Genomic DNA, 72,089 nt, shown 5'->3' with positions numbered 1-72,089 from the left:
AGGGCAAGGACCGCCAACTCAAGCACCGCTGAACAGGGCAAGCACCCATGAACAGGGCAAGGACCGCCAAGTCAAGCACCACTGAACAGGGCAAGCACCGCTGAACAGGGCAAGGACCGCCAAGTCAAGCACCGCTGAACAGGGCAAGCACCGCTGAACAGGGCAAGGGCCGCCAAGTCAAGCACCGCTGAACAGGGCAAGGATTGCCAACTCAAGCACCGCTGGACAGGGCAAGCACCGCTGAACAGGGCAAGGACCGCCAAGTCAAGCACCTCTGAACAGGGCAAGCACCGCTGAACAGGGCAAGGACCGCCAAGTCAAGCACCGCTGAACAGGGCAAGCACCGCTGAACAGGGCAAGGACTGCCAACTCAAGCACCGCTGAGCAGGGCAAGGACCGCCAACTCAAGCACCGCTGAACAGAGCAAGGACCGCCAACTCAAGCACTGCTGAACAGGGCAAGCACCCCCCAACTCAAGCACCGCTAGCCCATGAGCGGCAGGGGCAGTGACGCAACAGGGACCGTCACGGGGTGAGTGATGCACTCTGGGCACCAGTCCCCCTCCAGAACCAGTGGAAACTTGCATACACTCAGTCTGTCCTGCACAGGATGAAGCACTCTGGGCACCAGTCCCCCTCCAGAACCAGTGGAGACTTGCATCCACTCCGTCTGTCCTGCACAGGATGAAGCACTCTGGGCACCAGTCTCCCTCCAGAACCAGTGGAGACTTGCATCCACTCCGTCTGTCCTGCACAGGATGAAGCACTCTGGGCACCAGTCCCCCTCCAGAACCAGTGGAGACATGCATCCACTCCGTCTGTCCTGCACAGGATGAAGCACTCTGGGCACCAGTCCCCCTCCAGAACCAGTGGAGACTTGCATCCACTCCGTCTGCCCTGCACAGGATGAAGCACTCTGGGCACCAGTCCCCCTCCAGAACCAGTGGAGACTTGCATCCACTCCGTCTGCCCTGCACAGGATGAAACACTCTGGGCACCAGTCCCCCTCCAGAACCAGTGGAGACTTGCATCCACTCCGTCTGTCCTGCACAGGATGAAGTACTCTGGGCACCAGTCCCCCTCCAGAACCAGTGGAGACTGTTTTCCACTTGAGAGACTGTGGCTTTGCACTCCCCAGGATACAGCAGTGGGCAAACCACCCGCTGTAGAGACTTGAGAGACTGTGGCTTTGCACTCCCCAGGATGGTACAGTGGGCAAACCACCCCTGTAGAGACTTGAGAGACTGTGGCTTTGCACTCCCCAGGATGGTACAGTGGGCAAACCACCCACTGTAGAGACCTGAGAGACTGTGGCTTTGCACTCCCCAGGATGCATCAATGGGCATGGAGCCCCCTCGTGGATCTGGCGTTGTGCACTCATCCGGCTGAGGTGCCCCCCCTTCCCTTCCCCCTGAGGTGCCTGTTGTATTTCTATCTGATGCCCCTGCAGTGTTCTCTCCATCATGTTCGGGTATCTTGTGTGGGCCTCGCCCATGCATTTTGGGCCTAGTGGTCCACTGACTATGAATGGTGCAATACCTGGACTACTATTTGCGGTGTATATTTTGTTAATAGTGTATATATGTATATATTTGCTTACTCTATTTTGATATATTACAATGGTTACACTCATTTCCTTTTGTCTTTGCATTCTTCCGGGGGGGGTTGGGGGGTGTTACTGTAATGTTTGGATATGCATTGGTGTGTGTTTTGTAGTGGGTGGGGGGGGGTGGGGGTTGGGGTGTTGCGTGTGTGTGTCCCTGTTTTTTGCCTCCCCCCCTCCCCTATGTCATAGGTGCAGTACTCACCGTGGTCTTCGCCGCCGGCGTTGGTGCTCCTGGTACAGGAGCAGGAAGACTAGCGCAGGAAGAATATGGAGTTCCTGCTCCATGGTGTTGTCGTTCCTCGTGGAGTGTGTAGAGGTGAGCGTTTTACCTTTGAAATGCCTGTTTCCGCCGTGTTTTTATCCGCGTTGAACCCGTCCTGGAAAAGGTGGCGGATTGGCCTGTCATAATAGTGTGGGCGGTACATTGTCTCCCGCCTGTTTGTTGGCGGTGACCGCCGCGCTGTTTGTTTGTACCGCTGTGGCGGTCGGAGTGTTAAAGTGGCTGCCTTTGTTGGTGGTTTCCGCCACGGTCGTAATTCCAATTTTTTTACCGCCGGCCTGTTGGCGGTCTTACCGCCGCTTTAACACCGTCCGCCAGGGTTGTAATGACCACCATTGTCCAAAATAAACATCTCTAAACAACAAACATCAATATCCAAAGGTAAAAGCAAAAGGTAAAAAAGTTAATTAATACGTCGCAATGTTATTATAGCAAATGGCCTGTCCCTTCTTCACATAGTCAGAAAGTATGTGTACCGAAGCAACATGTCATTATTATAATATAATGTATAATGCCTCAAACGAATTCATTTTACAAACCACATTATGCCTATAGATCCAAGATACGCTGAGTCCGAACGCCTCAATTTCTTTTATATGTTTCCTCACCTGATGAAGGGTATATCTAATCAATCCCCACTGCTGGCAAGGATGTATACGCCATGTATTCTTTCTTCATAAATGTCCATTTTAACAGTACACACAGGCCCTCATTATGACATTGGCAGTAAATGCTGCTTACCGTCACGCTTATGGCCACCAACATACCGCTGCAGTGGCAAATATTAGCTCTCCATATTATGACACCCACAAACCAATCTGACAGAATTCAGCCACTTACACAAATCCACCAGCCCAAAGATCAGTGCAAAAGTGGCAGACCCAACACCCACACCGTTACTCCAACAAAACAACGCCCATCACATTATGACCCACAAATCACCTTGTGAACATTCAATGGCGGTAAACCATTGGCGGTACATACAACCGTGCTCAGAATGGACACCCACATACAAAACAACACCACATTGGCCAATTCAAACAACACACACCTGACACCCATACACACACCACACTTACACACCCACATACCCACACCACTATCAAACACACTCCCACATTACCCACAACCCTTAACCATTACAAATCATTGCCACCAGACTGACACCTAGATCACTGCGACAACTAGACACACACACCACTTACACCCCTACATCCCTCACGCACCCCACATCACACACCCCACCACAATACTCAACACACTCACCAGCTCACATCACACAACACTCATGTCCCAAAAAGGCACACTCGTTTCACTGATGAGGAGTTAAGGGTCATGGTGGAGGAAATTGTCAGGGTAGAGCCACAGCTCTTTGGAGCACAGGTACAGCATAATACATCACTTACATCCCCACAGGTACCCCAGCCAATGTCAGTGGAGAGGAGGTGCCACGACTATCCAGTTCCCTAACCGAAGTTGCCCCCAATGATGACAGTAACTCTGGACTGCTGGACCTGGATGAACTACCAACAGGGACCACTGGACAGCCGGTCACCCAAACCCACTCACAGACCACCACAGAGCCTGCCCCTTCAGTATCCCACACCACAGCACCCACCCAGCGTACCCACACCTCTGTCCCCAGGACACGTCAATCAGTAGTGTGCCCACCTGTACAGGGACCCCAGGGCACACCTCATACCCAAGACAATCAGGGACCTGGGTCAGTGGCAGTGGGCACACCATTCAGGGGACAGGGGCACAGGCCAACAGGGACACTGGGAGGACTGCTGTGCACCAGGGGGAGGACAGAACCAGGAAACCGACTCTCCAGGAAGCACTCTCTGAGATCCTGGGAGCCTACCATCATTCCCAGGATACAATGGACCAGATCCTTGACAACTTGCAGGAGACAGGTGGCTGCAGGAGGGACAGTATCAGGGGATCAGGGAGGACTTGCAGGCCATCAACACCACCATGATCTTCATAGCAGGGGCGCTTGAAGACATGGCCAACATAATTAGGGAGGCAACAGCACACCAGCAGGCCCCTTCCACTAGCCAGTCCATTGACCATCTCTCCACTTCCGCTGCCACTAGTGGGCAGGAGGCCCGCCACAGGACCCACAGGCCACCAGCATCCCTCCCCCTGCAGAAGGTGAAAACCTGCAAACGTTCCCTGTGACCCAGAGAGAAGCCAGAGACACCTTCCAAGACCACCGCCAGGAAATGAGACTCTCCTGATTGTCCCCCTTGTGCCCCACTAAGTCACCTTGTCCACTTTGAACCCCCATTGCTGCCCTTTGAATTGCCCCATGGATACTCTACCTGCGCTACAAACAGACTGTAACAATACCCTGGACTTTCCTCTATCATCACCTCATTCCATAATACTTTCCCCACAGTTTCTTAGCACCACAATAAACACCCTTGAACACAACTCAACTACTAGTATTTTATGTGTTGAAAATGTATATTTATGGAAACAGTCACATCCATTATAGATGAACTGTACATTGTGAGAGCATAGAAATAATGACCTGTAGCTGGCTGTGGTCAGTACATCAGTACACAGTTGTTATATCACCAACATCTGTAAAATGACAAACCATAGGTGACAGTAATTAGATATAAAAGGAAGTTAATGCCATCATGCCATCATGCCACAGCCACACAGAATACGCCAATAGTCATGGGAATGTGCAGTTGCACTCTCTCACCTGTGTGTCATTGGAAGTACTGACGGATAACTGATGTTCTGTTGTCCTCATCCTCAGCCTCTTCATCCTCACTGTCGTCAGGGTCTACTGCTGCCACAGGGGCATCTCCAGTCTCCTCCTATTGCAGAAAAGGTGCATGGCGTCTGAGGGCCAGGTTGTGCAACATGCAGCATGCCACTACTATCTGGTAGACCTTCTTGAGTGAGTAGCACAGGGATCCACCTGCCAGATGGAGGCACCTGAACCTGGCCTTCAGGAGGCAGAAGGTCCTTTCGATGATCTGTCTGGTTTGCCCATGTGCCTCATTATAACGTTACTCTGCCCCTGTCCTGGCATTCCTCACAGAGGTTAGCAGCCACGATAAGTTTGGGTAGCCAGAGTCACCTGCAAGTATTGAGGGAGCACATTTATCCAAACATAATCCTATGGAGCTAACACCAGAGGCATACACTAACATACAGTGTGTGGGGACCAAGGCTCATCTACTAGCCACACCCTGTGCCCCTGTAGTTGGGCCATCACATTTGAGATTCTGCTATTCCTCATAACAAAGGCATCATGCACCAATCCAGGATACTTAGCATTGACGTGGGAGATGTACTGGTTCGCCAAGCACACCATCTGCACATTGAGTGAATTGAAACTCTTATGTTTTCCGAACACCTGTTTATTCTGCCGGGGGCAAACGCTATATGTGTGCCGTCAATCGCCCCAATAATATTGGGGGTATGTCCCATTGCATAGAATCCGGCCTTCACAGTGACAAAATCTTCCACCTGGGGAAAGCAATGTAGCTGCACATGTGTTTTACCAGGGCAGACAACACTCTTGCCAGCACGATTGAGAACATTGGCTGTGACATTCCTGCTGCCAAGCCCACTGTCACTTGGAAAGAACCTGTTGCCAGGAAATGGAGCACTGATAGCACTTGCACAAGAGGGCAGATCGCAGTTGGATGATGGATAGATAGGATCAGGTCAGTCTCCAATTGGGCACACATCTTTGTGATTGTGGCCCTGTCCAGTCTATAGGTGAGGAAAATGTGCCTGTCCTGCAATGTAATCAAGTCCACCAGGGGTCTGTACACAGGAGTATGTCTCCACCTCCTATTTATCCACAGCAGTAGGTATCTAAGGGACTCAAGAGTGAGTAGGCTGTCACAATTGGAACAATGATACCACAACTGCAGTCCACATGGTGTACTTATGTATTGGGACAGTGTTAATGGCAAAGTATGTGCCAATGTAATCTGTGATGCAGTAATTGTCGATATGACTCCCCCCCCCAAATAGCGACCGCCTGTCCTGTATGTAGGGACAGGTGGAAGTGAGGTAATTACGCCGACGTTGGGCGTCGTGGCAGAAGGCGGTCTTTCACCGCCGTACAATTCCTCATTGGATAATATGGGGCTCTATGGAGTACAGTGGCCAATGGGGATCCATGCCGGCTGTGATGGTGTACACCGCTGCAAACGTAAACGCCATTTTCTATCTGATTCCTCACCAGTTTCCTGACCTTCAACAGGAGAACACCTACACTACGTTTTCTTCTGTGCCCTGGGTCTGGAACCTACCTTGGCCCGTGTGACTGGGGAAAGGGCCCCAGCCTTCCCTTCAGAGGAGTTGGAGCGACTAGTGGATGGGGTCCTACCCCAGTACGGACAGCTGTATGGGCCTCCAGACCAACAGGTAAGTACACTTTGGGCACGATGCATGTGTGAAGGATACATGGAAGTGTGTGTGCAAGGATCTTGTGAGTGGGTGGGGGGAGTGTCTTGTGGCGGTGTACATGGTGTGCGCTGAGCTATGTGTGTGCCAATGGTGATGGAAACGGGTATGGTTGGCCATTTGTGTGACAGGCTGGTCTGTTTGTTTAAAGATGTTCTCCTGTCTGCATTGCCTCTGCAGGTCAGCGCCCATCAAAATAAGGGAATATGGTGTGCCATCGCCAAGGATGTGTGGACCCTGGGGGCCTATGGGAGGCGTAGCACCCACTGTCGGAAACAGTGGGAGACGCTCAGCACGGTAGACTGTGGCGGCCCAGCTGGGGATGGCCTTCCAACGAGGAAGGGGTGCCCGTCGGACCCTGACCCCCCCTGATGGCCCTCATACTGGTGGTGGCCTACCCTGAGCTGGATGGGCGCTTGAGGGAATCACAGCAGCCACAAGGGGGTGAGTACAGTGGGTATCATTACATATTTTGGCTGGTTGGGTGGTATCCGGGTGCTGGATGTGTGTTTGTGAGTGCCCCTAAGGCCATGCCAGACATTGCAGCGTAGGTCCTCTGAAGGGTAATGGGTGTATGGCAAGTACAGGTAACCTAGCTTGCTAGCAGTCCATTTCAGCTAGGGCATCATGGGTCCCAGAAGTGATGCATTTGACGGTGCATGGTCCTCATCTTGCCTTAGTGTCTAGCCATAGTGCTTAAGCCTGTTCCCTGTGTGTGAGGGTGATCTGTATTCCAACTCTGGTGTTGGTGCAGTCACTGATCCAGTGTATCCTTTGTCTTTCTCCCCCTTTTCTTGTTTTGTCATCCTGTCTTTGTGTGCATTAGCATCATCTGGCGGAGGAGCAGGGGCACCGGCGACAGAGGAAGCTGCATCCCACAGGAGTCAGGAGGCAGAGTCCACTGACGCTGAGGGAACCAGTGGGACGGAGGGCGAGGGAAGCATCACGGCGGAGACTGCAGGAGACAACACAGACTCAGATACCTCCTCTGATGGGAGCTCCCTGGTGGTGGTGGACACCTCTGTGACCACCCCAGCTGCAGGTAGAGCCACCACCCCCGTATCAGCACCGCCCTCCCAGCAGCCCCTCAGCGAGTTGCCCATGCCTGCTCTCCCAGGAGGGCGGGCATCTCCTTTGCCCAAGGCACCCCAGGCCCCACCCCAGTGAGCCTTGCTGCCCTGAGTGTGGAGGCTATTGACCTCCTGAGATCCATCTCTGTAGGGCAATCAACCATTGTGAATGTCAACCAGGGGCTGGCACCCCAGATGCAGCAATGCAGTGCATTTCTGGAGGGCATTCACTGCGTATTGGTGGCCCAACAGAGATTGATTCAGGTTCTGGCCTCCTCTCTGATGGCAGCCATTGTCCCTGTTTCTACCATCCCCTCTCCAACTACCACTTCCCAGTCTCATTCTCCTCAACCCCAAGCCATCCCAGGCACACACACAGATGAGCATGCACACAAGACAATACCCAAGAGTGGCACAGGCAAACACAAGCACCACACTTCATCACACAAGCACTCCCGCAACACCATACAGTTGCAGACATGACAAAATCCACTGCCTCCACTGTCTCCCCTTCCTCCTCCTCCTCCACCTCCCTCCCAGTCATGTCCACACTCACACCTCTATGCACTACATCAACATCCACCACCAGCATCACCACACCAAGCAGCACACATACCTCACTAGCAGACATCTCCACAACAGCCATGCATGCCTCCCCTCTGCCCTCTCCCACCCTGTCTGTCCCCCCTTCCTAAAGGACACAAACACAAACATTCACACACCCAACAGCCATCCACCTCACATCAACATACAGCCCATGCACCTGCACCCAAATCAAGGAGACATACACCTCCTACAACCACACCCTCTACCTCCACTCACATCACTCCTACCTCCTCCCACCCCACCGTCCCTAAAAAGCTTTTCCTTGCCCAACTTGACCTCTTCCCTCTGCATCCCCCCTGTCTTCCCTGTATGAGCAGGGTACCAAAGGCCCAGCCCAGCACCTCAGCCAAACAGTCCACAGGGACAGTGGTGGCACCACCTACTCGTGGTGGTGAGGATACCACACCTCCAGGCAAGAAGGGGAAGGAACCTGCCCCTCCATCGAAGAAGGGGAAGGAGTCTGCACCTCCATTGAAGAAGGGGAAGGAGCCTTCACCTCCAGGCAAGAAGAGGAAGGAGCCTGTACCTCCATCCAAGTAGGGGAAGAAGCCATCCACCCTGCCAGGAAGGGTAAGGAATCTACGCCCCATATAATGGAGGAGACGAAGCCCTCTACTCCAGCTGCCCCCACCGCCAGCTGAGGATGTGCAGCCATCACCAACTGCAGGGGCTGCCCAGGAGGCACCTCCATACACCACCACACTGCAGCCACCGGAAACTGCAGAGGCTGCCAAGGAGATACCTCAATCCACCACCACACTGCAGCCATCAGCAACTGCAGAGGCTGCTCAGGAGGCACCTACATCCACCACCACATTGCAGCCATCACCAACTGCAGATGCTGCCCAGGAGGCACCTCCATTCGCCATCACACTGCAGCCGTCACTGCCAGCAGGCGCCATGTAGGCCACTCTCCAGGGGCTGCTGTATGAGGGGCCCCCTCCAGAACAAGTTGGCAAGTCACCCACCTGAGAGACTGTGGCCTTGCACTTCCCAGGACAGGGAAATGGGCATGTTACCCCCTCCAGAACAAGTGGGCAAGTCACCCACCTGAGAGACTGTGGCCTTGCACTCCCCAGGACAGGGAAATGGGCATGGGGATCCCTCCAGAACCAGTGGGCATGTCACCTGAGAGTCTGTGGCCTTGCACTCCCCAGGACAGGGAAATGGGCATCGAGCCCCCTCAGGAACCAGTGGGCAAGTCACCCACCTGAGAGACTGGCCTTGCACTCCCCAAGACAGGGAAATGGGCATGGGGATCCCTCCAGAACCAGTGGGCATGTCACCTGAGAGACTGTGGCCTTGCACTCCCCAGGACTGGGAAATGGGCATCGAGCCCCCTCCAGAACAAGTGGGCAAGTCACCCACCTGAGAGACTGTGGCCTTGCACTCCCCAGGACAGGGAAATGGGCATGGGGATCCCTCCAGAACCAGTGGGCACGTCACCTGAGAGACTGTGGCCTTGCACTCCCCAGGACAGGGAAATGGGCATCAAGCCTCCTACAGAACCAGTGGGCAAGTCACCCACCTGAGAGACTGGCCTTACACTCCCCAGGACAAGGAAATGGGCATCGAGCCCCCTCCAGAACCAGTGGGCCTGCTCCTGCATCCAGCTGAGGTGCCCCTCCCTGAGTTGCCTGCCCATTTGCAAACTGATGCCCCTGCAGAGTTCTCTCAAGATGAATTCAGGATTCAAGTTGGGCCTTAGACTGTGCCCTGTGGCCATGTGGGCCCTTTGAACATTGGAGTGGGCAGTGTCCCTTTGTGGACATGTGTACATATCTGTTTCATTGACATATCGATAAATATTTAAGATGTTGATTTGAATGCAATCACTTTCATCCATTCCTCTTGTCCTTGCATTATTCTGCCGTGTATCGGGGGCAAATTGTTTTTCGTGTGCAGCTGGACATGTGTATGGTGTATGTGTGTGTGTTGTGCGTGTGAGTCACTCTCGTTTTCCTCCCTCCCTCCCTTGTGTGCTAGGGGGCTGTACTCACCGTCGTCATCTTATTTGGTGTTGGTGTTCCAAGTGGAGCATTATTTAGAAGATCATCGGGAAAACTTGCAGTTCGGGTCCCATGGCGGCATTGTTCTTCCCTGTGTCTCCGATGGTGAGTTATTTCTCTTCTGTGATGCGTTTCCACCAGGCTTTTGATGGCATTGGTACTGCCGCGGAAAGGGTGGCGGTTTGCAGTGTCTTAATATGGTGGGCGGTACTTTGCCTTCTGCCTGCCTGTTGCCGGCTACCACCGTGGTGAGTGTTCTTTCCGCCCAGGCTGTTGGTGTGGTACATTGGCTGTCTATGGGAGTTCTCACCGCCATGGTCATAATTTGGCGGTAATACCGCCACTTTATCACTCACCACCAGGGACATAATGAGGGCCATAGTGCTGCCAACATAGTCATTTTTAGAGGTATAACCCTGCAGCTATACCATATATTTTATATCACAACTGAATACCTTATAAATGTGCCCCATCTTCTTATTTGCTTCGTGTTAAAAAAATCTTTAATTTGTGACTTAGGCCCTTATTATGACATTGGCTGTAAATCCCACTTACCGCCATGCTGACTGCCACCAACATACCGCAGCGGTGGCGGATATCCGTTCATCATATTATGACACACACACCAATCCGTCACTATTCAGCCACACACAAAAGTCCGCGACACCAAAGGTCAGTGATAAACTGGCGGTATCAAAACCCACGCCGTTATGCCAACAGAACAACACCCACAACATTATGACCCAGGAATCACCAGGGCAGACATTCAATGGTGGTAAACCATTGGTGGTACATACAGCCATACTCAAAATACACACACACATACAAAACAACACCACATTGGACAATTCAAAGTACACACACCTGACACCCATACACACACCACACCAACACACCCATACACCCACACCACTATAAAACACACACCCACATCACCCACAGCCCTTTACGACTACAAACCACTGCCAACAGAGAGAGACAGCAAGAGCACTCACACAATGGCAACCACATACCACCCTCACCAATACACCTCCCACGCACCTTACATCACACACCCCAACACATCACCCTACACACCCTCACCCACACCAGTCACACTATACCCATGACACCACAATGACACCACAGATTCTCTGAGGAGGAGCTAAGGGTCATGGTGGAGGAAATCATCTGGGTAGAGCCACAGCTATTTGGATCACAGGTACACCAGATATCCATTGCTAGGAAGATGGAGCTATGGCGGAGAATCGTGGACAGGGTCAACGCCGTGGGACAGCACGCCAGAACAAGGGATACATCAGGAAGAGGTGGAACGACCTACGGGGGAAGGTGTATTCCATTGCAGCAAGACACCAGCTCGCAGTACATAGGACTGGGTTTGGACCCGCACCTCCTGCCCCACAACTAACAACATGGGACTTGCAAATCTTGGCAATCTTGCATCCTGAGGGCCTGGCCGGAGTAGCAGGAGGACTAGACTCTAGTGAGTCAACTCTACTATTATCACCTCCCTACGTGCATGCCATCACATACCCTCACCCTCACTCCCATCACTCCACCACCTCCCACACACCCCACTATCATAACCCACTCATCCCAATGGCAAGCCCAACTTGCAATACCAATGCATGGACTCCACTCACATACCTGCATGGACACCTATCGGTAAAGCATGCACACTAGAGAGAATCAGCTAGCCCACCACATAACAAATCACACAAGGTAAAGCTGCCGGGGCAATAACAACAATAGAGGGCAACCCACCCATGCACAATATGGCGCACACAGAAATAATAATACTGCATTTACATCCCCACAGGTATCCCAGCCAATGTCACCAGAGAAGAGGTGCTAGCAACATCCAGTCCCCCCACAGAAGAGGCCCACAGTGATGAAAGCGCCTCTGCTCGTCTGGATCTGGATGGCCAACCTGGCCCATCAGGGACCTCCGGACAGTCGGTTGCCCAGCCACAGTCACACACCACCACAGAGCCTCCCCCCTCAGGAAACACCACCACAGCACCCACCCAGCAGACCCATACCTCTGTCCCCAAGACACGTCAATCAGCAGTGTGTCCACCACTACAGGGACCCCATGGCACACCACAAACCCAAGGCAATCAGGGACCTAGGGCCAGTGGCAGTGGGCACACAGTTCAGGGGACAGAGACACAGGACAACAGGAAGCTGGGAGTACTGCTGTGCACCAGGGGGAGGACAGGCCCAGGGAACCGACTCTCCAGGAGGCACTCACCACGATCCTGGGAGCATACCAACATTCCCAGGATACGCTGGGCCAGATCCTGGACAAGTTGCAGGAGAACATGCAGCTGCAGGAGGGACAGTACCAGGGGATCAGGGAGGACTTGAAGTCCATTAACACCACCCTGGTCTCCATTGCAGGGGTGCTGGCAGACATGGCCAACATTATGAGGAAGGCAGTGTCACACCAGTGGGCCCCTGCCACTAGCCAGACTACTGAACAGCCCTCCAACTTTGCTGCCGCTAGTGGACAGGAGGCCCCGCCACAGGACCAACAGGCCACCAGCACCCCTCCCCGTGCAGAAGGAGAACCACCCTGCAAGCGTTCCCTGCGATCCAGGCATAAGCCAAAGACTATTGCCAAGACCCCCACTAGGAAATAAGACTCTCCTGATTGTCACCCATGTGTCCCAATCTGTCACCCAGTCCACCTTGAACTGCCATTGCTCCCCTTCCTATGCCCCCTTGGACAATGCACCTCTGCTACAAATAGACTGGACTCTACCCTGGACTTTCCTCCATCATCACCCCAGCCCATTGCACTTCCCCTTTTTCTTCAGAGCACTGCAATAAACACCCTTTGAAAAAATACAAGTATGGAGTATGTCAAATGATTTAAGTATGTATTTGTTTAGCAAGGTTTAAACATTACAATTCAACTGTACAGTAATATATACATACGAAAGACCTGTATTTGGCAGCAGTGAACACACCAGGAGTGATAGTGGGGCACCAACATCTGCAAACAGAGTTGCCAAAGGGTACAGTGAGTGGGCATAGAAGTGGGAAATCACAACCTGCCAGTGACAATGTAAAAAACAAATAATCAATGAAATGTGAAGTTACACTGTCTTACCTGTGTGTCATTGGAAGTATTGTCTAATCACTGCATTTTTGTTGTCCTCATCCTCATCCTCTGCCTCATCATCTTCTCTGTCCACAGGGTCCACTGCTGCCTCATGGCCATCTCCAGCCTCCTCCTCCTGCAGAAAAGGCACATGCATCTCAAGGCAAGGTTATGCAACATGCAGCATGCCACGATTATCTGGCAGACCTTCTTGGGTGAGTACCACAGGGATCCAACTGTTAGATGGAGGCACCAAAACCTGAGCTTCAGGAGGCCAAATGTATGTTCAATGATCCTTCTTGTTCACCCATGTGCCTCATTGTAACGTTCCTCTGCCCTTGTCCTGGGATTCCTCACAGGGGTCAGTAGCCATGAGAGTAGCCATTTGCAGTCACCTGCAAATATCGAGGGACAACTGTGGTAAGCCACTCACTTACCCTTATGGCCCACACCATACCCATACACCAACATCCACTGGGTGGGAACCAGGGCTCACCTATTAGTCACACCCTGTGCTCTGTAGTTGGGCCATCACATTTGGGATGCTGCTATTCCTCAGGATAAAAGCGTCATGCACCGAGCCTGGATACTTAGCATTTACATGGGAGATGTCCGCCAAACCACCATCTGTAGATTCATCGAGTGAAAACTTTTTCGATTTCTGAAGACCTGTTCATATTGCCGGGGGGGGGGGAAATGCAATATGTGTTCTATCAATTGCCCCAATGATGTTGGGGATATGTCCCATTGCATAGAATTCAGCCTTCACTGTGGCCAAATCCTCCACTTGGGGGAAAACAATGTAGCTGCACATGAGTTTAATCAGGGCATCCAACACTCTGGTCAGCACTATTGAGAACATTGGCTGTGACATTCCTGCTGCCAAGCCCACTGTCACTTGAAAGAACCAGTTGCGAAGAAATGGAGTGCAATTAGCACTTTCACAAGAGGGTGGGGTCCCAGTGGGGTGACGGATAGCAGATATCAGGTCAGGCTCCAGTTGGGCACACAGCTCCGTGATTGTGGCGCTGTTAAGTCTGTAGATGAGGATAATGTGCCTGTCCTCCATTGTTGCCAAGTCCACCAGGGTTCTGTACACAGGGGAATGTCTCCATCTCCTAGTCATCCGCAGCGGTTGCAATCTATGGGGCAAAAGAGTGAGGAGCCGGTCAGAAAATGTACATTGTAGCCACTACAGTTCAATGCATGATGTGATATTTTAATGTATTAGTGACATATGTCCTGAATGTACAATTGTGATCTGTGACACAGTTATGATCCATGGCCTACCCCCAACCCCCGAAATGGCATCTGCCTGTCCTGTATGGAGGGAAAGGTGGAAGTAAGGTAATTCCGCTGAAGTTGTGTGCTGTTGTGGGAGGCGGTCGGGAACCACCATGCAGCTCCTCATTGGTTATTTTTGGGCCCTATGGGTTACAGTGGCCAATGGTGATGTACGCTGGTGGTGGCGGTATGCACCGCCGCGGACGTCTCTGCCTTTTTCTATCTGTTCACATACTTGCTACCTGACCTTCAACAGGAGAGGACCTACACTGCATGTGCTGCTGTGACCTGTGTCTAGAACCTACCATGGCCCATGTGACTGGGGAAAGGGCCCCTGCCTTCCCCTCAGCGGAGCTGGAGAGACTAGTGGATTGGGACCTACCCCAGTACGGACTGCTGTATGGGCCTCCAGACCAACAGGTGAGCACACTGTGACCACGATGCATGGGGCATGATTGTATGGAGTGCTATGTGTGCTGGCCTTGTGTGGGGGGGTTGGTGGATGTGCCCTGGGCAGCGTGCAGTATGTATGCTGGGCCATGTCTGTGCGTAAGGGGATGGGAAGGGCTATGGTAGTTTATGGCATTCCATCACCAAGGACGTGCAGACTCTGGGGGTCTACGGCAGGCGGAACACCCACTGTCGGAAATGGTGGAAGGACCTGAGACGCTGGGCATGGAAGATGGCGGAGGACCAGCTGGGGATGGCCTCCCAATGAGGAAGGGGTGCCCGTCTAACCCTGACCCCCTGATGGCCCGCATACTGGCGGTGGCCTATCCGGAGCTGGATGGACGCTTGGGGGCATCACAGCAGCAACAAGGGGGTGAGTACAGTGCCCATCATTAATACTTATGCCTGGTGGGGTGGTATCCGGGCGGGGGATGTGTGCCTGTGGGTGCCCTAGGCCAGGGCTGACATTGCAGAGTAGGCCCCATGTTGGGTAAGGTTCTGATGTGAAATTGCTCTCTAGTAGGCATCCAGTACTTGGCAGTATGTGTCCCTCCCCATGCCCTGGTGACTAGCATTGTTACTAGTAGTGCATTGCATATTGCGTAGAGCTGTTCCCTGTGTGTGAGGGTGCTGTGTACGCCAACTGTGGTCTTGGTGCAGCTATTGACCAAGTGTATCCTTAGTCTCTCCCCCCCTTTTTGTTTTCTTATCCTGTTGTTATGTGCATTAGCATCATCTGGAGGAGGAGCAGAGGCACCGGTGATGGAGGGAGCTGCATCCCACAGGACCTAGGAGGCAGAGTCTACATACGATGAGGGCACCAGTGAGACGGAGGGCGAGTGGAGCACCACGGCAGAGACTGGAGGGGACAGTTCGGACACGGATACCGCCTCTGACAGAAGCTCCATGGTGGTGGCGGACACCTCTGTTCCCACCCCAGCTACAGGTACAGCCGCCACCTCCGTACCACCACTGCCCTCCCAGCAGCACCTCAGCGAGTTGCCCATCCCCGCTCACCCAGGAGGGTGGGCATCTCCTTCGCCCCAGGCACCTCTGGCCCTGCCCCAGTTAGCCCTGCTGCCCTGAGTGAGGAGGCTATTGACTTCCTAAGATCCATCTCTGTTGGGCAGTCAACCATTGTGAATGTCATCCAGGGGCTGGCAGCCCAAATACAACAGACCAATGCATTTCTGGAGGGCATTCACACTGGCTTTGCGGCCCAACAGAGATCAATCCAGGCGCTGGCCTCTTCTCTGATGGCAGCCATTTTCCCTGTTTCCACAATCCAACTTCCTCTAACCAATCCCTTTTTCCTCAACCCCAACCTATCCCAAGCACACAGGCAGATGAGCATGCACACAGGACAACACCCAAGAGTGGCACAGACAAACACAGGCACCCCACTTCAATCCACAGGCACTCACACAAACACCATCCAGAAGCAGACATGCCAACATCTACTGCCTCCACTGTGTCCCCCTCCACCTACCTCCCAGTTGCGCCTACACTCACACCTGAATGCATTACATCCTCATCCACTACCTCCATCACCAGCACACCTATCAGAACACACACCTCACTGGCAGTCACCACCCCAACAGCCATGCAGGTGTCCCCTGTGTCCTCTCCCACTGTGTCCTCTCCTCCCAAAGTACACAAACACAATCACTCAGACACCCAACCGCCATCCACCTCACAAAAGCATCCAGACCATGCACCTGCACCCAAACACTGCAGACAGACACCTCCTACAACCACTCCTTCTTCCTCCACTCCCAGACCTTCTCCCTCTCCCTGCCTCAATGTTCCTAAGCAGCTTTTCCTCTCCACCATTGACCTCTTCCCTATCCCCCCGTCCTTCATGTCTGGCCAGGGTGTGTAAAACCCAGGAAAGCACCTCAGCCACCCAGTCCACGGGCCCAGTAATATCCACAGCAACTCATGGTGGGAAAGGATCCCGGGCACCAGGCAGCCACACGGTAAGGGTCCCTGCCCCAAGTGCTGCCAGGAGGGTCAAGGTGACACCCCCAGCTGCTGTCAAGAAGAGCAAGGAGCCATACCCAGCTGCTGCCAAGAAGGGCAAGGAGCCATCCCCAGCTGCTGCCAAGAAGAGCAAGGAGCCGTCCCCAGCTGCTGCCAGGAAGGGCAAGGAGACTGCACCCACGGATAGAAAGGACAAGGGGCATGGTGCTGGGACTCAGTCAGAGCCCCCACCATGCTGGTGCAGCCATCCAAGGCTGCAGTGGATGGGCTGGAGATTCCCCCCACAACCACCAGCAGCAGCAGCAGCATCACCACCACTGAGCAGCCGTCACCACCGGCAGACAGTGTGGAGTCCTGCGTCCATGGGCTGTTGTGTGGCCTGCCCCTGAAAATCCTGTGGGTATGACACCCACCTGAGAGACTGGTCTTGCACTCCTCAAGGCCTGCATCGCAGACACAATGCCCCCTCCCGAACCAGTGGGGAATACACCCACTCACCCCATCTTCTCCAGGATGAAGATCACAGGGCACAATGCCCCCTCCAGAACCAGTGGGGAACACACCCACTCACCCCATCCTCTCCAGGATGAAGATCACAGAGCACAGTGCCCCCTCCAGTGGGCAAGTCACCCACTTGAGAGACTGTGGCCTTGCACTCTCCAGGACCAAGCACAGGGCATGTTGCCCCCTCCAGAGCCAGTGGGCAAGTCACCCACTTAAGAGACTGTGGCCTTGCACTCCCCAGGACCAAGCACAGGGCATGTTGCCCCCTCCAGAGCATGTGGGCAAGTCACCCACTTGAGAGATTGTGGCCTTGCACTCCCCAGGACCAAGCACAGGGCATGTTGCCCCCTCCAGGACCAGTAGTGTTGTCCCATCTGCCGGCTGATGTGCCTCGCTGCTTCCCGTCCCCCTGAGGTGCCTGCCTATTTTAGAACTGATGCCCCTGTAGTGTTCTCTCCGTGTTGTTGCTGGAGTCAAGTGGGGCCTTAGGCTTTGTAATGTCTCCCTGTGGCCCATGAACATTGAGGACTGGGCAGTGTCCCTTGATTTGCAAATATGTATTTACTTTTGGATTGGATGCACGTATTGCTACTGTATTTATCTTATTACACTCACTTTCTTCTATTCATGTCTGCATTATTCCAGAGGGGTACGGGGTAAATATGTTTGATTACTGCATCTGCTTATGTGTATGGTGTTGGGGGTGGGGTGTTACGTGTTGCGTGTGTATGTCACTCTCCTTTTTCTCCCCCCTCCCCTGTGTGCTAGGCGGCTGTACTCACCATAGTCGTCTTCGCCGTCGTAGGCGTTCATGGTGGAGCAGGACGTAGAAAATCATTGGGAATATATGCGGTTCAGGCTTCACGGCGGCGCGGTTCTTCCTTGAGTCTCCAATGGTGAGTCATTTCCCTTCTGTGCATTGTTTCCGTCATGCTTTTGATGTTGTTGGTACTGCCCTGGAAAGGTGGCGGTTTACTGTGTCTTAATACAGTGGGCAGAACATTGGCTTCCACCTGCCAGTAGGTGGCTACCGCCATGGTACCTGTTGATTCAGCCCTGGCGGTCTGTGTGGTAAAGTGGCTGTCTGTCTGAGCTCCTTCTGCCATGGTCATAATTTGGAGGTATTTACCACCAGCCTGTTGGCGGTATTACCGCCACTTTATCACCAACCGCAAGGGTTGTAATGAGGGCCTTAATCTTTAAATTGTGACAAATCAACAGGCCTCGACCTTTCTATATTCACAGAAGGCCCTCTCTCATCTTTTAAACATGTGGCCATAGTTGTTATTTCCAGTCAAGACGCTCAGAATCAATTTGTAACTGAGTGTGGTAATAATGTGTAAAATTGTACACAAAGAATTGAGTGTTATGACATGCCAAAACGAAAGGTGAGCTTTTTATTTGTTCTATTGCATGACGAAGATAAGTAAAATGTGATCCATTATAGATAAGTGGCCAGATTCACAATGATTTTGCTGTAATGTACTCATGTTTTACTCATGTCGTACTACAGAGTTCAAGGACTAAGTCAGCACTACTACCAAGGTAAATTACACTTATCCACAGCAATATGCTTGTAAATCAGGTGTAATAAGTAAAACATCAATATGAAATCACATTTTAATTAAACTTTACGTTCTGCATTTCACGTATGCTCATTTTAGATCCGGTGAGACCATTAGTGGCTAGTAGTGATAAAACAGGTGCCTAGAAAAGTAGGCACTGTCCTGCTTACAATTTATGTCAACTTTGGGGATCTCTATCTTTAGCAGGAAAGTCAATGACATGTTTGCAGACTTAGGTGAAACATTTTTCTATAAGGTTCCAAAATAATTTCTGAAGTGTTCAAAATGCAGTTAGTTTCACAAGTGTCACTTAAAGACGCTATTCAAAACATCTTTGAGTTGTTTGAGGATAGTCATTGTGATGTCTGCTTAAAGTAATGTGTACTAATCTGCTAACAGTATGTATTGGTTGGTCACAGATGACTTGGTGATTTGCAGTTTGCACAAAAAGGTACTGTGCAAAACCTGCACTTCTGATTGGAAAGTTAAAATGCGTTACTATGTTCATTTAAGGATTACTAAAAGTGGGTCCTGATGCTGATTGGGGAAAGCATACTGGCACATGTCCAGTTCCATTTCCTAAAAGTTGCCAAAGAAAAATCGGTTGGAGCTGTGACCAATGAGAAAGTATTGTTTGGCTTCCGTACTGTATGAGGTCGCGCCTAAGAAATAAACTTTTTCGGCACAGATGACATTTCAGATACATCTAGGTGAATCTAAGAAAGGTATCCTCATGTAGTAGTTGGTATGCATTACTGATTCATCTGTTGCTACCAACGTATTAGTGTTCCTTGTTGTAGTGTGAGTCACAAATATGTGTAAATAATGCAACGATATCACCTATCCTTTTTTAAGTTTTATGTAGAGTAAACTTGACCTGAAGGTATTGGAGCACTTTTCCTGAGCACCAACTACATTACACAAGGTCACATTCATTTTTTGACATAGGGAAATAAAAAAGTGATTTGCCCACAATCACAGGATGTTGAGCTGATGCCAAGACTCCACGTAGGTTCCCCAGTTGCAAAGTCAGCAGCTCTGGCTGCAACGTCACATCCTCTCCATCTTCCCATACTCGTTTTCATACTTTATTAATTGGTCCAATACTATAAACATAGATAAGATAACATTTAGATGTGGACTAGGGTGACTTTGATCTCTTATATTAACAGTGAGCATACTTGCAAAAGTACTTCTGCATTGAAGAGTGTGTTGATGTTGCTACTTTAAAAAGAGCACACAAATGCACTGACATGTCTTGTGCTATAATCGCAAGGTTGATAGAGGCTCTCAGCATGAGCACTTTTGAGACTATAATGGAGAAAAAGCCAATGAAACATTGTTTCTATGACATATTACCCTAAAAAATATTGACTGCAAAAATAAAATGGACCAAAAATATCGTCATTAGTTAGGTAAGTATTTTCAGTGTAAAATAGTTTAACTTATATTAACTTTAGAAAATATATTAACTTAAGAATTATTATTATAATTTAAAACATATTCATATAATGGGGTAAATCAATACATTTGATAACCTAAAACATAAAATGTAATAATATCCTTAAAAAATACAAAATATATGTCATAAAAAATAAACAGTCTGTAAATTATTATAATTATTCAATAAACGTGAATTAGGTAAACACAACTAATTATTGTTAAAACACTATGGGCCAGATTTACAAGGCCCTAGCACCTCCTTGTGCCACATTAGCGTAATTATTTTATGCTAATGTGTCTCAATGAGGCAAAAATTGCTGTGCCATATTTACAAAGTAGAGCAATGCATGTATTGCGCCACTTTGTGACCCCTTGCGCCACATTATGCCTGCACCAAGCATAATGTATGCAAGGGGGGCATTCCGACATTAGAAGGCCCTCTAAAATGGTGCAATGAAATCTACAAGATTTAATTGCACCATTTTTGGCGTCATTTTAAATGCCTGCTCAAAGCAGGTGTTCAAAGGGCACATCCATTGAAATCAGTGGACCTCCTTGCACTTTGCTGTACTATTGTCAAAATCTTTGACGCTAGTGCAGTAAAGTGCCACAATTCTGTCAAAAATGTTGATGCTATTGGCCTAACGTGCGCCATGGTGCTTCATATTATAAATATGGTGCACTCATGGCATCATTAGGTGGCAGTGGGGGGTGCAGGCAATCTGGTGCATCAGTACTCATGCACCAAACTCTTGTAAACCTGAGCCTATATTTTGGAAATATACAAACTAAGCACACACTGACAGATTTGTAAAATTAAAATCATGTAATATAAATATTATCAATAATACAGTATAAAAATGAAGAGTAAAATCACATTTAAAATTAAATGACAAAAATATGCAAAAAAAATAAATGGAATATCTAAATTGAAAAAATAATGAGACTTTGTAAAAGTAAAATCCACTATTACCACTCCAAACTAAGCAACAGTAGGTTTGGTGGGTTCATTTTACTATTCCTATTCCACCCAGATAAACAGTAGAGAAAATGTTGGACTTTGGCAGGTTCAAATTTACTATTCATTCTCCAGACTGAGTAATAGAAGGAAAAGACTTTAGAGTGGTCAGGTTTGCTATAAGACTGAAACATAAAGAATACTAAGGATCTCATTACGAGTGTGCTGGTCCTCAGATCGCCACACTCGCATTGATGGTTGGACCGCTGCACTCCTGGTATCATAACCTCCCAATAACAACCCTGGCAGGCGGAGCCGCCAGGAACCGCAGTCCCTGCTAGGAACATGGTTCCCAATGGCATGACAGCAGAGAGTTGTACTCACCCAGGAGTTCAGCATCGACTGGCTGATTAGAACTCGTCTCACTGCCAGCCTTTCCATGGCAGTCTGACTGGCATGGAAAGGCTGGCAGTGAGGGTGTGCTGGGGACCACAGGGGGCTGCACTGCCAATGCCCAGCTTATGGACAGTGCAGGGGGCCCCCTGCCCAGCTTTGCAGACAGTGCGCGTTTCAAGGGTGCTGGTCAGCCCCTCTATGTTGCTTTAAGGGAGCTGAGTGCTATCTCGTAGCACTGTTCCTGCCGGTCTGACCGGTGGGAACATACTATTATATTAGGGAAGAGTGCAATGCCACTGCCATGGCGGTGCTGTCCTCCCCGCAAGTTTAGTGGTCCCGTGGTGGGACTGTCAAACTCTTAATGAGGCCCTAAGTTTTGGACTTTGTAAAAGTCAGATTTGTTATTCCAACCCCTAAATAAACAAAAAAAAACTACATTTAGATAAAAACATAAAATATAATACATTTATATAATAGTTTAACATTATATTTATTTTATAAATGATTACAAATTAACATTACAAATTAAGAGTATAAATAAAATAGTGTGAACACGTATTTCCATTTAAAAACACTAACATATATTGTTTAGAGTAAAAAAGCAATCAGACTGGAGCACACATTTTGTGGGAGACTTCAATTATGAAAATATAAGTGTTTTTTTATTTAGTTTCTGTTCAATTAAGTTCATTCAAGCAGCTACTTTATTATTTTAGTGAAGTTCATTCACAGTCACCATCATGCCAATGATCAAGCTTGATTCAGCCATATAAAAAAAAAAAGTGAAGTCATTTGACATGTTGGAGAAGTTAAGGAGAGACATGACTGTAAAATATAGTGAAGCTGAGAGCAGAATACGGGAACACCTAATGGGAAAGTCGTATAAAAGTGGAACTATACAGATGATGAGAGACTACTGGGGACTGGTCTCAAAATAGAGCAAAATCAGTCTTACAGAAATTGTCTCATTTCAGCTGATGCACGCTGACCAAGATGCTGGAGTCAGGTAAGGGCATCTGCCCTGCCCTGATGAGAGATGACGGTCATTAAGGAAAGAATTAAGGACTGATTCAGCATGGTGCACAGTTCTGAAACCTGCCTGTGTGATGTCCACAATGATGTTTATGGTAAAGTGGAACATTTGGTTATTGATCGGACTTTCCATGATTTTAGTGGAGAAAGGCAGGACATTTTGGCTTAGGTTGGGTAGTCCAAAACAGTCATCTGAAGCTTTTTTTAACCCCTTAGCTGCTGGGCCGTTTCCCCCCCAGTGCTGAGCCCTTTTTTGGCTATTTGGGGTAGTTCGCGCTTAGGCCTTCATAACATTTTGTCCACATAAGCTATCCACGCCAAATTTGCGTCCTTTTTTTCCAACATCCTAGGGATTCTAATGGTACCCAGAGTTTGTGGTTTCCCCTGGAGGAGACCAAGAAAATAGCCAAAATACAGTGAAAATTTCATTTTATCCAAAAAAAATGGAAAAAAGGGCTGCCGAAGAAGGCTTGTGTTTTTTTCCCTGAAAATGCCATCAACAAAGGGTTTCTGGTGCTGAAATCACTATCTTCCCACATATCAGGAACGGGCAGACTTGAATCAGAAAACCACATTTTCCAACACAAATTTGGCATTTTACTGGGACATACCCCATTTTTACTATTTTTGGTGCTTTCAACCTCCTTCCAGTTAGTGACAGGAATGGGTGTGAAACCAATGCTGGATCCCGGAAAGCTAAACATTTCTGTAAACTAGACAAAATTCTGAATTCAGCAAGGGGTCATTTGTGTAGATCCTACAAGGTTTTCCTACAGAAAATAACAGCTGAAATAAACACATATTGAAATTGAGCTGAAAACAACAGCCATTTTTCTTTATGTTTTACTCTGTAACTTTTTCCTGCGATGTCAGATTTCTGAAATCAATATACCGTTTTGTCTGCTGGACTCATCTGGTTGCGGGGATATAAAGGGCTTGTAGGTTAATCAAGAACCCTAGGTACCCAGAGCCAATAAATGAGCTGCACCCTGCAGTTGGTTTTCATTCTATACTGGGTATACAGCAATTCATTTGCTGAAATATGAAGAGTGAAAAAGAGGTATCAAGAAAACCTTTGCATTTCCAAAATGGGATCAAGATAAGGTTTTGAGGAGCAGTGGTTATTTGCACATCTCTGAATTCCAAGGTGCCCATACTAGCATGTGAATTGCAGGGCATTTCTCAAATAGACGTCTTGTTTACACACTCTCTTATATTTGGAAGGAAAAAATGTAGAGAAAGATAAGGGGCAATAACACTTGTTTTGCTATTCTATGTTCCCCCAAGTCTCCCGATAAAAATGATACCTCACTTGTGTGGGTAGGCCTAGCGCCCGCGACAGGAAATGCCCCAAAACGCAACGTGGGCACAACAAATATTTTGAAACAAAACAGAGGTGTTTTTTGCAAAGTGCCTACCTGTAGATTTTGGCCTCTAGCTCAGCCGGCACCTAGGGAAACCTACCAAACCTGTGCATTTTTGAAAACTAGAGACCTAGGGGAATCCAAGATGGGGTGACTTGCGGGGCTCTGACCAGGTTCTGTTACCCAGAATCCTTTGCAAACCTCAAAAAGTGGCAAAAAAAACAGGTTTTCCTCACATTTCGGTGACAGAAAGTTCTGGAATCTGAGAGGAGCCACAAATTTCCTTCCACCCAGCGTCCCCCCAAGTCTCCTGATAAAAATGATACCTCACTTGTGTGGGTAGGCCTAGCGCCCGTGACAGGAAATGCCCCAAAACGCAACGTGGACACATCAAATATTTTGAAAGAAAACAGAGGTGTTTTTTGCAAAGTGCCTACCTGTAGATTTTGGCCTCTAGCTCAGCCGGCACCCAGGGAAACCTACCAAACCTGTGCATTTTTGAAAACTAGAGACCTAGGGGAATCCAAGATGGGGTGACTTGCGGGCTCTGACCAGGTTCTGTTACCCAGAATCCTTTGCAAACCTCAAAAAGTGGCAAAAAAAACTGGTTTTCCTCACATTTCGGTGACAGAAAGTTCTGGAATCTGAGAGGAGCCACAAATTTCCTTCCACCCAGCGTCCCCCCAAGTCTCCCGATAAAAATGATACCTCACTTGTGTGGGTAGGCCTAGCGCCCGCGACAGGAAATGCCCCAAAACGCAACGTGGACACATCAAATATTTTGAAAGAAAACAGAGGTGTTTTTTGCAAAGTGCCTACCTGTAGATTTTGGCCTCTAGCTCAGCCGGCACCTGGGGAAACCCACCAAACCTGTGCATTTTTTAAAACTAGAGACCTAGGGGAATCCAAGATGGGGTGACTTGCAGGGCTCTGACCAGGTTCTGTTACCCAGAATCCTTTGCAAACCTCAAAAAGTGGCAAAAAAACAGGTTTTCCTCACATTTCGGTGACAGAAAGTTCTGGAATCTGAGAGGAGCCACAAATTTCCTTCCACCCAGCGTCCCCCCAAGTCTCCCGATAAAAATGATACCTCACGGCCACCATGAGCATCATGTGAAGAGTTACACAAAAGGAAAAGAAGTTCGCTCGCAGTTAAACGTAACAGCAAAAGTGCAATTAGCCATGTACCAGGGGCGATGGCCAAGGTGGTAACAAAACCTCCCCAAGAAGGGACAAAGGTAAATCATTTTCCAATGTAATCAAAGGATTTTTGAAGGGCAAGCCCACGAACGAGTGGTAGTGATGGGCGTGAGGTGGGCGTTGTTAGAAGCCAAGATACATACCAACAAGTCAGAAAAGCAGCACATGGGCGCTGCAATGCTTGTCCTGAAAAAAAAAATATATATATATAAATATATATGTCTATATATATATCTATATCTATATATATATATATATATGTGTATACATATATACACATATATATGAGAGAGAGAGAGAGAGAAAGAAAACAAGACACTCATGTCACAAACCTTTTTTTTTTTTATACATGTGTGCTTGCCCTTGGCAAAGCACACATGTATAAAAAAAAAAATGGCCCCATTGATGGTCACCCTAAGGGCTGACCACCAACAATTTGTTTTTTTTTCTTTATTTACCCTGGGGGGGGCGATCGCCCCCCCCCCCCCAGGCAAAACTACATGTTTTTTTTTCCCCCTGGGGTCGGCCTGTGTTCCAAGGGCCGACCCCGCCATTTTGTTTTAATTTTTTTTACTTTTTTTTTTATTGTGGGGGGCGCGATCGCCCCCCAAAACTGTGTAAATAAATAAATATTGACCCCGGGGGGGCGGCCCTTTTACGAGGGGGCCGACCCCCCCAAAGAAGATCCCTGGTGCCTAGGGGCGTTTCCTGGCCATGGATCGCAGCCGTGCTGCGATCCACGGCCAGGAAACGATGCCAGGGAGGCATCGATGGAAAGGGGAGAGCCTCCCCTTTCCATCGATGCCTCCCTGGGATCTGGGGAGGCCGTTTTGGCCTTTTTTTCCCCACTGGAGAAAAAGAGAACGCTTACCTGCTTCTCTCCTTCTCCGGTGGGGAAAAACTGTGACGTCAGCGAGCCTCGCGGCGCGCTGACGTCATAAGGGGGCGGGAGGGGGGTGGGATGGAGACGCGGAAGCTCTTCCGCGTCTCCCACGGTTAAAAATAAAAAATAGAAAATCCTCCAGTGCATTGCACCAGAGGATTTTTAACCCCCTCCATGGTGTCGGCCACTGGTCGTGACCCGCACCAGGGAGGGAGTGTGGGCGTCGGCCAGTGGCCGACGCCCGCATCTAAAAGGTTAAGAGTGGAAGTCATAGGATTTTCTTCCAGACGAAATATATAGCACCTTCGGTCAGGGACTCATTACAGTGCAATCAACAATCCTAATTATGAGCAGCTGGTCTAATCGAACCGCCGGTCCCTTCTGTTCCCAAAGTACAATCCCCACAACCGATGTGCACACATTACAATCCTTGTTGCTCCAATGAACACGGCAAAAGCAGATCAAATATAAACAAATGGTGTAATGGTGCACCAACAGGAAATCATCAAATTTGAAAAAGTCCAAATCAGTTGTCAATTATTCTATTCCTTCTTTATTCCAAGAAGAATAGTTCAAACTTAATAATCCAACAATGCCGCAGAACAAATACGCATCCAATTCATTATGTTCACTCTGTGAACTCCTTCAGGGCGCTAATATAATAACATAAATATACAACCATAAGACAAAACATTTACTAAAAACAACTTACCCACCCAAAGTGTTCAGTAAATAGTTAAAAAAAAATACAAGTGCTACTGTTAAAAACATGTTAAAAAATACACTAGAGCTCAGAAAGGCATGATGCCAGATTTAACAAACATCATCATTTATTAATCTACATTTGCTACATCATACTTCATAATATATAGGAGGGACTATTAACTATCACAGGGAAGGAAAAGTAATTTTACAATATTGACTATTAGTACTATAACCCAAAACCATCACAAAAATATATATGCAGGATCCATTCACATCAACAACATTGATAACAAGTAAAATAAATCATAAATCACCTATTCAAATATTACATTCACAAGCAAAGTGCAGATTCCAAATGTGGAGAGAAAGAATAATACATACCATCACAAATTCTTGTAAGTCATTACTATTTATATGACTGCTCAAATGTGTGCTTCCAATTTCCATAATTATAGTTAATATGCCAGGTGCCAGACGTATTGCAAATCACTGCTCGACTATAATAATTAAGAGAGGTGAATCCCTCAAAGGACACCTAAAAAGTAAATATAACAGGAAAAATAGTAAAGAAACAAAAAAGTGAAAACTAAGTAGAAGCCTGCAAAGAGCCCCTATCATATAGATGTATTATAGTCCAACCAAACATATGTCTCAGACAGCAGGATGCGCCCAACCATCAAATAATCTTGCTTATAACATGTAACATCCATTCATATATTTAAGGAAAAATTACCCTTCAGGGTGGCCCATAGCTATACATCACACCAGGGACTATACTCAGAAAAAATCTTATCCATAGCACACTCTGCCAAACAAGCCCATCCCAAAAATGGATTACTCATACCTGTACATCCACCACACAATGTCAAGTAATGAATTATTAGGTGAAGCATTCTGCAATTATATATTCTACCCTGAACACTCCAAAACACAACCAGTGCCTCTCAGGGCAGCCTGTACCTACACACCACTCCAGAGGCTGTATTTGAAGAGTTCTGAACCACAGCACACTCCTTCAAACAAGCCCATCCCAACTAGGGATTGCTCATACCTGTACATCCATCCCATGATGTAACATAAGGAATTATTATGTGAAACAGTTTGCAATCATATAATCCACCCTGCACTCGTCAATAAACCACCACATCTCATAAGTAAGCGGCTCTTGAAACTCCATTCACCAAGCCAGACCAATTACAGATAATCAGTAACAATGTATCCCCCCAGTGTTCTTTAAAGGACTGGGGGCCACTGACCCGTAACATGCTTAATTCACACGATACATTACAATATGGCATAACATGTTGCACTGTATCTGAACTCCTGGCCTAAGTACCAAAAAAATGTAACTTTGTATCCTCCAGTAACCACAACGAGACAAAGGGCCTCATTATAAGTCTGATGGGCTGACCATTGGCCTGCCAGCCCTGTGGAGAGGAGACCACCGTGGAGCTGGTGGTCTCCTCCCGGCGCAATTACGATGTTTCCACTGGGCTGACTGGCACAAGCCACTGTATTAGGAGGTTTCTGCCAGTCAGCCAAGTGGAAAGGGATCCAAGGCCAATGCCGTCGCACCGAGGGTGCCCTCAGCACCCTCAAAATACACACTATCTGCCATAGCAGACAGTGTGAATTCTGGGGGTGATGGCCAGAGGGGCCCCTCCACTGCCCATGACATGGTTGTGGGCAGTGCATGGGCCTCCCAGTGGCCCCCAGCACTGCCTTTCCACCAGCATTTTCATGGCGGGGGCCTGCCATGAAAAGGCTGGTTGGAAAGGGGACTCATGATTAGCACAGCAGTGCTGAACTCATTACTACTATGGCTGACCATGACTCCGACCGACTCCACCCCGCTAGGATCAATGATCCTGGCGGTGGAGGTGGCGGTGGTCCCCTCATGGTCCGACCTTTGGGGCTGTAATCTGGTGGTCAGACCTCCAGGAGTGTGGCTGTCTGAATGCCACCACGGGTACAGTGGTCTTATGGACCACCATACTCGTAATGAGGCCCAAAGTTTCCAAACCCATAGTTCACTGTGTCCATCAAGCATGTTTCAGTACAGTTTATTAACCATTCATATTTCACACATTACCCGCTCATAATTTACTTCCCCAATGCCACAGCCTTGATATGTAGCAACGCCACTCACCCGAAACCGTGTTAGAGAGTTAAGCTCATAGCACCACGCCAATGATAAACAAGACGTGCACCATTGACACCTTCAAAATTGAAACTCCATTGCCCGATCATACATTGCAGTCAAAAGATAAGAGCAATACTGTCATATTTCTCCAGTGTTAATACTCACCTCACCCCTGACCATGTGATCTCTCACCCCAGTAGGTAATGTCAATACAAACCTAACATATTTGCCGTCATCACAAATGTTTTATGCAAGTGCATATTTTCAAAAAATCCCTGGGCTAGGTTTGCAGTCTCAATAATGTTTAAATTGACCTGATATAATAGTTATCCAAAAGAGAAAAGAAAAAGGCAAATCTTACCCTGCAGGTGGGGCAGTGTTTACAGTCATAATCATGTTTGATAGTTGTCAACCCCCAAAATCACAAAGAAAATATGTCAGCGTGACTTTTCAGATTTGACTTGGTCTAGTGCAACCAGATAGCCCTGTTTGGTGCTTTATGCTTCTAAGCGATACAACTAAGTTTATTCTTTAAAAATTAATATCTCAACTTATAGTTATTGGTTTTTGTCATTTTTGTCTTTTTTCCTTTCATTAAATTAAGCTCTATGTTTCTAATCAGGTGTGGTATCTTTTTGTGTGGTATTTTTGCTATTTTACTATTTGAAGTGTTGTACAAATACTTTACACATTGCCTCTTCAGCTAAGCCGGCTTGCTCTGTGCCAAGCTAACAGATGGTGAGCAGAGGTTAGTTTATGGTGTGTATCTGACTTACCCTGACTAGGATTGTGGTTCCTGCTAGGACAGGGTGTATGCCTCTGCCAACGAGAAACCACATTTCCAATATATGTTATGTTATGCTATGCAATGTTATGCTGTGCTAACTATGCTGTGCAATGCTGTTATGTCATGTTATGTTATGTTGTGTTGTGTTGTGTTGTGTTGTGTTATCTTATGTTATGTGTATTTGTGAAGCACATAACCACTCACAAGGGTATCCTGGCACTGAGCAGGTATGTGTTCCCAGCCCTGCCTAAGGAAGGATGATTAATTGAGAAGTACAGTTCTTCAGCTTCTTGCAGAATTCAAGAAGAGAGGAGGAAGCTCTGATGCAGAGTGGAAGAAAGGCTGTTCCAAATTTTGGGAGTGATGTAAGAGAATGCCCCCGTGACACATGCAACAGCATTGACCAACTTTCTTGCACAGAATATATTTTGTGTGTAAAAGTTGTTGTAAGCTATGTGCCAAATGGTTTTGCAGCGGAAAAGTACAGAACCACAGACAATACCTCCAAATTGAGTATAACATGTGGTAGCAGCACTAACACCCACAGGATTTCCCACAAAGCCAGATACACTAAAATATATACTTGTGTGACATTCAAGAGCAAAATGAAAAAATGCATACACAGTGAGCAAATGGCATATTCCATGATGTTTCTATGCATAAGGGGGGTCATTATGACCCCAGTGGTCGGCATTAACATGGAGGAAAGTACTGCCAACAGACTGGGGGTACTTTTCTCCTATTATGACATTGGGGCAACCGTACCACACCGACCGCCGGGCTGGAGACTTCACTCCCCAGCCCGGCGGCCATCACTTCAACGCCTGCGGGATTATGACCCCACCTACCGCCATGGTTTTCGTGGCTCCCTTACTGCCACGAAAACCATGGCGGTAGGCACTATTAGTGACAGGGAATCCCTTCTCTGTCACTGATAGGGGTCTTCTCCGCCCCCCCCAGGTTTACCCCCTCCCCTCCAAACCCCCCCTTCAAACACACCCCTCCCTTCACACACGCATACACACACCCATTCAAACATGCATACACGCATGCATGCATCCATTCACACACACATCCCCACACATTTACATAAATACTCGCAGACATGCATTCACACAACTCAACATACATGCACTCACAAATCCATACATGCACACATACAGCACGCAACACACACCCGCATACAAGCACCCACAGACATACATACACCCCCCCCCCACACACACACAACACCTCCCCTCCTTTCTCGGGGCACCTGACTTACCTGTAGTCAGGGTGTCGTCCGGCAGGAGACTGCACGGGCTCTGCTAACAGGCTGTATTATTCTCATAATACGGGCATCAGCTGTCTACTTGCGTGGCGCTGCTGCTGGCAGCAGCACCGCCTTACTGCTGGCATGGCCACAGCCGGATTTCCACCATCCTTCTGGATGGTAGCCGCGGTGACCGTCTTTTGGTGGCCGTCGCCGCAGCAGTAGGCGTTTTTTACCGCTGGGGTCATAATGACCCCCAAAGTGTTTTTCCTGGGACATAATAGCATTTTTTTTGTGCCAGCCCCACTGGAATCATCACTGCAATGCGATGCTTTGTAAATATGGTCCTACACAATTTTTTACCATTAGAAAACTGCATACTTGCAGATTTCCCCTCAGTGCTGCACTATCAACGTGTGTTACGTGACTTTAATTGTTGTGGTGTCTGTAGATCTCAGTTGTCAGTGAAAAAGACGTCCAGTTTCTGTGCACCTTTGGTGATTTGTCTGTAATTGCAAATTTAATGAAAGGTGTGAAAAAAGAATCTAAAACGGACCTAAAAAACCCTTATTCTTTCTGATTTATTTTAGTCTTGTACCATGCAAGTCATGCTTGGAATGGAAAAGAATGCATAAGAGTTAATTAAAGTTTGCTCTTGACAAGAATATAGCAACATAATATCTGTTGGGGATTTAAAATGTAATGGGTTTAAAAAAGAGCTCCAGAAGCTTAGATTTGTGTTCCATATTTAAAGATATTAATGGAGAAAATGCCACCCGGTTTATCTCACCAGAGAAAGGGTGGATAATATTTTTTGTGACATTAAATATACTTCCAAATGCTAAATGTAACAACCAGAATTCTGCTAAACCATTTGACCCTAGTTTAGCCATCACTCAGGCAGGGAAAGTATAGTTCCAATTTTGCAGTGTGATGTCCTCTGGCATTGAAGGGTTACTGATGCATAAACGATTCAGGCACCTTTCCGTTGTTGCAGTTGTATTTTGCGGAAAGAAATAGTACACAGCAGCTTTCCACTATACGATATGAATACAATCTCACATGTAATTAAATTCTGTCCTTATGTGAACGAAATGAAAAACAGTATGTCGTCCCTACTGCATCTGGAAGTTTTCAGACAGCATGTTTGTATTTAATTTTTGGAAATCTAAAATGAACATTCTTGCCGCATGTCTGCGTTTGCTTCGAAATTCCCCTTTTGATTCTTTGGCATGCTCATGATTCAGTAATCAGAATAGGTAGCCAATTGCTTTACAATTTTATATTAACAACTTTGCACATACACATCTACATATCAGAAGGTTTTATATACCGTACTGAGTAGGTCAGCTCTTAATTTTTATCAGGCAGGGCGAATCCTGCTCAAATCCAGATGACTGGGTTACCCGTAACACGCATAATTTCCTATTTTCTTTACACTTTCCTGGATCGAGTAGGTTTATCTTGTGGGAGACTTATGTTCAGTCTTGAAGAACTATGAAAACAGGCACTGGAAGATTTAAGTTGAGTAGACAGGACTGGAACACAAAACTTGTTTGATTAGCGCTACTTCATGTTCTTGGTAGTAAAATAAGGTAGTCCTTGTTCCAAAAACTGTTACTACTGAAAACAGGATTTTGTAGATGATAATGTGTATCAAGAATGCTTGTATACATTTGTCTGTGGTATTTTTTTGTGCTCCTATGTTTTTTCTACTGTATTAACCCCTTCGCTGCCAGGCCTTTTCCCCTCCTGTGCCGAGCCTTTTTTTGGCTATTTGGGGCAGTTCGCCCTTGGGCCCTCAAAACTTTTTCTCCACATAAGCTACCTATGCCAAATTTGCGTCCTTTTTTTCCAACATCCTAGGGATTCTAAAGGTACCCAGATTTTGTGGGTTCCCCTGAAGGAGACCAAGAAATTAGCCAAAATACAGCGAAAATTTATTTTTTTGGAAAGAAATTGGAAAAAAGGGCTTCAGAAGAGGGCTTGTGGTTTTTCCCTGAGAATGGCATCAACAAAGGGTTTGCGGTGCTAAAATCACCATCTTCCCAGCATTCAGGAACAGGCAGACTTGAATCACAAAACCCCATTTTTCAAAACAATTTTGTCATTTTACTGGGACATACCCCATTTTTACTATTTGTTGTGCTTTCAGCCTCCTTCCAGTTAGTGACAGAAATGGGTGTGAAACCAATGCTGGATCCCAGAAATCTAAACAGTTCTGAAACGTAAATAACATTCTGAATTCAGAAAGGGGTCATTTGTGTAGATCCTACAAGGGTTTCCTACAGAAAATAACAGCTGAAATAAAAAAATATTGAAAATGAGGTGAAAAAAACAGCCATTTTTCTTCACGTTTTACTCTGTAACTTTTTCCTGCAATGTCATATTTTCAAAAGCAATATACCGTTACGTCTGCTGGACTCTTCTGGTTGCGGGGATATATGGGGCTTGTAGGTTCATCAAGAACTCTAGGTACCCAGAGCCAATAAAGGAGCTGCACCTTGCAACTGGTTTTCATTGTATACCGGGCACACAGCAATTAATTTGGTGAAATATAAAAAGTGAGAAATAGGTATCAAAAAAACCTTTGTATTTCCAAAATGAGCACAAGATAAGGTGTGGATAAGCAGTGGTTATTTGCACATCTCTGAATTCCAGGGTGCCCATACTAGCATGAGAATTACAGGGCATTTCTCAAATAGATGTCTTTTTTATACACTGCCCTACATTTGGAAAGAAAAAATGTAGAGAATGGCAAGGGGCAATAACACTTGTTTTGCTATTCTGTGTTCCCCAAAGTCTCCCGATAAAAATGGCACCTCATTTGCATTGGTAGGCCTAATGCTCGCGACAGAAAAAGAAACATGGACACATCACATTTTTACATTGAAATCTGATGTGTTAATTGCAAAGTGCCTAGCTATAGATTTTGGCCTCTAGCTCAGCCGGCACCTAGGGAAACCTACCAAACCTGCACATTTTTTAAAACCAGACACCTAGGGGAATCCAAGATGGGGTGACTTGTGGGGCTCTCACCAGGTTCTTTTACCCAGAATCCTTTTGCAAACCTCAAAATTTGGCCAAAAAAAAAACTTTTTCCTTCTCATTTCGGTGACAGAAAGTTCTGGAATCTGAGAGGAGCCACACATTCCCTTCCACCCAGCATTCCCCCAAGTCTCCCGATAAAAATGGTACCTCACTTGTGTGGGTAGGCCTAGCGCCCGCAACAGGATATACCCCAAAACACAACATGGACACATCACATTTTCCCAAAGAAAACAGACCTGTTTTTTGCAAAGTGCCTAGCTGTGGATTTTGGCCTCTAGCTCAGCCGGCACCTAGGGAAACCTACCAAACCTGCGCATTTTTGAAAACTAGACACCTAGGAGAATCCAAGATGGGGTGGCTTGTGGGGCTCTCACCAGGTTCTGTTACCCAGAATCCTTTGCAAACCTCAAAATATGGCCAAGTGCTTGTGACAGGGAAGAGCCAAAAACATGTTGAAATTGAGGGGGAACCAAAGCGGGTCCAAAAGGGCAGTTTGAAAAAAAAAAAACATTTTTAGGCTGACAAGTGCAGCAGAATGTTTATCAGTATAGATGAGACAATGCTGGGTGGTAGGAATTTTGTGGATTCCTGCAGATTCCGGAAAGTTCCATAACAAAAATGTGGGAAAAATGTGTGATTTCCAGCAAAGTTGGAGGTTTGCAGGGCATTGTGGGTAAGAAAATGTTGCCGGTGCCTGTGAAGCACACCACCCTGGAATCACCTAGATGTTTAGTTTTCAGATGTGTCTAGGTCTTGTGGATTTTTCTACATGGCAGCGTCCCAAAGTCCATAAAGTGTAGCCCTCACCATTCCAAGTGGGACGATTTTGAGAGTTAGCCAAGCTCTCATGGCCCAAATGTAAAACGAAAACCCCAAATAATCAAATGTCCTCTTGCTTGCAGTGGGATAAGATGTTTTAGTGTGCGGGGGAGAGCTGATAGACTGTTACCCCCTTCAGTTGGGGTGGGGGCATAACCAGGCCCATACTGGTTGGTAGCCACCACCCCACTATTTTTATTTTTTTTTTAATTCCCTGGCATCTAGTAGACTTTCTGCCCCCCGGGGTGTGGATCGGGGGTACTTGCCCCATCTGCCCACTGGTGGGCAGAACAACTTTGTCCCCATTTATTTGGGGTGGGGGTATGGCCATACTATTATTTTGAAAAATAAATCTTCCCTGGTCTCTGGTAGGCTTTCTGCCCTCCTTGGGGGCAGATTGGCCTCATAAAAATAGGCCAATCTGCCCCCAAGGGGGGCAGAAAAGGCCTTGAAAAAAATGTCCCCCTGGGGAGCGACCCTTGCCCAATGGGTCGCTCCCCGTGTGCCAATTTCTTTAGTAAAAATAATCCCTGGTGTCTAGTGGGCATTTTAGAAGCCGGATCGCTTCATGATCCCGCTGTTAAAATGCTCTGAGAGACTTCAAAGGGAAGGAAATTCCTTTCCTTTCCTTTGAAGACTCTCAGGCCCCCATCACATGATCGGAAGCTTCCAGCGCGATGGGAGGCAGCCTCTGTGAGGTCAGCGTGCGATCGCGCGCTGATGTCACGGGGGTGGGGGGGGTCAGAGTGGTGTCAGGGTGGAAGGGGAAGGGCTTCCCCTTCCCTCCCTGCCTTGGGGGGTGCGAGGGAACCTCACGGATGGAGCGTAATGGTTACGTCCTCTGCACAGTAGCGGTTAATAAAATGTTATTATATTGTGTTGTACTGGAGTTGATATGCTGCATTTAACTTTGACTGTTTTGTTGGGATATGCCATTTTGTTATACTCTGTTATTTAGGCTTGGTATGTCTACAAATACTGCTTTTTTAAAAAGATCCTGTGATAATTAACCATTTATTGATATTAAGGTAGAGTTGCTCCAGTAAAAGTGCTGGATTTCCAATACCTGAAAAAAGATTAGCATTATCACAATGGCAATAGATCTGGTAAAATTGTAGTGAATTTTCCTACATGACAAATAAAGGTTCATGCTTCTAGGAACTCGGACAGTTACCGAAGATGTTGCCAAAGATGTATATCATTGATTCTATGTAAAACTTTAAATAACCGAACACAAAGTCAAAATGATATTATATACAATTCCTAAGCACCTATAATTTACCTCTCATTTAATTACAAGATAAATATTTCATGGGTCACAATTTTCTGTATTTGATGCTACTAAATCTTTTTATTCTGGTAAATCTCCTGTACCTGATGGTTCCCCGGTAGAGTTTTATAAATCTTATTCTACTCACTTACCACCATATCTATTACCATTTTTTGATTAATTTCAAATAAATGCATCAGGTGATGGTTCTTTCACTGACGCTTTTGTTATGTGGTTCCTACTAAGATTACAGGACTGCGTGTTTAGGATGGCAAAATGGCAAGGTGTGCGAGACTGAGGCCTTCAATACGAGTTTGGCAAGACTGCCATGCAAAATCCTGCCACCATCCCACCACTGATTGGACAGCCTGAATACCCCACACCTGAACCATATACACACACCACACACACCTGTTCACTGCACTATAATACACACCCCCTCGGACCTCTACAAACCCCTGCGAATATCACCACAAGCCAAAGATATATGGCCCGCGAACCACTGCACATAGAGCAATATTTTACAAGTTGCACGCACCCCCACAACAATCATCCGCCCACACTGCACTTCACATGCATAGCACCCCCCCCCACAATGTCATGCCACAAGCACCCACCGACAATGAGTTGCGGGTCATGGTGTATGAGATCGTCAGAGTTGAGCCACAACTGATGGGAGCACAAGTCCAGCAAACTTCAGCGGCCAGGAAAGCCAAGCTATGGGAGAGAATCGTTGACAGGGTGAAGGTAGTTGGCCGCTACCCACGCACAAAGGAGAACATCAGAAACAGGTGGAACAACCTCAGGGGGAAAGCCCGTTCCATGGCGTCCAGGCACAACATTGCCCTCAACAAGACAGGTGGTGGACCCCCACCTCTTCCCCTTGACCTGATAACCTGGAAGGAGAAGGTCTTTGACATCATGCATCCTGAGGGCCTGACAGGAATCAGAGGAGGGATTGATACTGGTAAGGGACCTACACCCCCGTGCACTAACCACTCCAGTCCTGCATGCTTTCCAATCCCCTACCGCTCCCCATCATATCACAAACTACAAGAATGCACTCCCCACTATCACCCCACCTTTCTACTCTGCATGCAACACCACCCCTCTCCCACCATCCACACACTCACCCCGCAAAATGCATGCTATCTCCTCAACTACCACTCCCACAATCCATCACTAGGCATGCCTGATCCGAGTAACACTCACACCTCACAATGGTGCACCTGCATGGACATTTATCCCACAGCCCACCCAGACTGCTAGCCAACACCACCTCACTACCAATGCCAAATACAGCAATGCCAAACAGCAAACCCACAACTACAATTGATATGACAAGCATGGCCGAAAGGCCAATCACCATGAAGTGTCAGCATTGCTGCAAATGTCATTGCCATCCCTGGTTAACCATTTCACCCACTGCAAGCGGTACACCATGACACTACAATGACATTTCCATGTAATAACTCTCACCCTTTCCATCCACAGAGAACCCTGCTACTGCCATCCAGCAGAGGATGCCAGGGTCAGACAGCCCTCACAGGATGAAGGCCCCAGTGGATGTCTGGAGGATGATGAAATGCCTGGGCCATCTGGGGCGATTGGCGAGTCCACCTCCAGCAACCCCAACCTAGACACCCCGGACTCACTATCCCATGTGGCTACAACACCACAGGTAGCCCCTCCTCCCCAAACCTGTGCCAGAGGGACCATTCAATTAGAGGTGTGCCCCACAGTACAGAGGCCTGAGTCAAGAGCACCCACTCCAGGCAATGAAGGCCATGGTGCTGCTGCTGGTAGTGGGCACACTGTACCAGGGGCACAGGCACAGGGGGCTAGGGCTAGTGGGAGGGGACTTGTGGTCCAAGGGAGAGGGCAGCAACACATCAGACTGGCCAGGAGGCCCTCAACCAGATCCTGGGTGCATACCACCAAACCCAGGACACCATGGCCCAGATCCTCACTACCCAGGAGGAGACCCTGGGGCTACAGTGGGAGAACCATCAGAGGCCATGCAGCTGTGACAGACCCACAATGCCACCATGGCCACCATAGCAAGGGTGCTGACGAAACCTGCCACCATCCAGCGTCAGACCACCTCCCACCAGCAGACCCATACCATAATCCAGATCACATCTGAGCCCTCCACATCAGCCGCAACCAGTGGAATGGAGGCCCTGCCACAGGACACGTAGGACACCAGCACCCCTTCCCCTGTAGCTGAGGAGCTCCCATGCAAGCGAGGACGTCCAACCAGACATCCAGCCTTCATTGATGCCAAGACCAGGACTACAGCCAAGAAGTGAGCCACTTCAGAACATACCACGTTATGTGTCACAGCAATACCCTGTTGACTGTCCACTGTCATAACACCTTTTTCACATGGCCGTCATATTGGATAATGACCCCCCACAGGTGGGCTAAGTACTCTGATGATCCCACTCGCCATGACCCCACTCATCAGCCTTTGCACTTGTATCATAAAAATAAACACCTTTGAGCACAGTTTCTGGCTCCATCTTTATCTACCATGAGTACATTATGTATAGCCATCACATATGTAACAGGAAGATCATTGACCTACCAATTTATGTGACAGTACCAGAAGGGGAAGCAATCCTTTACAAGTTCTGTAATACAGTTAAGAACACCACATCTAAAGTAATGTGTACACACTACACCCACATTGAATACACAACCCTGGTAGCAGCCCTGCACACGGCCAACAATGCTACTGGTTACATAGCATGGCTCTGAGACATACCTGTATGTCAGTGGAAGCATTGTTGTATCAGCTCTGCTCTGGAATCAGCTGCATACTCATCATCATCCTCCTCATCATTCCCCATGTCCCCTTCATCAGCCACTGGCACAGCTGCACCCTCCCCAGCATCCAGTACTGGGATTTGACATCTGAGAGCCAAATTGTGCAACATGCAGCACGCTACAATGATCTGGCACACTTTTTCTGGTCTGTACAGTAGAGCCCCTCCTTTAAGGTGGAGGCTCCTGAATATGGCTTTCACCACTCCAAAGGTGCGTTTGATTACCTGTCGGGTCCTAAAATGGGCCTCATTGAAACAGTTTTCTGATGCTGTAGTCGGATGCCTGAGAGGTGTCAGTAGCTTGGGATAACCAGAGTCACCTGTGTACACAGAGGTAATAGGCATATTGAAAATTGTAGGTAAATCTGGAAGGTGGTGCAGAGTGTGAAGAATACAGAGGCAGACATATGACACAATACATACCGATGAGCCAGACACTATCCCTTTGCAGTGGTGCTATCGGGTGTGGGATACTGCTGTTCCGCAATATGTAGGCATCATGCACTGACCCTGGGAACCGGGCAGTCACTTGAGTGATGTAGAGGTCTGCGAGACATACCACCTGAACATTGGTTGAGTAGAAGTTTTTATGGTTCCTAAACACCTGTTCACTCCTCCTGGTTGGCACCAGGGCAATGTGGGTCCCATCAATAGCCCCGATCACATGTGGTGTCGCGTAGGCTCTCATTATCCTAATGAGACTACTGGATTCAGGCAGCAGAATCATTCACACTGTGGGGGACTGAGTCTGAACCCATAACAGGTGACACCCGTCGGCCAAATCCAGGTTTTGCTCCGGCTAACTAGCAGTGGCTCATCTCCACCCAAGAGCAGAGATGATTGGGTAATCGAACGCATGACACAATTGACTCCTCAGGGAAATCGTGGTCACTCAGATCTCATCCATTTCTCTCAGTTACATTAGTCTCACGTATGCAAGGACAATCAGAGGCAGAGTATAGTTCAATAAGATTTTAATGAAGTAACTGCATCTTAAATAATAAAGCGTGTATTGCAATAATAACTAGGATCATGAAGCATGACAGAATTAAAATTGTGACAAGAAGAGTAAAACACAAAAATAACACTACCATATTGTCACTAAAATTGTTAAGAATAACTCCTACCTAGGCTATGTTAGAGCACAGCATGTTAAGCTCTAATTCTGCCCTTCATGTTCCCCTGGGAAGACATCATCCCTCATACCTGAGCAAGAGGCCTGTAGTCTACATAAGCAGCTGCAGCAAAGCACTCAGCATACAGTCGTGGTCATCTGGCTGGAATGTCCCTCTAATGTACATGGGTCAAAGTAGTGTTTTATTAATAAAACAGCTGATGTTCCAAGAAACGATCCCCATGTAAGAGTGTGTATGTTTCTGTGAAAATTAGAGACAAAGCGTACCACTTTTGCCTGCAACCTATCCTACTGCAGCCTTGAGAAAAGCACAGAGGGAAAGAAATGTCTTGTTTAAGAACGCAGTGCTGGCCTAGGAAAAGAACAACTAGATAGAGAAAATAAAACACGACTGCAAATGTTGCTAATGTTAAAATAATAAAACGAAGCTGAATAAAATTAGTCTATATTAAAGTGCACATTGGCAGGCCTAGTTTGCTAAAATAACATGTATACAACTATAGTTAAAATGGCTACACAACAGTGGCACATGTGCCACAGCGTAGAAGGCTGCTTTCACAGTGGGAAGATCGTCACGTTGGGGGAACCTGATTTAGCTACCAATATGTTTCAGTAGGGCACATAGGATGTTTTTCAAGACGTTGCTGAAAATGGGCTGTGACATTCCGGCAGCCCAGCCCACTGTTATTTGGAAGGACCCTGAGGCAAGGAAGTGGAGGACTGCCAACACCAGTACTGTGGGTGTGATGGCATTGGGATGATGAATACCAGGCCGCAGATCTGGCTCCCACAGCCTCACAAGATCCATAATGGTCTGACGTTCGAGCCGATAGCAATGGATGACGTGCCACTTTTCAAGGGTGGCAAGATCGACCAAGGGCCTGTAGACAGGAGCATTCTTCACCATCATTCTTCCACCATACCTGGGAATAGGAGGGAGTGGCAATCATTATGTGCATGAAGGACTGTGTGGATGCAGCGGAGCTGTGCACAGGTCACTATTAAACATCCATGACACACCTCATAAACCCCCTCTGTACACATTGTAGAATTAAAATGGCAGCCTCCTTTCCTGCATGCACAGGACAGATGGAATTGAGCGAATTCTGGTGGCATAAGACGTCATGGTGGTAGGTGGTAGGTGGTCGCAACCGCCGTGCAACTCCTCATTGGTTAACCTGGTTGCCTATGGGAGACATGAGCCAATGGCGATCACTGCCAGCGGTGACGATGAGGTCCCCGGCGACCGTGACTGCCATTTCATGGGCTCATGTTAACTTGACTCCTGGCACTCGAGCTGAGTATAACTCTACTGCATGTGCTGCTGTGTTCTGCCATTGGTAGCCAATGTGGCATGTGCTGCAGGGGGTAGGGACCAAGCCTTCACACAGGAGGAACTTAAGAAGCTTGTTGCGAGTGTCCTACCCCTGCATGCCCAGTTGTATGGGGCACCAGGGCAGTAGGTGAGTGCACTATTATTGTACTGTCTATGAGTGGTACGAATGTGGATGGGGTCCTTGGGACAAGGATGAGTGACTTGTGGAAAGACCTGGCTGAGGGCTGTGAGGACAACTGAAAGGTTGACATGTGCGTCTGTTCAGGATATGTGTTGTGTCCAATATAGTCCATAAGATGCCACGCCACATGACTGTCTCCTTTCCTCCATGTTATCCATGCAGGTGAGCGTCCATCAAAAAAAGGGGATCTGGTGTGCCATCACCAAGAAAGTGTGGACCCTGGGGGTCCATGCCCCCCAGAACACCCACTGCAGGAAGTTGTGGGAGAACCTGCAACACTGGACGAGGAAGACCGGTGAGGCCCAGCTTGGGACGTCCTCCCAGCGAGGGAGGGGCGCCTGTCAGATCCTGACCCCCCCACAGCAGCTACAAGGGGTGAGTTCACATTCGTACTTAGGTTATGTGGTGAGTGATAGGTGCAGCTTGTGCAGTGTGTGAAGGCTGTGGAATGTGTACTAGGTAGCTACTGTATGACTAGGCGTGGGCCACATTGATGCCGGATGTGCTATATACATGTGTTCATTTGCCATGCAGGGTGTGAGTTGGGGTTACATTTACTACTAAGTGGCATTGATGACAGGGCAACTGTGTAGTACATAAGCAGGGTCTTAGATGTGGACAGGGTTCCTGCTTCTGGAAGTCACACACATTGTACTCCCAACTATCCAATCAGTGTTGCTGGGGCCACATCCCTATCTGCTGGCATGTGGTGTATGTGTAGTCTGTGAAGTCTGAGGTTTCACATCATACAGCTATACGTGCTTGGGTTATGTGGCTGTGTAAATATGCCTCCAAATGCCCGTAAAGTACAAATTTTAGGTCTAGTGATCATATGAAGCCATGAGCCAATGGGGTGGGTCGGACATGTGTTGAGGGTATGGCTTTCATCCTGTACAGGACTGAATGTATGTCAGCATGTGTGAAACTCATGTGTATGAATGAGGTGGCATGCATGGGCTGTCATTGCAGTGGCATGTGTGTGTGAAGGCATGGCATGTTATGACATGGCACTGGAGTATGTTGTAGTGACTTGTATGTGGCTGTTGTGCTGGTATTGACCACTTGTTCCCTGTTTCTCTTCCTCCCCGTCTCTCACTGGCCCACCCTCCCTCCCTTTTTTCCCTCTGTCTTTGTGTGCAACAGCATCATCTGGCGGCGAAGGAGAAGGGCACTGGCAAGTGGGGAAGTTGCATCTCACGGGACCCAGGAGGCTGATACCAGCAGAGCCGATGGGGCCAGTGGGACAGAGGGCGAGTGGAGCACCACAGGGGAGACAGAAACCTCTACACCATCATAAGATTCTTCCTCAGATGGTGACTCCCTGGTGGTGGCAGAACCTTCAGGTCCTATGCCTGCACCATCCTTGTCCGCCACCTGCTTTACTAGCACCGCCCTCCCTGTAGCTCCCCACCCAGTTGCCCGAGCCCACTCACCCAGGAGGGTGGGCATCTTCTTCGCCACAGGCACCTCTGCCCATGCCCCAGTCAACCCTGTTGCCCTCAATGAGGAGGCTACTGACCTCCTTAGGTCCATCTCTGTTGGGCAGACAACCATCGTGAATGCCATCCAGGAACTGGCATCCCAGACGCAACAGTCAAATGGGTTCCTGGAAGGCATTCATGGTGACCTGTCTGCCCTTCAGAGATTGTTTCAGGCCCCGGCCTCCTCATTGAGGGCAGCCAGTGTTCCTTCTTCTTCCGTCCCCCTCCAACTACCTACTCCCATTCCCACATCCCTCTCCCATTTACCATCCAAAGCACACTTTCATACCAGCATGCATCCCCACCAACAGACCCAGAGCGCAAGGATATTTACATGCACCACATACGCCACCACCGCCATACACTCACCCACCATTCAGATGCACACACACCAACATCCACTACCTACCCTGACTCCCCTACCTGCTCCCACTTCACAGTCACATCACCACTCACACATGCAGACACCACATCATCTGTCCCTATTCCAGAGACATGTCCTGTCACTGCCACCGTCACAACAACAGCTGACCCCCATGCATGCACCCCATACACCACATCCACACACACCACAATAGTCTACACAACCACATGCAGCACATCCACCCTACCTGCATACAGCACCCCAACATTCACTCATACGTCCCCCTACCATCTCCCTGTGTCTCCTCCACTCCTGCTCCCAGTACACCTTTATGCCCACACTCATCCACCCAACACACACCCAACGCACACATTTCGTACACCCACGCACCAGCACCCAAATCATATCCACGTATACATCTATCAACCATCCCCTCTCCCTCCACTCCCAAATGCCTAACCCATGACCCACCCGCTGCCCCTAAAAAGAGATTCCTGCATGAGTTTTTTGTTTTCCCATCTCCTGGTCCAGTCCCTGTTCCCCACCAAACGCCCTGCTACTCTTCCCAGACCCCTGCCTTCCACCTCTCTGCCCTCCTCTTGGTTGAGCCATGCCCTGCAGTCAGCAGTCTGCAGTGCTGCCACAACAGGCACACCTGTCCCTCACACCTACAGCCATGGTAGCACTCCATCTGGGTCCCCTGCTGTTATGGCCTTCACCACCGTCCCACCTAAGAAGGCAGGAAAGTGGGGAAAGGCTAAGGTGTCCCCCCAACAGCAGGAGTCAAGTTGGGCAGTCCTCACATGGCCAGTGTGCCCTGGACATTTGGACAATGACACACTGGCCCTTGGGGCTTTTTGTATATAGTAGTTGTCATGACATTTTTTATATTTCCAATACTATTGCTCTACAATGGCATTGTTGGTGTCAATGCAACACAGCTTGTCATGGCTTTCCTTGCGCATGTATGTATGGTGACTGTGCGTTTGAACGTGTGTGTGTACTAATGTCCTTCCCTCCAGTTTGTGCTAAGATGGGGTACTTATGGATATTGTCTATGTCGGTGTCGCTGGTCCTGGATGTCAATGGCCAGCAGGAGAATTGGAAATACTTGCAATTCTCACGCCATGGCACCTATGGACGTGCCTGTTTTCTAGAAGTTGGGTGCTTCCTTTTATGTTGTTCGTTTCCGCCATGGTTTTTGCAAAGGTTAGGCCACCCCAGAAGTCCTGGCGGTGGGCAACCCCGTAATACGGTGGGTGGAAACTGTCTGACCGCTGGCTATAAGAGGGCTTCCACCGGCAACAGCGGTCCTTCTACATTGGCGTTTGGACGGAAATTTGACTGTGTTCTGCAGGTGGCTTCCCAGTACTCGTAATATGGCGGTCTATACCTCCAGTCCCGCGGCGGTGCAACCGCCATCTCCACCACGGTCGTCCACTGACCGCCAAACTCATAATGAGGGCCTGAGTTCATCCACACCATTAGTAACTGTTAACCTAACTAGCTCACAGTGCATCACCCAAACTAACTGAGGTGAAAGTTGAATTTGACAGCCTCAACATCACACTCTGATTCCCCAGGGAAACTGTGAAAAGAGACCTTACCCTGTTCGTGTTGTTACTCATGCATGCTAAGGTGAGACACAAAAGATGTAAGATAAGTTTTCAATACATTTATTGAACAAATCAAAATCTGGAATAATAGAGATTGAGCTACCATAATTAGGCAGATGAAACAAAGCAAGATAATGAGCATTACAAACATGTTAATGTAGAAAAACCATGCAACAATGGTGTATGTATATCTTAGATGCTCTCAAGGGCCTAGGAGTTCCTACCTAGCACTATGTCTAAGCTGAGAGCACAGAGGGTGTACCCTTCTGCCTGGCCCAATCTAGGAGGTTAGCCCTGATCCAATACCTGGAGACAGTATCAGGAGTCAGCCTGTGATGTGGATGGCAATCCCCTCAGAAGGCTGGTAGATCAGTGCTAGCTAAACTGCATGTCACAGAGCAAGCATCACAGGATAGTTGTGGCCTGGAATGTTCTCTGCCCTCTCTGGGTCAGCTCACTTTTCATATAATAAAACATACTGTGTTGGAAGTATAGTTCAGATGCACTGCTGTGTCTAGGTGTTAGAAGCTGTCTCCTGAATGGGCAACACAAACTACCATATCAGGTATAGTATTCTTTAGCCTTGGACAGAAGCTACTGATCACGTCATGCAAAGGCTAACTAAACAACCTGCTTGTTCCTTGTAGTCCTAGATTAAAGCAAGCTGATAGAAATATGCATAAATCATCTCTATAAGCAGTCTTGTTAAAATGAATAAAATATGAACAGCAAAATGAAGTTAAAACTGCGATGACCCACTCAGGTTCCAGAGGTCCTCACAATACTTTAATTATTGCCCTTCCTAAACCTGTTAAAGATCATACTTCTGTGTGAAATTGCAGCCCTATATTTCTCCTGAATCAAACCTATTAAGATATATGCGCAAGTACACTTTTTGCAGTTTAACATTCTAGTTTTATATTGATTAGACTGGAGTTATGAAAGGAGCATTTTCGTCTTTTAATACTGTCATATTTTTAACAATGTTAACATTACAGTTTTATATTAATTAGTCTGTATTTATGAAAGGAACATTTTCATTATACAATATTGGGACTATTTGTCATGTTTTTGCCAATGGCAAAGTATAAATTAAGGTATTCTTGCTGTAAATGTAGAGAAGGCATTTTTTTAACATTGTAAAGGCTTCATATATTGTACCTAAAGCTAGAGTTTTTGGGAATGGAACTACTTCAGATTATTTAGATTTTTCACCGGGTACTAGACAAGGCCTTCCATTGTCACCCTTACATTTTGTGTTAAGTATTAAGCACGTGTTATACTTAATCCATAACACAGACATTTAAAATGACCATTGAGGAGTGATGTTATTCTGGAAACTTGGGCCAACACTTAGTACATTTTACTATTTTTTTATGACTCACCCGTTATATAGTGTGTATATTGTGTGTTATAACAAATTATGCCAGGGATTATGGATAAACACTCAATTTGAATAACACATAATTTGTACTCATGATGTGTTGTATAAATCTGGTATTCTATGGAGTAAAAATGCTCAAAATATTTAGGAATTCACTTTTATAATTCTACTAAAGATACCCTGGACAAAAACTGTGAAAGTTTAACGATGAAAACTAAAGAAAAGATTAGGCCGTGGAGGGTTGGGGATTGAAATAACGCAACGCTAACTAGTATAAAGCTGTTATTGAACTATTGGTTTGTGACAGGTGTTGGATACAAAAGTTATGATTACCTTTTTTAATAGAAGTATAAAAATAATACATTTGGAGTGTTATTGTGGCTCTTATAAAAATTGCATGTGTTGCTTCCGACAAAATGTGCAATAGAGCTTTTATATAGATTTTATGTTTTTTAATTATACAATCACTTGATTCTTGTCTTGATACATTGCTGACAAGGAGAATAATCACTTTTGAGCCGCCTCTTGGTTACGCGGTTTTCATGAAATATCAACATTAATGTACTTTGCTGATTCATTGATTGATTTACCTTGGTGATTATATGTCCTAATCATAGTTCACACTGTTTGTTGCAAATGAACTGCGACACTAACTGTGAAGGCTGCAATTTTCTTTAATGACATAGAAATAGTTATATAAAAGGGGAACAAATTAAGCTATGTAGCCTCACTTGCTTCTTACAATTTTGCATTACAAGTCAAACCAAATAGGAACAACTTGGGTTGCCATTAAGTACATCCTAATCTAAAGTTTATTTCATCATCATAAAGAGCCTTGGGCCAGATGTACAAAGCCTTTGTTAATTTCTTAATAGTCTGAATTGCTATTACGGGTCATTAAGAAATACAGCCTGGGCTTCTCTTTTGTACAAAGCCCACAAAGGAATCACAAATTGTGATTTCTACCCTGTAGATATCTCAATTTGCAATTCCCAGAATAGGAAATCACAAATAGGGATTTCCTATTTGCGATTCCTATTCTGATGTACCATGCATTTCCTAAATGCATCTTGGGCATTTAGGAGATGCAATTACGATCGACTTGAAGTTGATAGTAACCAGGTGCAATTTGAAAAAGCACCCCAAAATACTTTTTTAAATTGCAGTAGAGCACACACATGCCCCTTAGACATATGTGTGCTCTACAGGTGCACCCAAGAGGGGCCTTTTGCCCATTGCCATGCTCAGTTTGCATTTCCTAAATAGCGATTCTTAATAAGAAACCGCTATTTAGAAAATGCAAAACCGGCCCATTGACTCAAACGCAGTGGGATTTCTTGATAGTGATTTCCTAATATTGATTCCTACTTTGTAGGAATTACATTAGGAAATCACTGTCTTAGTACATTGCATTTTGCATTTCTTAAATAACTATTACTATGAAGTTGATATTTAAGAAATGCAAAATTTCATTTTTGTACATCTGGCCCCTTGTCTCTACCTATACGTGTCTCTATCTATACTTCAGTTGCCTGAAGGGCTTTATGTTATCAATTCTTCAAAACTGTAACATAAGAAGTAGAGCTAAAGAGATGCATTTACTATGGAATATTTTGCTATGTATACCTTTGAAGTTCACCACTTACAAAACAAACTTATTTGATGGTACAGCTTAACTATGCTATTGCAGTCTGCTCAGCTAAGGAGCCCAACTGCTTGCATCTGGATTGCTTAACTTGTTGTTTCATTTTGTACTTTGTTTAAAGGTCAACTGGGGAAAACACACAGAGTTGTCCAGCTATTACAAAATATTTCCCTTACTAAAAGGCCTAGCCTATTGACATTACCAATGTTTGTTCTCTGTTTGAAAGACTGTTCCCACTGCTAGCAATACCACCTTCAGCCTCATGCTCAACTTTCTCACTGATCCATTTGGGAATGAGTGACACAGCTTTATTTTGTCAGAGAATGTATCAGTTAATGACACTTGGCTCAAGAGTTTTTTAATCATACTAGTAAGATACTTTATTTTAAAAAATAAATTGTTAAAAAAAATACAAGAGTCATGATCTAGCAAACCTTACAAACATGTATTCACAACTGTTAATTAAAACAATTTTAACCATACAGTGTCTTCTCTATTAGTGGAAAGTGGTAGTGCTGCCCACTAATATAGTCCTTTAAACATGTCTCAGACCTGTAATTTCAGACTCTGTGTGGGCAGTTTAAAACTGCCACGTCGCTCTTGCAAAGTAAACCCTTTGCCAGACCCAAGCCTTACTTTTAAATACATATAGGCCACCCATAAGGTAGGCCATGGACAGCCCAAGGGAAGGGTGCAGTGTATTTAAAAAGCCAGACACACATTTTTAAGTTTTACATGTCCTAGTAGTGAAAAACTCTTAAATTCATTTTTCACTTCTACGAGGCCTATCTCTCCCATAGGATACATTGGAGTTGCCTTCTTTTGTTTTATAAGTGTCACTTCCAAAAGGGAAGAGATAACCAGTTCAGATTTGCTGTCTTTGGAATTGGGGTGGGAAGCCATATTTACTGGTGTGGTCCATTTTGTATCACAATTTAAAAAATGCCACTCTTAGAAGGTTGGCATTTTTCTGCCCTTAGCTCTTTTGTGCCTTGCCTGGATCACATGTCTGAGTGTATCTGCCAGTTATACTTTGTGAATTCCTCCCATACTGTCACAGAACAGAAGGATTAGGTGTGCCTGAATGGGCCATCTGCTGCTCTGCCTTCACACATAGAGCCTAACAACCCTGCATTATCAATTCAGTCAACTTGGAGCCAGGGCAGGGGATGCAAGAAATTACATCTACTTCAAAACCATTGCCTAGAAGCGTCTCCCACCTTCCAGAACCAGGGCACCAGGGTATAAAATAAGGGCTTCAGACACCAACTCTTCAGTACACTTCTGGACCTGTGGATACCCTGACAGGAAGAAGGACTGCTGTACTTTGACAAGAAGATGTCTCCTTGATTTGTCGCCACTACAAGGGCAATTATTTTTTTATATGAAGAAAGTTAACAATCTCCCTAAAATTATCACCAAAATATAATCATTGCATTGTTACTCCAAGTCAAGTTACCAGATCTGGGCTCTCTGATGCTATTTCTCTCATATTATCTTCTCTTGGTAAGTGGCAAGTTGGCCGTCAACATAGAAGCTCCATGCTGAGCTCCTAAGCATAGGTTCACAATCTGTGTAAATCCTAGTTTACTCAGGCCATGCAGCACTGTGGGCACCCTTTCCATGTGGTACTATGTAGGAAGCCTGTGAAAAGACTGCATCCCACTCTTAATAGCATGCATTTGCCTGCATCTGTTGACTGAAGAGTGATGCTCCCCTCCTTGCTGCCTTGTAGGTCTGCATAAGGACTTTGGCCTGAGATGAAGAGGGCCTCACAATGACTGCTGGTCAACCCTGCGCACCCTGGGAGGAGTAGTTAGCGTCCCTGTTTAATATTGTTATAGTGACTCTCCATTGAGTTTAAAAACATAACTAAGTCCTCCGTGGTGTTTTGCCTACTTCTCCTCTTTGCCCAGTCACCTGCTGTAGGCGGTGCCTCCTTACCTACTGTCACTGGGCTCGTGGCCCTTCCAGGACAGACTACCAGAAAATGCAGCCTTAGATAGGATTTGTTGATCTAGAGTTGGGAAGTGTTAACTCACTGACGAGCTGAAGACTTCGCAACTGGTGCCCTGACTCACATTATGGGTTAGAGTATTTTACTCCTTGGTGGCTGAACTACCATGCGGCCTAGGGCAAACATTCCATTTCTCATCAATTAAGGCACCAAACTACTGTGGAACAAGCCCATGACCCCGGGCTGGTGAGGGCTGTTGCAAGGACTCACTGACTTCACGTTGTTTAACACAGCAGGTGCAGAGTATGTCTTATAGCGATGTCTCCTGGTACTATGATATTGAGTTGTGCATCCTGGTTGAGGTGTGTCAACTTGACTGTCCACTGCCATTGTGCTGTCTAGTCCCTTAGACCCAGCTGTGTGCTAGGCCTTCTTGGGCCTGTAGAATGTCTCATTGTGTGCCCTTCTGACTGGCTGCATGACAATTACTTGGCTTGTGGCTGTACTTCCTGATGGTGAGACTGAGAGGCATCAATGGTGTCTTATGTGATGTATTGGTTGTTTCTCCTTCTTTTCGTGACTTCTACCTCCTCCTTTTTCATGACCTCCATATTTATTCTAACACTAAGTTAGTTAGAGTGAAGCAAATCAGTCCATAAATGTGACCCTAAGTTCTTAACTAAAAAAATAATGAGATGCAATGCTCTAGAATGGAAAGAGGTAGCTTCACCTACTATAGCCACCAATTATTACCTAATTCTTACAGAATGATCCAATCAATGAAGAAATGTACTTCTTATTGGCACACTACAAATACATCCAAGACTAGAATTCTGATCACAAGCTTAATAATTCATAAATCATCTCTTAAATGGAAAAAACTTTCACACATTAATTTAAGACTAACCCAGTTTGGAATGGAGTCTTATGTACAGGCATCCAAACAGATGAGCAAGCAGCAGCATATGGTGGAATTGAAATAATAGGCATCCATATGACTGAAACTGCTTGGACAGTTACACAGGACCATGTATGAAATGAGTCTTTTTTTAATCATTGCCCAAACTATTTTGGGCTGATGATATTGGTTCTGTGAGGTTAGTTGTTAGGCACATACTCACACTTATTTTTGCTTACTTTAGTTCTGGTCTGAGACCTGTGACCCTTCACCCCGTCACTTAGTATTTTATTCCTTTTATTATTTTACTGAGGCATCATTCTAAGTGGTGATGTTTTATTATTCTTATCTGTTGCCCTTCTCTGCAGAACTTTGTTATTCATTGCTTTGCATGATATGTCATTCTGTGCTCACATCAAGGCTATGTATGATAGGTTCCCGGGTATTGCTGGTTCAGAGAGTACAGTGCCTTCCTTACACAGAAAGGGGCGTGTTGTAACATCAGGGAAGTTCCTAGAGTAACACAATGTTTATTATACAACATCAGGCTGCCTTAGAATCCTTAGATTGGACATTCCAGTCAGAATGCCATCTTAACCTGCCTGTCGACTTTGCAGTTTCAGCAGAAACTTAGTGCTTCCTCTTCTGTTGCAGACTAACTGACCTCTCCTTCACCCCCAACACAGGTATGGGGCTTGTGCTACACTTCCAGGACTCAATGGGTAGATTAGGGCTATCTCTGCTACTTGCTCTCATGTAGGAATTTTAGTAGTGCATGTAGAGAAATATTGGTAATGCTATTGTGACAAATATGTTGGGACTGTTTCTATGTTTCACTTTCTTAGTCACCGTTTTACTAGTGTCTGATTTCATCATCCTATTAATCCTACTTTCATGCCTTTTTATTTAGAATGCATTTGCTTCAGCAAATTCTATTGAACAAATATATGCTTCTGCTTGTCATTACATATATGAGACTTGTGAAACTGACAGAACAGGGTACAATCTGTTTCTACCATTACTTCCCTGAGGAGTCTAAGAGTGTCATTTGATGGGCTGCCACAAATCACTTTTACCTGTGGTATCTCTGAGGTGCTGTAACTAGACGGAAGAGTTAGGCCGACAGCTGCCATACAGTTTGGAATCGGATTCAGTCCCCCATACCCATTGGCGCCTGCAGCCCAAAACTCAGCAGTCTCATTATTTTGATGAGTGTACGAAAGTCCTCCTTTTTGCCTGGTCACCCCCAACCCTTTTGTCTGATACTGGTGGTTACTGACCATCCCAGGGCCAGTGCTCTGTGTAAAATAGATTATGCAAAGTAGGGTAATTATAATTGCCTGTATCAACCTATTTAAATGTCCCTAGTACATGGTACGGCATGTAGGTATATCGACCCCAGCATAGATAGTACAGCCATAGGTGCATTGCTGTGGTACCCAGAGTCATTATAAAGGCAGGCCTGCCTTGCTGGCTGCTTTTAAGTTAAAGTTAACCTCTAGTTCGACTTTGGAATAAAAAAAGTGCTTCCAAAGTCCTAAGCTTCCTTATTTTTACATATAAGGTAGCCTAAGGTACATCCTAAGTGCCCCCAGGTTGGGTGCAGTGTAACTATGAGCAGGGACTTTATAAAAGATATTTTATAATCCCTGGCGAGGGAAAAATAGCAACATTTGTTTTTCCCCATTGTAGTGAATGGGCTCCATAGGCTAACATGGAGAGACTTTATTTTAAAATAATAAAATCTTGTTTTCCATAGGAAGGAAATAAATATGGCAAGTTTAGCATTAAATTAAAAGTTATAATAAATCCAACAACTTGCAATTTAATATAACTTGTACCTAGAAATGGTTTTAGAACTCTTACTAAAAGGTACCAACTTCAGCCCTGTAGTGTCCTTCTCTGATTGGTCATAATCTATCAGCTTGAGCTAGTCTGCCTTGATGAGGTGTGAAGTGGTCTGGGCCGAAACAAAAGAAGCATCTGGTGGGAGGAGATCTGCCTCAGTAGATGGTAGAACAAGATGGGGGGAGAGCAGCCAAACTGGATTTCAAAGAAAGGAAGGACATTTGGGACAGCAACTGTACCTCCCCCTTTTCCTGCAAACCCAGACATTCATGTGCCCCCTGATTAGATTAAAAGAGGGCTGGAAAGGGGTGTGTTAAGGGACACTTAGCTACACCAGTGGGTGGACTCAGCCAGATCTAAAATCTATGATTGAATTTTTGCCATCTTCGATTCTGGAGTAATGTTGCTCCCGGGGATCGATTTTGTTCACACTTCCTAGGGTGGAGTCACCCAAGAGGGTGGTGCCTGTATGGCCTGTACAAAATTAGACAGAGGCCAGCCCTGCTTGCCATCCCAGGAGCAAGGATAAATATGGTAGAGCTTCACCCCACTTCAGATCCCTACTAGAGCAATACGAGAAGAAGAAGGACTCCCCTCCTGAACCCCTGGCCTGCACCTGGACACTACACTCAGAAGGACTGCACCAGCTGCACACTTGGGCTTCACCAAGAAAAGGACTTTGCCTGGCTTCTACTACTACAAGAAGCGTCTCCCTGAAGGCTACAGGCAGAAAAGAGCTTACCAGAGTGCCCTTCATCAAGCCCTGAAGAAATTGACTAGCTGAACAGTGACCAGTGGTCATTTTTGGATTTGAACCAGGTGCATTCTGAGAGTCGGAGTCCTAACCCCCAAGGCGCAACTCAGAGCCTCTGGAACCATGGGGTGAGTTGTCGACACCTAAAGAACCTGGAAGAAGATCTAGAAGTTTGGAGAAATTTGGAGCAACTTTAGAAAAAAAGCTCCACAAGTGGACCGACCCGACGTCGTGAGTCAAGCCGGTCAACGTTGACCGCAACATGCCTGACTTGCAGGTTCATTCTGCTGAAAAGCTCCAGAGCCCCAGAATTCCAGGATTTCACCGGGGGATCGGGGAAAAGGAATCTGGCAACATTGCATAGAAATCGGCTTGCTGTGGAGAGTCATTTGACGTCGGAGAAGAACAGCTCCAAAAAAGTCAAAAGGCCTCCCACCCAGCGTATCTGAGCAGGGCTCCAGCAAGGTCGATTTCAATTTCGACTTGGTCCTGGAGGAACATATTCATCCTGAAAATTCATCTAAGTCCAAACATAGAACTCTTGACCGAGGACTCCTGTGACGCATATATGAAGAGGGCTCCAGTAAGGTCAGCATGAACCTGTGACTTTGTCCAGATCGGTGAGAAATCTTCAAAAATTCTTCTAAGTCAGAAGGTAAAACTTTGACCGAGGCCTCCCGCTCAGTGTAGCCGAGCACGTCTGCATTGCGGTTGGCCTCAACTTTTGTATTTGCCCCAGTCAAGTGTGACCAGATTTTGTTTTCGAAGCACTAGAAAACAGTTAGGAACTCATTACGAGTCTTTAGGTGGGAGTACCAAATGACCGCCAGCTCCGCTGGGAACAATGTTCTCGACAGGCTGATGGTGGTGCAGGTCATAATTATCTAGGGCAGCACTGAAATCAGCGCCACCTTGCTGATTATGACCTGGTTCATCACCATGAAAAGGGTGGTGGAGAACAGGTGCAGGGGGCAATAGGGGTCCATCGCATGGGCATTGCAGGTGTCCCCATACCCAGCACCCTCATAAAGTGCACTGTCTGCTATGCAGACAGTGTGCATTACGAGGGTGCTGGTCCCCCCTGCTGCCACCACATTCCTGCTTATCCGACAGGCGGAAACCTTGGTTTCTGCCCATCAGCCCAGCAGGAAAGTCACAACTTGGCCGGTGGGGAGGTCGCCAGGAAGGCAGCAACTTCCCCATCAGAAGTTCAGAGAACGGGTCTTTCCGTCCACCGAACTCGTATTAAGGCCCTTAATCTTTAAGAATTCATGTCTCCAGTTCCCTTTATTGGATTTTTTTTCATTTTAGTGTCATTTTAAAGGTAAAAATATAATCTATTTTTATAAATTGGTGTTAGACTTTTATTGTGTATAGTTTTACTTAACTACTTTTTTGTGGTTTATAAATGCTTTACACACCTGTCCCCTGAGTTAAGCCTAACTGCTCGTTGCCAAGCTCCTAAGGGTTGAGCTGGGATTAACTTATTGAGCTCTTTACTTAACCTACTAGGGATTTGTGGCCTGTTGCCAAGTGTAGGTACTTACCTGCCCTTACCTGCCCTTACCAATACTCCACTTTCCAACACTTAGAGTCTCACAACACTGATTTGTTTAGTCTGTGCCCCGCGACTCTGATAACCAGACCCCAGTGCATATGCTCTGACGACCCCTAAACATCTCAGTATAGACTCTACCCCTAACTGGCATATGTAACTTACTTATATGTGCCTAGTATATGGTACAAAGTGTACCCAGGGCCTCAAAATTAAATGTCAACAGTGGACTGTAGCACACATACCACCATTAAATTGCCAGTGCAAAACATGACTGCAGGCCTACCACTGCTGCCTGCCTGTGAAGTTTTGAAACTGCAAATCTGACCTGTCAAAATCATCTCTTTGGGCATGCCTATACCCTGATTTTAAATATTATTGTCACCCCTAAGCAGGTCTTGATAGCCAGTAAGTCAAGTGTATGGTATCTGTGATGATTTGGATGTATTATTATATGATATGGCTGGGAGGCCTTATTGTGCTGAACACTCTCAAATACAATCCTGGGTCCAGTCCAGTCCATATGCTCAATCTTAAGTACATCCCTGATTAGCTGTGGCTGCAATGACTGAGGCTTACCAAAAAAACAATGTGTAAAGCATTTAACAGCCCCACAAAACAAAATAGAAAAGAAATGACACATCGATTTATACAAATATCTCATATTTTTCCGAATTGTAGAGACCTTCATCATCAAAACTCATCAAAAGGTTCCAGATATGTGAATTTTAGGAGAAATAAATATATTTTATATTACCACAAGCAAGCATTAGCCAACAAAAGGTTTGTTAACCTTTGTAAAGTTTAAAACAGTTAGGGGCAGTTTTATGGAAAGTGGCGCTACACCAAGTGCAGTGCCACTTTCTCCGCTCCCCCTACTGCCACCATGCTGCGCTGTATTTAAAAGACAGTGCACCATGGCGCAGGGTAGGGGGCAACAGTGTCATTTTTCATGGCGCTATTGATGTACGCTGAGTAGCGCCCATTATAAATAATGGAAGCCCCCTTTTAACGGCTGCTCTAAGCAGGTGTTAAAAGTGCCACACAAAATGATGCAAGGAAATCTCTGAGATTTCCTTGCTTCATTTGTTTGGCCCTTGTAATGGGAGAACGCCCCCTTTGCATACATTATGTCTGGCGCAGGCATAATGTAGCGCAAAGGGCTACAAAGTGGCGCAATGCATGCATTGTGTCACTTTGTAAATATGGGGCTAGGATTTTGGCCTCATTGGGCCACATTAGTGTAAAAAGAAACAACGCTAATGTGGTGCAAGGTGGCGCTAGGGACTTATGAATATGCCCCTCAGTTTGGCATCTCAGGCCCAAAACAGGGCTAGGGGGCCAGAAAGGACACTTTGGATGGTTATCTGGGCAGCAGAGCTTTTATAAAACAAGAACTAAACTTTACAGGACAACCGCCATAGATACAAACGGAGTGGTCCTGATGCTGAGGGATGTAAGCCAAAAGATGCTCAAAGTATGCTCCATTTGTGGTGTAGCCAATGAGGATGTCTTTGTGGGTGCTCTTAAGGTCATGGGTGAAGTGAGGTGAACTTGGCCATGGAGACTGGGGTCCCTCAAAGTCCTCTATGTTGCAGTAGCAGACCAACCAATGCAGGGCTACTGGTTAATGGTCAGTCCACCACAGTTGGGGTGAAATCCTTTGGTCAGAGGTAGTATTCCTGGGGTACAACAAATCAGGACTCTGACAGCACACTCAGGGCTGGCAGACACGGGTCCAACTTTTGGCTGTCTCTGACTTATCCTTTGAGTGCTCTGTGACATATAGAGGCAAAAATTCTGTGGCAGCTACCAACTTGTCGGTCTAGGCTCTTTCAGCTCGTGTCCCTGGAGCTGGTTCCAGGATCTTAGCCGACTGATCCTTAGAGTCACTGCTGTTGTTGGATGTTGGTAATCAACGATTCCCCGAACCAGGAACCGCAAGCACAGTCTAAACTTTGCTAGTTCAAAGTGCAGGAGGCGCAGTCCTCCTGGTGGTGCAGCCTCTGTTTGTGCCAGTCCAAGGTCAGCTGGGCACTCCTTCTTCGATCTTCTCTCAGATTCTAGTGTGATCTGAGGGTCAGGGTATCTGGGGTGCTATATTTATCCCCGGAAATTTCCCTGTGGGGACCACATGGTCACCAGCCAATGGGCTCCTGGTTACCTAATTATGAAGTTCCTATGATGTGTGGCAGCTGGCTATTCAGAAATGCCACATTCTTGTCCCTTTCAAGATGGCACAACCATTATTCAGTCATCAGGACCTTAGTTGCCCGACCTAAAGGTGTGGCTAACTAAGGCCAGTTTGGGGACGAGTTTTTCCTCTCTGGCCATGTCTCCATTTCTTGGCTAACCCCGAGGGCCCATCCTGGCAGATGAAGTGGCACCTCTCTTTGTGGCACCTGCACTTGTTCCTGAGCCTGGTAGTCTGTGTGTGCACGCCTTTGTGAGGCCACTGAACTACCAGAGGCACAGTGTGGCAACTTTCTAAAGGTTTCTTAAAATTAAAAGTGACATTAATTTTGAGGCCATCAAGTCTCCTTTAATGCCACAATTAATTTGATTCCTTAAAAGACCTAGTTAGGTAGTCTCATTCAGAAGTTAGCTAGGTTGGGATGCTACCTGGTAACCCTGTGTTAACCAATGTGGCCACTAACTTTACGCACAGCAATACAACAATTTGGAAGTGTTACTGTTAAGAGATATAAAAAAATAGATGCCTTAATTAGCAGACTAGTTGCGTGCCATAGGGTTCTATCGGCCTACTTTAGGGGAGACTTACATATAATGTTATGGGATTTGATGGCATTGCCAGTGGGTTAAATGGCAAAGTCAAACTGGCAGTGCAAACACTGTCCTTCCAGTCTGCAAGAGCAGACTGGGAGCCATTATTTACTTTGTCACACTAAGGATAGCACAAACAGTGCTGTAGCCCTGAGTTGACACTCTGTCTTACGTGCCCCAGGGAACCCTGGGTACTATATACTAGGGATTTATTAGTAAGTCTTACTTATAAATCAGGTCTTGAAAATGGGGTGTATCCAATTCGGCAAGCAATTTGTATAGGGTTAGAACACTGGCACTGAAGTTTGGTTAGCAGGCCTAGTGCACTCTCAGAGTTGATAAAGCAGCAGCTAATAGTTCAAATGAGGGGAAAAAGTGGGGTGGGGGACGAACCTGTAAATAGCATGTTATCTTACAGTATTTACATGTAGGGTATGTAAAAATGTAATGCAGGATATGTTCTTGCAGTGAGAAGGACCCAAAAGATATTTCCACTGCAGCAGGGTTAGCTGTTCCATAGGGAAGCATTGGGATATTATATTAAAAGCAAATAATGTTATCTTCATTTAGGAAACAGCTACAAAGTAGATTTTTAGATATTTAATATATGTTTTACAAACCCAATTCACTGGCGAAGTGATATGTCTAATGAATATTTCATGATAGGTAATTTCAAAAAGCCACCTTTCACCAGCCTAAACCCTCTTCCAAATGTCACAAAGGAAATGAATAGCCCCTTTTATGAGGTGAAACCTTGCTCTTAGTGCTGAGTTACAGGACTTGGGTCTGGGAAGGTTTTCTATTCCCCTACAGACTGTCCAGCTAGGCAGTGCCCAGGAACTTAATTAACTTTGAAGGATGTCTCCCCTGTGACAGACAGATGTAGTTAACACCTGCGCCTCACCATTCTTTGCCCCTTAGTCAGCCAGGCACCAATTCATGTGAGAGAAGAACTGCTCCCACACCAACAGGATGGGCAGAGGAACTCTGCTCAGGGCACAAAAATATGTGCCTTTTTGGATTTAGGTAGGAATGGGCACTTCGGGATAGTTTTCAGTAGGGCATGCACAAAGTGCTGTAAAAATAGGTGGGCTACGCCTGGAAACATTTTTGCTATGGGTTAGAGAGGGTCCCACTCACAAGCTACTGCTAGGAAGGCTAGTGCAAGACATAAATGTAGCACCCCTAAACACACTGTTCAGAACACTAAAGCACATGCGGAAGACAGAGGAAGGACTGCATCTGCTATTAAGACTTGGGAGAGGACCTGAAATGCTGGACCTCCTAGCACTTATACCAAGTAGCCACAGCTCTGGACAAAATACAATTGTGTATGACAGCTCACCATCTCAAACTTAACCCTCAAAAGACAATTTCCTCTTTTCTCACCTAAGGCATCTTCCACACCTATTAGAGAGTGGTCATGCTGAACTAATGCCCTAGGCTGCTTAACTGATACTTCTGGAATTTCAAATCCCTAAGTTTTATCACAAATAGTAAATTAAATTTCTTAAACCACATCAATGCACCAACAAGATCTACAAATTACCACAATTTATAGTTACCTTAGGGCACGAGTTATAGTTATTTAAGATAACTTTAACATGTGAATTTCTATGGTTTTGTACGTTTACAATGTGAGCCTAACTGTAATGTCCCTGTAACCTTAGATTTTTAAGTGAATTTCTATGTTTTTTTAATTCTGTTTCCTAACTATAATGGCCCTGTAACCTTTTTTTTCAACAAATTTCTATATTTTTTTAACATAAAGTAATTTTCATTATTATATATTAATCCAACCATCTCCGTGTGCAGTGGGGGTTGGCCGCAGGACTCTCCTAACTATTCAACATCATGCTGCACATGGCCTTTGGTTGTGCGCAGCAGGAGTTGGCTAAGGCCTGTCTCTCTGGGTGTGACAATAGGTATGACAAGCTGGGTGTGAGAGTGGTTGTGAGAGTGAGTAGGTCAGTGTTTAAGTGGGTTTGTGAGTGGGTGCGTGAGTGTCTGAGTGGGCCTGTGAGTGGGTGCATGAGGGTCTGAGTGCGGCTGTGAGTGGGTGCACCAGGGTCTGAGTAGGTCTGTGAGTGGGTGCGTGAGTGTCTGAGTGGGTATGTGAGTGGATGTGTTTGTGTAAGGGTCTGAGTGATTGTGTGAGTGGGAGAAAGAGATTGAAAGAGAGAGAGAGGAAGAGAGAAAGAGAGGGAGTGAGATTTATGTGTCTTAAATATTAGAATTTGAAAAGAAAATAAATCAGAGAAAAAACACACCTAAACTGGAACCGTCAACCTTTAAGGAATAGGCCTGAGACATTAACCACTAAACCACAGACAACTCTTTACTACACACTATTCACACATAGCTATGACATTCAAACTTAATGGTGTGATGGGAAAAAGATGTAAATGTTTCAACAAAAGGCATCTTTAAAATTAAAAAAACTACTAAATAAACAGACACTCTACCAGGATTAGAACTTTCAACTTACAGGGAGACAGTTCACATGCCTTACCAGCAGGCCACCAATTACTCTCTGATGTGGTGTTAAAAACATGTCTATGATTCTCAAACCTAACAGCTGCCGAGGGTGACAATTTCAAGTCATTGCATTGAGAGAGTATTGCAATGACAATCTCCCTCTCTCTTCAATCCAATTATGGGATGAAAGAGAGAGAGTGACAGGACCTCTTGAAGAACCTCAATACCCTCACGGTCCTAGCCAGCTCCCCACATCAAGGGGAGCCGGTATTGCTCCCACAAGCAGGGGGCTGCTTTAAATAGCAGCTCCCTGCTTGTGGGAGCAATGCTTTCTAACAGATTTGTTTTTGCTTGGTGGGAGCTGTCAGCTCCCACTGAGAAAAAGCAAACAGCTATGCCCCAGGGGCAGGCTCCCCAGGACACAGCAGGAGCCGGCCCTGGGGTGGTGGTTCCCAGGGCCATTATTGGCTCCTCGAGGGGGCCAAGTGGCCCCCCTCCAAAGAGCATTGTCCTGGGGTGATGGTGGTTGCTGGGGCTCGGGGATCTGAAATGGACCCTCTTCACTCTTTTATTGTAACCCTAGCCACATTATATTTCTTTAAAGCCCCAAAGAAGAGGCAGTCCCCAGAGCTGCAGGGGTGCCAGACGGCCACCCTACATAGAAAATGTAATTGCTCTCTGGATCTGGGGGCTTGTAAAAAACAAGAGCAGGAGCTCACACTTGTTTTTATTTGGAATTTTCCCAAATTTGTGAAGTTGTTGCAAATTTGTTGTACAAATTTAAAAAATATGTATTTTTTGTGCTCGGAGGAATCCATCTGAGACCCCACACCAGTGCTAAGGGGTCAGGGTGACCTGTCCTGTGGAAAATTCTTCCTAGAAAATCAGCAGGACATCTCTCCTTGTGTTACTTCCAACTGAGGAAAGGAAAATCTTCCTCTATCGCTTAACTATAAAAAAAAACGATTAATTCTTCTCCTTCTTTCAGTGCTTTTTAGCTAGGACTTGTTGAGTCAATGGGGTGTGGCTTGATGCCCTTCGAAGATGGCGGCATCCTCATTACCCTCTGTGGGACGAAAGGAGAGTTTTTCTTGACAGAGGCAGAGTATGATTCAGTGCGGAGACTGTAAATGGGGGGCAATGCTTCACCATGCTTTTCTCAGCTGTTTGAGGCCACTCACATTACTTCAATGGCACAACGTGCTCTTTCTGTCTGCCATTAGGAGGGAGACAGCCATGGAACTTTCCTGAACAAAAGATTCCAGTTCACAAACGAGCTCAAGGAAGGCACAATTGTTCTATTTTAGCCTGGCTATCATACCACAAAATATATTGGGACTTTGCACTGTATGGGACCCTTGTTTTTATTTTCACTGCCCAGACATTGCTAACTGGTACTCCTCATTTCATGGGCAGAATTAAAAAGATCAAAACTTTAACTAAAGCAGTCTCCTCAATCCTGCATAAATCCAACATTCCATTCTCCTTTCTGTCATAACAGCGTGTCCTGGAGGACTCAGTTTCTTCTCTATCTCGAAGTCCTGTTTCAGCTGAGCTTTCAGGTGGCACCACTCCATCAAATACAATGAGGAAATTTCTACTAAAAGGCTAAAAAAGGCCCATCTTCCTCCACCAAGTCTACTTTCTCTGACTTACATTGAAGGAAATTACAGTGTTATGCCCCAACATGGTAGAGACCAATGCAAAACCTCAAAGCCTTGAACATGAATGGTCTATGTTAGAGGAAAGGATAGTAACAACTTAACAGAACATCTCTAATCTTGCTAACACAGCTCTCACAGTCAAGCATCTTCAATCTCAGGTTTCTTTTCTACAGAAACAGGTTGAAGATTTAGAAAATAGAAGTCATTGGAATAACGTATGTATTTATGGTCTGCTGGAGGAACCATAGCGATCAGATTCCCTCATGTTTTTCAAAACATTCCTCCCTAAACTACTACAAATACTGGACTCACCTCCCTTAAATCCCTTAAATATACACTGCGCTCACAGTCTTAGACATGTTCTCCATGGTGCGTCTAAGTCCAAAAGGCCTTGAGGCATTACTCTCTATTTTCTCACAAATACAGACCTTCTCAAAGTGATGTTGTCATGTTGGCAGCTCGCTCCAAAAAACAAATCTTATGGGCAGGTGATAACTTCTACTTCTCTCAAGATTATGCCAAACCTACAGCAGACAGACGTACGGAATTTCTTTTCATGCCACCAGCTCTTCGTTCCATCGGAGCCTGCTTCGGTCTGTTCCATCCATGTCTGTTCAAGGTCACCTACAGCAACACTACTTCCACCTTTGAAGATCGAGTCCCCCTGAACGCAACATTGAATCCATGGACACTTCCAATTCTGCCAAATATTGAATGTTGAATAATTTGCTCATATTGTAGTTTTAATCTTTTCATTGCGAAGCAATTAATATAGTTGTTATGTATGTGTTGTTGCACTAGTCTTTTGTGCCCATTTTAATGTCTGTTTAAAATGTATTTTTGATACTTACCTAATATTTCTCTTCACAGGTTTTTGTCGTCCTGTATCATCTTCTGATCTCCCCAGTATGTCTCCCTCCTTCATCAATCTTTTTCTTGCCGTCTCCCTGTAGCTCAGACGTGTCATCCTATGTGGTCTCAACACTCCTATACTTCTTTGAAAATATTCTTAGTTATGTTCTTTCTCATTTATATCTTCTATTATATTATCTTACTCTTTTCTCTGCCTGAGATCCCTAACTCTTTTATTACATTGCTCTTTCATTTCCTACTTCATTTCCCAATATTTAGTTATCTCTCCCCAGTTCCCATCCTTACAATCTTTCCTTTTTGTTACTTGCCATCTTTACTTAGTCCTTCTTGTATTTCCTTCCTTTTCACTATAGCAATTCATCTCAATCTTTTTCTACATGTCTTCAAAAATTGTATCCTGGAACGTCAAGGGCTTGGGTTCACGAGTCAAATGTCAACGGGTACTAACTCACATATCGCTTCTCAGGAAACCCACCTTTCAGAGAGCGAATCTTTGAAGCTAAAGAGAGGATGGGTTGGTAATGTGTTGTTTTCATCAGGCAGTGGTAGGAAGAATGGTGTTGCAATGTTATGTCATAAATTGCTTACTGTTCGTTCAATTTCTCAATAGACTGATTTACAGGGAAGATGGTTGCTTACCTGCTTGATGCTTAAGAATGTTCAGGTCTCTATTTCCAACATCTATGTCCCCACTGACCCAGATTGTCAATTTTAGTCAGATGTAACTCAAAAGCTTCTACAGTGTCCAGAAAATCATTTTATTTTCACAGGAGATTGCAATCAATTACTTGACCCTTTCATTGATAGGGTCTCCTCCTCTACTCACATACCTAACAATTCTCAGAAATTGTTTACTCATGCTCTTAAACAATGTGCATTAATGGATGATTGGAGATTTGCTAATCCTACCCTACGTGAATACACCTATTATGTCCCCTCACATCATACTCATCATACTCAATCTAGAATTGATTATATTTTTATTTCACACTATCTATCTCAAACTCTACACTGTGTTGTCATAGGCTGGAATCATAATTTCTGATCATGCTCCTGTCTCTTCTCACCTAGATATTTTACCCAACACTTTTAAACACAATAGATGGGGAACTAATAATGCTCTTCTCATTGACCCATCTTTCACTCCTGCCTTTACCTCTTTTTTTCATGATTCCTTTCAATGTAATTACACAGATTAACTAAATTTTCAAGCTAAATAGGAGGCTTTCAAGGTTCCGCTCATGATTTCATTATCAGGTTTGTGTCCAGAAAGTCTAACTAAAACTAAAGTGATCCTTAATCAAATCAAACAATTGGATCACTCTTATTGCACTTCCAAGTCTAAAGATTGCTTACAAAGATTCATAACTGCTATACTTCTGTTTAATACATTTTCCACTCACACTGCATAGTCCTTTCTCCTCAAAATCCAGATCCACATATTATGGTGGTCAAAACAAATCTAGCAACCAACTAGCAAATTATCTCAAAATAAAAAAGAATATGAATAAAACTAACTCTATTCAAAATGCTACTTCAATTTATTACAAAGGGATACTGATATTAGAAGAATTTGAACAATTTTATATAAATGAATATAATCCTGAACATCAGCCCACTAATTCTCACATTGTTAAGTATCTCTCTGAAATACAAGTCTTTTAACTCATAACCAGACTCCTTTGTTTAAGAAAACAACACTACCTTATCTGAACGTCATACTGCTTTATTTTCCCTCTAATCTGACAAAGCTCCAGGACCTAACAGATTCAATGTTGAATTTTTCACACATTTCACCAAGTTGCTCCTCCCTAAACTATCTGTTCTTATAACCACTTTTCCTGAAAAGGCAAATCTTCTGGTTCTTTCTTAGATGCTCTCATTTGCCTCATTCCAAAGAGGACAAAGACTTACATCAATGCCAAAATTACAAACCTATTTCCCTTGTTGAGTACAAGATACAATCTGGATTTGTCAATGGCCTTCTATATCTGATAATACTTGCTTATTTTTTCACATTCTCTCCAAATCTCACCTCTTAGCGAATTGTCTAGCAGCGATTACATTAGATGCTGAGAAGGCCTTTGATTGTGTACCTTCATCTTTTATTTTTCATTCCTTAGAATGGTTCTGTTTTGGACCAAACCTAATGTCTCTTATTTCCCTTCTTTGCAACTCTCTTTCACAAATGGTTACACTTTTTCCTATTTTACATTAGGTAGAGGTGTATGTCAAGGGTGCCCTCTTTTACCTTTGCTCTTTAATCTAGCACTTGAAACTTTTCTTTCTGGAACTATACACAATCAAAATCTACATGGTTTCAGTCAACACCAGGGCAGGGCGTGCTCTACGGCCGACTAGAATGCAAAAACCCAGCACTCTCAAGATAACGTAATTTATGGATTGTGCTGATATGTTGTTGTTTAACCTTTTGCATTGCAGAGTTCAATCCTGAAGACTTATTTTTAGGGTGCTTATAAATACTGTTCATAAGCAATGTATTGCTGCAGGCTTTCAGAGTGTGTCAGGGTGTGGTCCCTTTCCAGGGCCTTCTAGAAGCTTTCCCTGCAGCACGCCTGGGTGTGGTTGTGGGCTGGGCCAGGACTCTATAAAAGGGAGCCAGCCCAGCTCCACGTGCTCACTATTCAGAGGTCCCGGTGCAGAGCAGCAGCAACTTCCTGAGCTCCTGTTCCGGTGGCCTATTCTGATCTTCCATGCGTCTGTCCTTCATTCTTCATTGGTGATCCTTGTTCAGGGCGGTAAGACGGAGTTTGGACTGGGCCCCTGACTCCGTCATCGATGACGCTCAAATTCTTGGGCCTAATTCTTGCATGATTAACAAATTACTCTTGTGCGTGTGAATGTGCGCTTGGGCGTTTTGTGGCATTTGTATGCTGTTACTCGAAGCAGCAAGACGCGCAATTCTTTCTCCGTGTTTAACTCTTGTTAATCATTGTGCGCTACCATTTCTTGACAATTACATCGTGGCCTTCGAATCGGCAAGACACATGATTAGTTTTTCCTGTGATTTAACCCTTCATAATTATTGTACGCTACCATTTCTTGACAGTTACATGGTGGCCTTCGAATCGGCAAGACGCGCGATTCTTTCCTCGTGTTTAATTTATGTTATTCATTGTGCGCTACCATTCCTTGGCAGTTACATGGTGGCATTCGAATCGGCAAGACGCACAATTAGTTTTCTAGTGATTTAACCCTTGGTATTCATTGCACGCTACCATTTCGTGGCATTTACATGGTGGCTTTCGAATCGTCAAGATGCGCAATTCTTTCCTTGTGCTTAATTCATGTTATTCATTGTGCGCTACCATTCCTTGGCAGTTACATGGTGACATTCGAATCGGCAAGACGCATGATTCGTTCTCTAGTGATTTAACCCTTGGTATTCATTGCACGCTACCATTTCTTGGCATTTACATGGTGGCATTTGAATCGGCAAGACACGCAATTCTTTCCTCGTGCTTAATTCATGTTATTAATTGTGTGCTACCATTCCTTGGCAGTTACATGGTGGCATTTGAATCGGAAAGACGAACGATTCTTTCCTCGTGCTTAATTAATTTTATTCATTGTGCGCTACCATTCCTTGGCAGTTACATGGTGGCATTCGAATCAGCAAGACGCGCAATTCTTTCCTCGTGCTTAGTTCATGTTGTTCATTGTGCGCTACCATTCTAAGGCATTTACTTAGTAGTACTCGAGTTGACAAGTCATGTGATTTTTTCCTTGAATCTACGTTGTGTTATTCATGGTGCACAATCCTTCTTTGGTGTTTACTACCTATGTGAAAATCTGCAATGTGTGCAATTCATGTTCCAACATTTTGAGTGAACAAAAGGACAGAGTTCTAGATGTAATGTTGTGTGTTCCTAATATGTATTCTCAAAAAAGGTTCATAAGATGATTCAGAACTTATTCAGATTGTTTTCCTGATTCTCATGCAATGGAAAGTACTTGAATTTGAATGTTTCGTTTAACCTCTCTTGATTCCCTCACAGATATCCAGTCATCTTGAAGCCTAGTCATTTTAAGTCTATTCTTAGGTTGTTCATGTTTTAAGAATGATGATGCTTAGAGTCATAGCCTAGTACTGATTTCATGAGATGTAATTTTGATGTTGTGTGTTTTAACCTTTTGCTTCCTACAGGTCTCCTTCCCAGCTGTTCCCTTCCTAATCCCCTTTTCCCCACTTGGACTCTTTTAGACTCTGTGACAAATCTAATCAGAGTATTGGAGCTGTCTTGTGGTGGAAGTGTTGGGAACGTGCACAGAACCCGAGGATCTGGTGACTCTGACAATTTCACATGGAAATACCATTATATTAACACTGCAGCCTATGCAGATTACATCCTTTTATTTATATATCAACCTCACATCTCACCTTTTTCAGGAAGGCTTATTTTCTGCTCTTGTCTCAGATTACAAAATAAGTCATGAAAAGTGTGAAATCTTACACCTTAACAATACCTACAAACAAGATTTGTCTACCACAAACTTCTCTTGGAATACAACCAAACTCAAATATTTAGGGTTATGGTTTTCCCACTCACCTAGAACGTCTGTCTCCTTTAGTCTAGAAGACTGCAAACTCAAAGTAAACGCTCTAGTCACTTGTTGGCATCCCTTGAGTCTCTCCTGGTGAGGTTGCCTTGACACCATCAAAATGATGTTGGTCCCATCATCTTTACACTATTTCTAGCATTCCTCTTTCTTTTCCCTTCAATGTTTTAAGCAATTCCACTCCATACTTTCCTCATTCTTGTGGAATAGGAAGAAATCTTGCACATCTCTCCTGAAATGAAATAACTTATTAGGTAAACATGGGTTCAAGTGAGCAGGCTAATATAGCATTGGCATGTCCCCATAAATAGGATGTGAAAAATAGCAGAGGTTAGAAATCCAAATCCCAAAAGAGAGCAAAGTGAAAGAGTGAAAAATCCTGGTTCCCATTACCTTGATTGAACATGTTTTTTTCTCAGTACAAAAATTATATATCTAAACATGAACCTCCCCTTATTAAACCCAGTGCACATAAAATTTGGTAGATTTAGGCCTTTATTACATCTCGAGGACCTGCGATTTCTGAGACATTGCCTTGCTATAATTCATGAGTGGACAATTAGAACACCATCTGGGACTCAGACCCTAGCACTGGTGGAAAATGTCTAATTGGGAATGTTGTTCGCCATTCAGTGTTGGAAACCCGAAATCTGCAATTTTTTGTCCACACAAAATGCACTGGACTTCACCTCTAAATGACCAATTTGCACTGATTTGCAATTCCAAATTTGATTACCAAGCTAGTTGTAATGAAGGCCTTAATCGTTATTAATGAATTAAAATATTTATTATTCATGTCCTTATATTTTGTTTGGTTTTCATATTGAACACAAAGTTCACTATCTGGCAACTGCAAAGTGCAGAATTACATATTATTTTTGGAATGGGCTATTGCTTACAGTATGTGTAATAGAACTATTAGACGTATGTGTGATAATACAGTAGTTACAGTTGTAGTTCCTACTCTATAAATGGGGAGGTGTGGGAAAACTTTATGTGCAAGGTTGGCCAGTGAGATACTAAGAATAAGTGAGTCATCAGAATCGGCAATTAGAATCCTGCATGCCTACAGTTTGTGTGATTATTCCAACTTTTATTTTCTGCTGCATAAAATGCAGTTGGTGCTCTGTTCTGCATTCTCTATTGGCAGGTGATTCTGACAGCTTGCCGTTTGTCTTTGATTGGGTTGCGGAGTATGTATGCCTTGTGTATCTTTAACTAACTGAGGTTTATTAAAGGCTCGCCCAAAGATTTTGGTTTCAGGAGCTCTTGGGTGTCAAATTATTATATTTGATTTCACGCAGAAGTGTGCAGAGTTCCACATGTACTTTCTCTCGTAACCTTTTTGTATTCATATGAAACGTTTTACTCTATCGCACACGTATAAACATTGTGTTTTTGTGACGCTTTATGTCACAAACGATAACGTTGTAGAAAACAATTCTGCACAAATTTAATTCTTGGCTGTGCCCACACCTCACCTTTTATTTATTTTTTCTGTATTTCCAACTTCCTAAGTATTTGACCCTAAATGCATGAATCAACAGCAGCTGGTGTTCTGTAGTATACCAAATAAAAGTCAACTGTAGTCCGTGTATTAAGTTAATGTTAATCAATATTAATATAAATAAAATTCATATTTCATCCAGGCCTTTATCGGCCACTAAATGTTTCTAACCCAATGCAAATCAGGCAGAGGTACTCACAAATACAATAATGCATTGCGATAAAGATAATTAATACCAGAATAAATAGTGATAAAAATGTGTGTGCAGCCAGAAATTAGTGCATAGTGAGAAATACACAGGGACAGTCCTTCCGCTATGGCAGACAAACGCCGCCCCACTGACAAAAAGCAGAAAAATAAAGGGATAATAAAAAAAAATTATTATCCCTTTATTATTCTGCCTTTGTAGGGCAGGACAGGGCAAGCCTCCTCCATGTCAAGTGGAGGAGGAGTTGTATTTGTGCTTCTAAGTGTACATATCAGTTTGACTGGCCATGTGAGGTCGGCCAAACTGACATGCGCACTTTCAAACTCTCCACCCGGCTGTATTTTACAGCGGGATGGAGACCAAGAGCAGTACCGCACTCTCCTCCTGAGTGGCATTTCTGCCCTCTGAGGCCATTCGCGGCACTTCTTTCATGCTGTATAACAGCATGAAAGAAGCATTGTGATTAGTTGGGGAGAAAAGATGAGGCGGCTAGAGTGGAGCCGTGCATCAAACAGGGGCAGGTATGTTTTTTTTTTTTTATTTAACTGCCACGCGCTGCTGCCCCACCCCTTCCTGGTAGCAGTCATGACGGGAAATACATTATTGAAAAACACAGACACACACACATATTGTGTTTCTTTTACTCTTTATTGGATAGATAAATAATTTAATAATTAAAAAGCGAGTGTTATTTTTCCGTCTTTCATTAACTTGAAACTATAAAACACATTTCCTATCAGGCTTTCCCCTGAGCCTGCAAGTCTATTAGCATGCGTTTCAAAAGCCTAATAATTATTAAATTTCTTACAAACCTGTGTTAAGTGTTTCCCGTTTGGAAGTAAACAACCAATCTTGTTTTCAACCAAGTTCAAACTATTATGTGAGCATCCAAAAAACAGTCTTTATATTTATGAAACATCCCCTTAAGTCTTTAATTTAAAGATTTCATTTTTTATCAGCAGTAAAAAAACAAATTATTAATTTTCCTTGGGAATAATGGCCTCCTAGCACCCACTGAGGTTACCTCAATAGAGTCCTTGGCTCATTCATCAAACTCCCACTCTGAAGAACTTTACTGAGCCCATATCCATCCAGTGGTTTACTTTGATGATACAGGCTTCTGCCCAGGCCATAGAAGTGTTTCTCCCACTAGTGGGACTTGTGCACAACTTTAAGTTCTTCAAGGATTTGGATGGTGAGCCTTTGGAGAAGCAAGATGGTAGCCATGTGAAGATGGCTGTGCATGGCCCTCCACCTCACTAGAGCCAATGGCCACAAGAGCTGTGGACATGAGATCCCCCTCATCCGAAGCATGAATGCTGTGCAGCAAGGGCTTTGTTGGGGGCAATCTGGGGGATTGAGTCAAGCAGGGCACCAGGGTCTGCAAGGCAGCTGCTACAGATTCTGTGCTGTAGAGGACTATTGGTCGGCGGCAGCAGGAGAAAGAATCCTTGGAAGCGAGCAGCAGATGTGATGGGGCCAAAGAGCATAGGCTCTTTGAAGGCTCAATGGGCTGTTATGTGTGGAGCTGGTGCAGGGTGTGGGAAGTCCAGCGGAAGCACCCAACATTGTACTCCCTTGAATATAAGAGTAAGGAAAGAGGATAAGGAGGGCAAGGTCAATAAAGGGATCACTGTACTCCGTGGGCAGACCATAGTCGATCTCTTTAAACAGCCCTTCCAGGAGTCATGTCATACAGCCACAAGAAAGGAGAAGTAGGACCATCCCCACCACTCACCACTGGGACAAATGGGGATATTCAACTGTAAGTAAACCTAAAGAAACTTCATGTGGAGGCCTATTTGGCGCATATTAACAAGAACCTGGTCTTTGTCTATGTTTTTTTTAAGCAGTTGGGACAGCCCCTCCACCCCCACAACTACCTGCTTTCAGGTAATGGAGAACGCAGGCCAACAGGTCAGTGAGGTTACATAGGGGGAGTCTGGCAGGGGCCTTCCAGGCCTGTACAAGGACTGCCCTGTCCAAAGGGTCAGAAAGATAAAGGGAGGAGGAATCTTTGAAGGAGGAAGAATCCTTGAATGTTGGCCATCCTGGCGAGGCAAGGGGACATAGGGTCGTAAAAAGAGAGACATTCTCCTTGGATAGAGGGGCCAAATACTGAGCCAGCTGAGTCTTTTTTTCACTGTCTGGCTGATCAGACTGGTCAGGGATGGACTTAGATTCCTCTGGAGGTGACTCCAAGTAGAGTGCACCGAGTTGGGAGAGCGAAGGAGAAAATTCCCCAAAAGGGGTTTCTTTTGAGAAAAATACCTGCTCAAAGCTTAAGAAAATCCCCACTTGGAGGTGCACAGAAACTGGTATTTGAGTCAGATTAAAATGGGACTATTTGCCTACACCCTGTTTGGGTTGGGAGGAACCCAGTGGAACCCAGTGGAAGCCCACAACAGTGTAACTCACAGGATGTCAGCTAACTCACCTACGCTCGAAGCCATCAATCAAGAGATGGTGTCTCAGAGAGAAAAGAACTGGGCAGACAGCCATGGGGCCCTGGTTGATACAATGAAATTACAGGGAGCAACCCAAAGGGTGACAAAGACTTGCTCTGAGTTCTCTGATAGTTTGGTAACACTGGAAGGGAGGGCGACAACACTGGGAGCCAATTTTGCGGCTAACAAGAATCAGACATTCGCTCACAAAGCACAACTGGTGGGTACACAATGGAACTTGAAAGCAGGCTGCAATGCAACAATGTGAGAGTCTTGTGGGTAGAGGAAGGGGTTAAGGAGAGCGACATAAGGAAGTATATTGTTCAGCTATTCAGAAGTGCCTTCCTT

Source organism: Pleurodeles waltl, chromosome 1_1, assembly GCF_031143425.1.
Source record: "Pleurodeles waltl isolate 20211129_DDA chromosome 1_1, aPleWal1.hap1.20221129, whole genome shotgun sequence".
Classification (NCBI taxonomy): domain Eukaryota; kingdom Metazoa; phylum Chordata; class Amphibia; order Caudata; family Salamandridae; genus Pleurodeles; species Pleurodeles waltl.
This window is presented reverse-complemented; position numbering follows the sequence as displayed.